This window comes from Xiphophorus maculatus, chromosome 7, assembly GCF_002775205.1.
Source record: "Xiphophorus maculatus strain JP 163 A chromosome 7, X_maculatus-5.0-male, whole genome shotgun sequence".
Classification (NCBI taxonomy): domain Eukaryota; kingdom Metazoa; phylum Chordata; class Actinopteri; order Cyprinodontiformes; family Poeciliidae; genus Xiphophorus; species Xiphophorus maculatus.
This window is the reverse complement of record NC_036449.1, coordinates 2,120,935-2,185,900: the sequence shown is the minus strand read 5'-3', so window position 1 is coordinate 2,185,900 and position 64,966 is coordinate 2,120,935. Positions and strand designations below refer to the sequence as shown.

The following is a 64,966-nucleotide window of genomic DNA, read 5'->3' as shown; positions in this document are numbered from 1 at the left end:
AATTGCTTTTCTTCAATGTCAGCAGAACATGGTCAAAGATTTGCTCTTATTTGTAATGGAAACACAGCTTGTGACCTCTGAGTGACCCGACTGTCTGCCTGGGTGACCAACATCTGCTAATCTGACACATAAAGCTCAAACCTCAGCTGCTGGCAGGTTATTTACTTCATCTTACACCAAAGGGATCACACAGCTCTTGTTTTCTCACCTTCTGAAAGGACAGATGGGAAAAAGAACGGAGTTTTTTTAACACTCCTCAAGTTCCAGATCCATAGTCTGAAAAAATAGTTAAATGCCGGGAGCTGAACTGTTAGCACCTCCAGAGAGTGTGATCATCACAGTCTGTATTAACTTGCTCTCTTGGTTCTACAGGAGGATTTGAAAAGCGTTTCAAAGAAAGATATGAAATCATTTAGATATGAGATATGAAATAATTTATGTTTACATTATGAATATTGGAGGTTGCCCTTTGTCTCTTATTTTGCTCATTGACATTTACAAAGTCAGGTTTATTTATATAGGACATTTCTGCAACAAAGCACTTCTAAGTGTTTTGCATGATATACAGTAAACATAGTACAGTGACCAATTATAAAACAAGCAAATGCCATCCTCAAATATAATGAACAATATTCCAGTTATTATTATTGAGAAGCAGCTTTGAACAGGAGAGCTTTTAGCCGTTACTTAGAGGAACTCAGTATGTTGCCTTCCTTCCTTCAAAGGTGGGAGGTTTTCCCTTCCTACCTGATAGGAAGGTTCACTGAACAAGGCCTTTAATGAACACTGAATATATCATTTCTTATATATCAAAGAAAGTGGTTATGGATATATATGTAATGATAACCTTTGAGTTCTTGAGTGGGTGTGTGTTAGAGGGTGAATGACTGAACTCTGGAGCTTTGTCTTGCTGATGACACCAGAATTCATCCATATAACCAATGGTACAGATAAATACCAAAAGAGCATAAAAGTACATGAAACACATTTGAAATGTTTTTAAATAACATTAAAAAGTTTGGCTACAATAAAAAACAACAACAAAAACAAAAGAACAGTAAAATTGATCCATTTTTAACACTTTAACTGTCATCCTCAAAACACTGACATGTAAATCAAGTAAGGCCTAAAACTGAGGGAATGAGATTTAGGACAGTTTTCAGATTATTTCCAACCCCACAGGAACTCCTCTGTGGAACACCTGCAGTGCACGAACAGCACGATTTGATCAGGGTGTTATTTACCTGCCGTTTGGGTAAGCCTTGCTGATCTGTGAAGCAGGTCTGTTAATTCTTTATAAAGCCTCGAGTTTGTTAAGAGGAAGCGTCTGAGCGTCTGAACTCTGTGAAACCCTCTCATTCATCTTCCTGCTGACGTTAAACAAAAACAGCAAGCTTCCCTGTAGCTTCGGCTGAGTCATTTGCCCTGAGCAAGCGAGCTCATCATCACAGCCCGTAAATCAGATGCACATACATTCAAACAAGAAGAGAGCTCAGATTTACCCAGTGTCACGGTGACAAGAAGCAGAATCTCTGCTCAGCAGTGAGACGACTGACGACACGTTGACATTTATCTTCATATAACCATGTTCAAAAGACAGAAGCACCTAAACAATAAGCAAAAAACTAATTATCAACGCGATTGGCATAAGATACTAATGTCTGTGTTCCCAATGTGGCTTTATAACAATTTAATGTGATCTGTTGCAAATATCCTTTCACCTCTCATGACTAAAGGCCCTGTAGGTTCCCTGTGTCAGGACTGGACTTGTTAGTTGTATATTATTATTGAAACTGCACTTACACCTAAAAAAGAAAAGTATAAAAGTAAATAAGTCACACATTGTCCGATTCATTTGGGACTTTTGAAGCATTCCTTTTCCAGTCTGAAATAATTAAACAGTAAATAATTTCAATGATCTTTCAAAGTATGAACTGCATGTTTGCAGCTGCTCAGATCTGAGGATGATGTGGATTTTCTTAACAGCAAACTTCATACCACATCCCAGAAACAATTTAAAGTAAAGAAAACGTGAAAGACGATGGACAGCTTCTTCTCTGCAGCTGCTTTCTCAACAAAACTCAGCAAAACAGACAAGTTGCTGAAAAAGTTCCGGAAGCAGAAAGTTAAGTATTACTTGGTAAAAAACGGTTTCCCGGAAATTTCTCCCCAGAGATTTGTATGTCAGCAAACGTGTATCCTTGCAGAGTTACCTGAAAAGAAGGACTGTTTCAGTGGTACGACGGTGTGGAGACGGTGACTACATGCAAACCAGGAACTAGGTCACAGAATTTGGATACTCACTAGAGGTGTAAGTTGCTGTACACACTCCAATCCACTTCCCTGGAGAAACTATGGGAAAAAGGCCAGATAAAAGTGTTCACAATCCTGTACTCAGTAGTCAGTGGAACAATCTAGATCAATAACCAGGCAGACAGAGAGGGCAGATTGGCTCCAGAGAATATTCAGAGTATTCAGGAACATGAAACAAGATTCTGAACCAGAATAAGAATCAGGTCAGAAGGCAGATTACAAACAAAGACAAGGGACAGCACCAAAGGCTGACAACAGATGATGTTACTCTGAATGAGTGCAGAACTGGTGTTTTTATGAACAAGACTGCAGGTGAAAGCAGTCAGCAGGGCAGGAGGGGCAGAGAACAGAGGAGCTGCATGAAACAGGAAACAGAAAAAACCCAGAGGTCAGTGAGGTCAGTGAGGACTTCTACAGCTCATGATGTCAGACAACCCTTGTAGTTTTAAGAAGGCCTCACATTTGACAGCAAGTTATTATTGTTGTGAAAGTTGCAGCAACAGCTATGAGCACAGGAGCATAGTTGCAGTAGTGGCTGTTTATCTTTGACATGCAGGCATTATCGTTTGTTCATCAGTGACCAGTCCATAATCGCATCACGCACACGAGGCTAGAGCAGTTCAAGATAATTTCTTACAACTCTGTTGGTAGTGTGGTTGCTATGGAAATTGTGCCAGGTCCCCTATCTTGCTGAAATCAAGCAACACTCTCGGGAAATTGTCACCATGCAGCTCAGGCTACTCTCCATGTGCCAGGATAAAACTCCATGAATTAAGGTCTTTGTTTGTGAACATCGGCCATTTGCCGCCATTTGTGATGTAAAAAGTGACTTTTTACATCACTCAGACTAAATAAGCAGTTTTCATATCCTTGTTTCCTCTGAGGGAATTCAATTGAAAGAACACATACCTCCCTGCACTGTGTTCCTTAATACGATGGCACCAGTCATTGTTTTTGCTGTTTCCCACCACACGTTGAATGCTAGTTGTTTTTTTCGCAGTGTGCACAGTAAGCAGGGTCACAAGAATCTGGGCACACAAACTGCACTGGGCGGCTAAAAAATGGACTAAATTTACGTCCAGCAGTCTTTGTAATGGAACAAATAGCAGAGGATAAATCAATTTGGGATTCCTTCTGCTTAAAACTGCCAAAATGGATGCTCCTGCTTTTCAGCAGGAAGGCTGAAACTAATCAGCTAAAACTGATCATACATCTGCTGATCCCATCCAACAGGAGGGCTGTGATTCATTCTGAAAGCATGGAGTGTCTCCTAGTTTCTCTGCAGGTTTAACTGTGTGTCTTTATGCGTCTGCTGTGTGTCTTCCTCCTCCAGTGTCTGCTGAGGTCAAATGCTGTCACTGGAGGCTCAGAGAGCATGACGCAACTAAGCTCCAAAACTAAACCACAGTGTTCTGCTTCACAACACAATTCAGCTTATGTCACCAGGAATAGATACAGTAACAATCATGTACTGAAAATGTGGTAATGTTTTAGGAACACTCAGGCAACTCTAAGGCTTCCAGTTGTGTAAAACCACAGGGGATCCAGGGTCAGAGATGAAAGGTTGAGGAAATGAAAACATTCCAGTTTGTCCCAGATATGTATGTTTTCCATTGCTATCAATAGCTCTCGCTTTGGGAACCTCCACACATCATTCATCAGCTTGTTTAACCCTTTTGTCTCCTTGACAATTCCCCTTTAAAGAGAATAGTTCCACAGACTAACTTCCATAAATATACACAGAGTGAAGTGACATGACCTGGTAGCTTATTCGTTTTCTAGTTCCAACTGCATTTCCTGAGGATTTCCACATTTTTGATCAGGAGCTCAGGGACGACAGATTCCCTGGACATCACTGACCACCAAGATGAAGAACAGAAGCTCAGATCCCTTTTGCTTCAAGTGCCTGGCTGCACTAAGATGCATTGTGTCTTTGACACAAGAGGAGGCCACTGACTGTATGTCCCCAATGGTTGTTGACAGATTCCTTGTACAACCATTGGGTTATTTTGACAGGTGCCGCTCCTGGTTGCATCCTGATTTAATACAGAATTATGGGCTTAATGAAAAGTATGTTTGGCACCTGCTTACAGGTAGATATTTTCAAAAAGGTACATACTTATTTAATCTGACAAACACTCTCTGGAAGACTTTTTTTTTAAATTAAATTCAAATTTAAAATTTCTAATTCAAAAATACTTTATTGATCCCAAAGGGAAATTAAATGTAACATTCAAATTCTTTAAAGAGTTGCAGGTGGTGACGGCTGTTGAAAGGAAGGATTATTGAAATGAGGTTAAAAACGTTGCTAAAAGGTTAGTAGAGGAGCCATGTTTCAGTAGCTTCCTGAAGGTGGAGTTTCAGAAGGAGCAGGACTTTTTAAAGAGACATAGTGTCATGAAGTGTGGGTTTGCTGATGGACCAAAACGTAGAAAAAAACGAGAAAGCACAAACTTACAAAAATTGATGGAGCTAGAGCAGAAATACAAAGCAATCAATGCTGGGACAGTAACTAGACGCAGACGTGAGGAGAACATGGGGAAGTGACAGGAGACGATGTTGGAATCCAGCAGGAAGTGAGTGAGAATGAGAGGCTTAAATACTGAGGAACAAAAGACCAGGGTGACGAACTAACTGATAGCAGGTGTGAATGGAGGAGGCAGACTGAGGAGAGAGAGAGAGAAAGTGAGACAGAGGCACAGGGGGCGAGGGAGAGCAGGCCAGGGACTAGAAAAGAAATATAACACTAAAGAATCATAGACACAAGAAATGAAACTAGAAGTAATAAACATGAAACACTGAGGAGGACTAAACTAAAGTCTAATAAAAACAGAACCCAAAACACAGCTGATGACATAGACACCAATTTCAAGGCGTTAATTTACAATGTAAAACTTCTTTTAAGTTATATTTTCTATATATAACATTTTTGTAACAACTGAAGTTACTTGATTCTTTATTAAAATGTCACAATGTGTCTGGAAAATACATAATACTGCCCCTTTGAAAATATCAACTCTTGCCAAGTTTTTACTCTTTGTTCTTTTCTTAATTTGTAAAGAAATTAAACATCAGTAATAAAGGCCACATCTGTCCCTTCCTGTCCCTGAATTAAAACGTGGGGCAGATTGGGTTTTGGGGGGGGGGTGGGGGGGGGGCTGCTCAGCTGTGGCAACCCAGTGAAGAAACAGTGGCTGGCTCTGACAGCTAACATTCCCAAGCAGCATCATTACATCACAGTCTGATGAGCTCAGAGCCCGGTCACATGAACAGTGGGCCTGACGGTGAAATCTGCTCACTGGCCTGGTGCTCGGGCCATTTGACAGGGCTGTGTTGCCAGGTAACATCCCACAAATAAAGTCCTCTTGAAGCACAAAACTGGGGAGTGAAAAGCAGTCACAATTAACCTGAAGCTGTTTGATTTGAAGTCTACTGTGGACATCTGGGCACTTTCCCTGCTCGTGTGCAGCGAGGCGCGCTGTGCTCTGTTTTTCTTCCATTGTTTGATGTCTTCATTAGAATGCAGCAGCAGCCTCCAGCAGCAGGCAGAGTGGAGAGGAAGGAATGATGAAACCAGGGCTAAAAATAGCTGCCTCCCAGGATCCCCCTCGTACGGCGCTGTTAACACTGAGAGAGCCAGCGACATGTTTGCACGGAGGTGTGTGTGTGTGTGTCTGCGTGTGTGTGTGTGTGTGTGTGTGTCCTGGACATACTGCAGTTCTCCTCACCCCCTTCTTAGTCATAAACCAATGTTTATTTTGCCATGCATGCATCATTGTGCTGCAGTACAATTAAAGCCATCTGTAGGGTTTTTCACTGAACAGGTCGAAGGAACAACACACAGGTCTGTGACAAAAACAAAGCTGTTACCAGGCGCAGTGTGACAATAGAAATGTCTGGGAGGAATCTGCATTATATGTTCAAAAAACAAAAGTCTAATTCTTCATTCCAGGTAAGGCTGAAATTGTCAGGGAAATGCCTCAGATAAATGCTGTTATCTTTCACCCACTGGATCATAATAGTGATCTTGTAGAAGTAACTCAGTGAGAGGCTGACTGGCTGTCCCGCCTCGTCTAAGGCGCTGATGAACTGCAGCTGTGATCGCTTCCGACAGGACTTTAAATATCCGGAAACTCCAGAAACTCCTGTCGTCTCCAATGCAGGCAAAATGTGACAAAGGTTAAAAAGATTCAAGAACAGTGAAACCTTTTGCACACAAGTGCACAAAATGCCATTTAGATATAAAGCTGATCTGAACTACCTGAACTAATAAGACTAATAACCTGACTAATAACACTGGTAGAGGTCGTGGAAGTACTGTCAGTGCTTATGTTTTATAATGTGAGTGATTTCTGTCTGATGAGAAGCAGATTTTTCACTCACTCTTGTTTCCTGTAAATGAGTGAAATCTCTTAGTGCTGCATTAAAATCCAACAAGGTGCTGAAGAACCTTGTTGGATTTGCTTTGTAAATATTCTGGTTGGTCACATGGATCTGTGGAGAGAAACATGTCATTGAATTGATCACCCGATACAAAGAACAATAAGGTGTCCCTATTGTTTGAGACATATTAATAATCCTCAGACAATTCTGATACTACACTGTCTGATACTAGCCAGTGATTAAAGTTCATTACTTTATGTGCTATTTGTATTCAAATATTAACATTTACAACTGCTTAGTCTAGGAACTCAGTAGGAATATGTTTTCGAATAAAAAGAAAAAAACCCAAAGGTTTCTCATTGATCTCTATGTGAAATCCAACAATCCACATGCGACAGAACGGGTCATGGTCTGGACCGCTGGGCTGTCAGGAGGCTTCAGGTGAAGAGTGAAGCCAGATGAGGCTTCGCCAGCTAACTGCACTGATGTTTGTTACTGCTGATTCAGGTCATCAATACAACGAACCAAACAAATCAGCACTGTGAGCTGCATGGTGCAAGACGAGCATCAGGGCTTTAGCCTGCTTCACATCCCCACAGGACAGACTGTATGAACAGAAAGCTGTTATATGAACATGATGAGAAATGACTTTTGGACTCATTATTTGAGTTTGTAGGTTTTGATGTGTGTATACATTTCTGAAAAGGTTTTGGTAAGAATGTGAAGCGGTCAGTGTTCAGTTCTAGTTTTGTCTTATACTGGAGACACAGCATGTAGTATAATCACACTTTCTGTTCTGATCTTTTCTTTCCTATCTTCAGTTTTGTTCACAGTTACCAAGGCTGCATATTAGTTTGCCCTTTCAAAAACTCGACGTCTCTTCTTACTTCTGTCTTGTTTTTTTTTTTCTCTCTGTTGCGCAATAGTTAGAAAAACGCTCCAATTTTAAGTTGAATTGTATTTTTGCTTTAATGTTTCTTATTTCTGTTTGGAACAATTAATTAGTGAGATACAACAGATAAGGAGTTATCTTCTAACCAAAGAAGCTGAATGTAAATACCTACAGGAGGATTTTATCATAAAGCCACATCAACTTACAGATTGTGAGCAGAGTATGGAACATAATATTCCCAAAATTACTAATGGTGGGAACTTACTTATGTTTTATGGCAAAATATCTTCCAAGTCAAGATTCTGTTAGATGACAGAATTTCCTGCTCAAGAAAAACAGCACAGTAAGAGGAAAAGAATGAAAAGTATTGAAACAATGACATGCATAATGCATAATGCTATAAAAGTCAACCCATCTCTTGTAATATTTTACTGCCTTCATATTCTCACATCCCAGAGATCATAGAGAAACGGAGGGAGATGGGTTTCCATGGCAATACCGATTCTGTTCCTGCACCCCAGCTTGACGTCACGTCCAGCTTCCTTGTCAACCTGCAGCACAAAAGCCCCAGAGGAGGGGCTAACGCTAACGGGCGTGGCAACAGCTGGACGAGTCAGTACTTCCTCTGTCTGTGGTGAAACGTACACTGACCCGTCACCCGCCTTGGTGTTTGCTGGTTTTTGTTGTTGTGATACAGCTCTAAAAGTAGTTCTTCAAATGTTCAGTTAAATGAAGGAATACATTGAAACAAAACAGATTAGAGAGTCCAACACTCATCTACACCGCATTAGAACAGTTAAAAAGAAACTTACAGTTTACTTTTGAAATTTTCCACCCTTGAATGAATTTTAATGTGGAACATTTGCTTGAACCCAGTTTAGTTTCATTCTGTGTTCAATACTACCATCTGGTGGTTTTCTGTGACCTCTGCACGTTTGGAAAAAGTGTCCACATGGCATCTTAAAGGCTTATTTTGCTTACCTACAAAGCATGGCAGTGAGTAACTAAAATATTACAATATGTCAAACATATTCGCACACTGACTGAGACAGGTTTATTTTCTTTTTTAGTTAGCAAAAGTTGTGATGCAAAGCATCTCTTCTTCCTGGGTGCTGATCCCAGCCTAAACCACTCTGTCAGAGTGTTGCTTTCATTTGAAAAAGACGATCAAATGTAAATTAAAAAAAAAAAATCAACTTCATTTATTTTTTAACTGTGGAATAAAGTTAACAATTTTTTACGTTTTACCTAAAAAGACAACTTAATTAACATTTTAAAAAATATTGTAAATGTATAAATGTTTAATGAATATTGACATGAACTATTCCCAGAAAAATTCTGCAAGGTTGTGTTATTTGCACATCCTGAAAATAATAATTCATTTCAATTTCAGCATTCAGTGTTTTTTGGTAGCAGTTTTGTGGCATTCAGTGTAGCATTCAGTGTAGCATTCAGTGTAGCATTCAGTGTAGCATTCAGTGTAGCATTCAGTGTAGCATGTGCACCTTATGGCTGAGGCCTCTTTAATCAGGATATTGGTTTGAGTAGCACAACATCCAGCGTGTGACTTATTGTATCTCAATGCAACCGAACAGAGAGGAACGAGGAACCAACACACAATCAGGTCCTCATATTATGTCTCATAGGTGGAAATGTATATTTTAAGAAACAAAACAGAGGTCCAGCTTACTGCACTCAGAAATAATGAATCTAAAAGAGCTGTAAAACAAGAAATTTATAACAGTTCAGCAGACATTTTTATTCTACATAACTTTTACACCTTACAAAGTTGTTCAGAAGATAATTTCATAATGTGCAATGTTCACAAGAATATTACAACATGTTCTGACATTTTTATGCAGCTGATTAAACACAAAATGATGTGTTGGCTTGTGAAATTGAAGTTGTTGAAGTTAGAAAGACACCAAGCATTCTGAGCAGAAACTATGCAAAATAACCATCAGCTGTCTGACGTAACAGCAAGTAAAACTAACTAATATATGATACATGCACCATCCTTAATTTGGACTTTTTTATTATTATTTCTGCACCACATTTGTATATTTTTGGTTTGTCCAGAAGCATTGTGACACATGGTAAAATCATCTTTGTAAAGGACAGTGACATTTGTCCTCCCACTTGTCATACCCAAGTGATGTGTTGAAGAAGAATTTAAATAGGTCAGAGTTAAGACAGAAGGAGTAAAACCACATTGAAAGAATGTAGCATTTAAAAGCAAGGCAGAAGTCAGAGTCTGATTCAGTGTTTTTTTTCTCTGAACCCTGAAGTTCCCAGCAGGTCTGTGTGAGCACCAGCTGCACGCTCTGAAGGTGTGAACAAGTGAGCATGTGCTGGCTGAGTGACAGGTGTGTGAGGGCGGCTGTGAGGACATCTGATGTCTGATTCTGTCCCTGGCAGGACGCCACATCACAGGTACACCACCTCTCCACAGTGGGCCTCCTCAGAGGACAGAAGGCTGACAAGAGACTTCAGGGAAATTCATTTCCTTAACCGGGATTAGAGGGAGCTTTTCCATTTCCTCTTTCTGATTTGTCCTCATTCTTTTGTCATTTCTCATTTCTTTTTCATTACTTACACAAAACAAATCAGGGTGCAAATAAATGCTCCATTAAAGAGGCAGTGTTATGTAACATCGGCTGTTTGGAGCTTTACATCATGTTATGTTACTCCCTCAGCAAAATCATACCAGGAGCGTTGTCTGGATTCTTTCATGCATGTTTGAGAAATCCCTTAATCTCCATGACAACCAAACAGCTGTGCAAAAGGGCTGGTGGGACAGAGCCCTGACTTCGAGGCGTTGCTCCTCCTCAGGGCTGGATTTCCAAAAAAAAGTCCACATTCCACCTCTCCTGCCCCACGACTCCTTCAGACTAGCCAGCAGCAATTATCAAACACCTGGTGGAACTGCACATCTGCTGAGCTCATTACAGGAGCTACTTCTCAGTGCAACGCTGGTAAACTGTTATTGCAGTTTTGCAAAATACATTTGTTTTGATACAGCCGAAGCACCTCTTAGCAAAAAACCTTTTAGCAAAAAACATGTTTTTGAAATTGCTGTGTTTCCATTAAGCAAATGTATTTTTGTCATTTTTCAATTGTAAGGTCAATGCTTCTCCTCCTTCTTTGTCTTTGTGGACATGTGCACCTTGATGTCACAGAGCGTTGAACCCGCAGCCTGAAAAGCTCTCACTGGCCCTGCTTGACGTCCTGTTATGATGTCTGTCTGTTTCTCTAACAGACTTGTTATGAACTGTCTGACCTTTGGAGTGTTGACCACTCAGACGTATTTCAATCATACTCACAAAAAGTACAAAACAGGAGTTTAGCTGTTCACTACACACATTTCAGTCAGACCAGTTTGATCCCAACAAAAGTTTTCACCCATGATCCTGCAGTTTATTCACATTTCATTAACTTTTTTTTAAAGAAACTAATAAAAGTTTCTTTAAAATAACATAAAACACAACATAGAAATGTTTTTCAGGATTTTGTGTTTTCACAAATGCTATGCTAACATGTATGGGGGAATAAGCACTTTAAGAATTTCCCCTGTATAAAGTACTTTTCCCAGTACATGTGATCTATTTTCTTATCTCTTACTGTTTAATTCTAAACTGTTAAAATGTTGTTATAATAAAAACGTTATATCCTACATGCTTTTATGCAGCGTGGCACAGCGATGTGGAACATGTGGGCTGTGATGCAGCATGTTGACAGTTTGTTTTATAATTTGTTCCTCATTAATTCAGAAATGTGTGTCTCTGTTTTATATACTAAGCAGCTGAACTCAATTTGTAGACTTTTACTTTTGAAATTAGTTGAGTCTATAGCATAGTTTCACTGTCACTTTATAACATGGCTTTGCAGACGTTGCACCACACATGAATCACAAGAGGGCGCTCAGTAGCTCAAGGTTGTATTTGAAAGCCGCTGGTCCCCTTCGCCCTCTCTCCCCCCTTCTAGTCTGCCGTTTCCCATGAAGAGCATCTTTCAAACAAAAAAGCGGTGAGGTGAATGCGCCCAGCTGGCTGCGCTCCCTTTGTGTTGTTGGGGTCACTGTGTTGTTCCAGCATCATGAGCATCAGCACAAACAGCAGCTGGCATGTTCCAGCCTCACAAATCCCACTGAGTCATCAGCAGGCGCCTCCTCTTTGTCCACAGGCTTAGTTGGGCTCTGACCCTCACCGGCTCATGCCAACACACGCACACACACACACACACACGCACACACGCACACACACGCACACACACGCACACACACACACACACACACACACACACGCGCACACACACGCACACACACACACACACACGCACACACGCACACACACACACACACACCACCTACAGAGAGCCCCATTGTGACCTTTAACATTACAAGCACTCACACAGGGCAGGTGCTTGGCCATGTGCTTTCACCTTTAACCTTCATTATCATGTTTAGAAAGCTTCAGAAGTTCAATTTCAAATGACTCATAGAAGTTGTTTAATATCTCACATGTATTAAACGTGAGATAACTAATATCTCACGTTTAATATGTAATTTTACATAATTTTAATCATTAACTGTACCTGTTTCTGGACAGGTACAGTATAAATTGACAAATGGTGACCCTTAACTTTTTCTTTTTGTCCCACAAAGTGAGATGAAGTCCAACGTTTCCACTGACTCTGTTCTGTTCAGGTGGTCACTTCAGGTCAGATGTTTGTCTGGTCAGAAACTGTCTGTAAGGCAGCACCTTTAGTTGGTTCCAATCAAACTGGATGAGCAAAGTTATGCATTGATTGCATTAATTCTGCAATAAAATGTCCAATAATAAAAGGTGATTATGATCCAAACATATACGTATTTGTCTCACACCCAGTGTGACGTCACTATTGTCGCCATGACACTGAACACTACACTACCAGGTAAACTACAAAAGAGTATGGTGTATGTTTTATGAATTTCATTTTAAATTACATGTACGCATCATTTTCATAATCTTGAAGGTTCAGGTTGAAGGTTTGAAAAATGATGAAAATGACAATTAAACAATTATTACAGCACAATAAGTGCAACGTGTCACTAACTCACAAAAATGATTTATGATTTTCTTTCTTTATGGAAAGCTCTACTTCTTTATTGATTTTTGCCTATACTGTTTCATGTCCCTCCTATAATGTGTAACCATAGGAACAAGACATCTGTTTACTAGTTAATAAGAAGTGATGCTGGAATTGAGATCCTCTAATCCCTGATGAATTAATTATAGACAATGTGGATGTAGAGCAGCAGTGAAATGAAGACATTTAAGCCTTCTCCTTCCTCCATCATAATGTGCAGTGTGAGATCTCTGGAAAATAAGATGACCGGCATGAAGCTTTACATCATGTTATTCTCTTATCTTAAACATCCATGGAGTGTTGCCTTGACTCTTTCGTGGATGTATGAGAAACCCTTCAATCTCTCATGGCAACCACTCAGCTGTGGAAAACATCTGGGTGGACGTAGCACCACCTTCGAGACACAGTTCCTCCTCAGAACTGCAGTTTTAGAGCTTCTGAGCTTTTGCTTCCCTCCCTTGCAACTTCAGCTCCTTCAGACTAGCTAGCAGCAATTACCTTACAGGTCAGAAGTGGGGTCACCCTGGATAGGTCGCCAGTTAATCGGAGATACATTTCAATAAATTGAAAATTATCATCCAATCCATCCATAAACCTGTTTCTTGCCATCAGACAGCAGTGCTCCCAGCTGTTCCACTGTGCAGCTCATTTAAACAGATAAATAACCATGGGAACAGAACGTGTTAGAGATGATGGCCTTTATTGGAACACATAATGAGGAGTTTTAGCTGTCTGATTTTGGCAGCTCCATGACTCTCCTGATAGAAACAACAGTCGCAGTCAAGGCTCCCCACTCAGCAGGACTTCCATACTCCCCTTTCTCCAGCAGGTACTGCCGACCAGTGAAGTTGGGGTGTTCATAGAACACCCAGGAACCCTGCAGGACCTTGCAGGACATGACTTGACATGACCATTTTTCTCGCAAGGAATTCATATTATCTGTCACCTCCAGAGTCGTACCATTAAAGTTTGGTCGTCCATATAGCTTGAGCTTGAATGGGCCCTTGCACTGAAAATAGCAAAAGAAGTGTGTTTAGTAGTTGAATGTATAAGGTGTGTTTTACGGTGCTGTGTTTTCTGAAGACTCACGTTTCTGATGATCTTGCAGGATCTGACACAGTCATTAAATCCCATCCATTGACCGTAGCCAGTATACTCCCCAGGGCCAATTATATACTGGTAACCTGAGAAGTTGTTGCGCTCATACAGGACCCACCAGCCGGCCTGCACCTTCACAGAGTTGCATCGGCGGATGAAGCTGTACAGGTCTGCTGAGTCCCCTTTGCAGTCGTAGGACTTTCCCTGGAAGTCCTGACCTTCATAAAACACAATCTGAAAAAAAGACAAACAGACGCATCCATTGCAAACACATTTCCTATCAGAGGTCTGATTTAAAATTATCAATGGTTAGAACAGGAGTTAGTTCCCTCCATGACTGTCCCACCTTCTCCATTTGTAGAGTTTAAAATACTGCAGTCGCTAACGAACAGAGTAGTCTTTATACGTGGCAGGAACAATACTAACAAATGCGGGGTTAGCAGGACATGTAACACTTATTACAATTCAAATATTTGTCTAGAGTCTACCTTTTGTTCTTACTCATTGAATTATCTCACAACACACAACAGTAGCGTGGCAGTGCCAAGAATCACAACCAGCTACATCCAAACACATCTGAGCTTGTGCAGGTTGTGCAGTTTAATTTTATGGCTCGCTTCAGAACTACTATCAAAGCATAAGACTTCCTGTTCATTCATTTGTACGAGACAATGATTTAGATGAAAATTAATCAATGTATTGTTATTGTAAAAACTATGATACCACCTCAGCTAACACACTGGGTATGTCAAGAGGAAAAGAACTGATGATGACAATAATAATAATAAAAAAAAAAACGTTAATTGAGGGACCACTGAAACTCTGTGATCATGCACAAGGATCCAGCTGCAGGGGAGTTGGTGCCCCAGTGTATGTAGTTTGGGTACTCGACACGTTCTAGAAAGTTTTGGTGTCGCCGATAGTTGGGCTGATCGTAGAGGACCCAAGCCCCGTCCATCTTCACGGACAATCAGAACTCCCTGAACTTAAAGAACTGATAAATCGATGGGCAGTCCTCAGCACACTCTGCTGCATGACCTATAGAATCCTACCAACTGCACAGTGGCGCAGTTGGTAGCACTGTTGCCTTGCAGCAAGAAGGTCCTGGGTTCGATTCCCGGCCGGGGTCTTTCTGCATGTTCTCTCCGGGTACTCCGGCTTCTTCCCACAGTCCAAAAACATGACTGTCAGGTTAATTGGTCTCTCTAAATTCTCCCTAGGTGTGAGTGTGTGTGCATGGTTGTTTGTCCTGTATGTCTCTGTGTTGCCCTGCGACAGACTGGCGACCTGTCCAGGGTGAACCCCGCCTCTCGTCTGGAGATAGGCACCAGCAACCCTCCTGACCCCATTAGGGACAAAGGGTGAACAGAAAATGGATGGATGGATGGATCTTCCAGGACTTTCTGTACATGTGGAAGACATGCGTAAGAGATCAGGAAAATGTGTAGCTGAATCAGATCTACAATATTTTAACATTTTTATTCTCTTTTATCCTTCCTGTTTATCTGCTAGGCTTTCAGTGAATATTGCTACGTTGGTGCACTCTTTGGCACACAGTTAACCCTCAGTGTTCAGTGACATGACATGATGCTCTCTCTGAATCCCATCCAGTGTTGGCTCTCAAGGTGTACTGGGCCGCTCATACAGCACTCGGCTTGGAAGGTCTTGTCTTCAAGGGAAAAAATTGTATGTGAGGAAATATAGAGATAAGATTAGTGTCAAAATAATCTAACAATCTGCAGACAGGGCAAAGCTTTGTTATTCAAATTAGCCCGATTTGCATATCAACAAAATGGTTTGGTCAAGTTTGATTTCCCTTTGTCCACATGTGATAACCCCTGATCAAACAAGTGCCAAATCAATGTAATGCCAACCCTATAAAGGCCTTGTTGGTATAAAGTGTGTGATAAATTCTGCAGTAATGAAGATGGTGTCTTTTTTTTCTTTTTCTTTGATCGTTCTAAAGCAGTATGAAGTCAGTATGAGATTGTTGCTCACTTGATTGTAAGAATTGAACAGAAAAATCCACTGCTGTTCAAGACTTTCTAAATGTTAAACTTGTTTTTACAGATCTTAAGATAAACCAGTTCATACACATGTGATGGCACCATGAAATATTTATTTGGTGAAACTTTCAAAATTTCTCCTGACCATAATTCATCTTCTATGAAAACATTATCAGTTCCTGGGCTTTTAAACTGAAGGACATCCCAGAAGTGTTGCACATGCATCACTCTGAAAACAGTGAAATCCCTGGAAGGTTTTGGGAAACTGTTTGAGTGGCTGCACCAGCAAGAATTAGGTTAGAGGAGATTTTGACAACATTTTATGTTACAAGCCAAAGATTTCACAAATCACCGATTTTGAATGAATCTGTATTTAGCAATAACTCATGCTTCAGCTTTTCATATGATCTGCTGTAGCTAATCAGCTAATTAACTCAAAATACCTACAAAGGTTTCCTGAGCCTTTGAAAGTCTCTCACTCCAATGTGATGGTGTCATTTTCTGAGACACTGAAGTTTGGGTGTGCACCACAATCATTAAAAATGCAAAAAAATAAAAACTAAAAGCTTGAAATATGAGCAGTTTCACTTTCTGAGAGGACAGGCAAGAAATATTGCATTTTTCTGGCGTGCTGTGGTGGCGCAGGGGGTTAGCACGCCCCACGTTTGAAGGCCTTAGTCCTCAGCGAGAACGTCGAGGGTTCGACTCCCAGCGACCTTTGCCGCATGTCTTCTCCTGTCTGCCTACTGTCACAAAAAATATGAGCCACTAGCGCTGCAAAAACTCTTTGGGGGGAAAAAAAGAAATATTGCACTTTTATGCAATACTTTTAATTATTTGTAGATCTACTAGTACTCCAGGACCCCAGTCCTGCAGTGTTACAGTGTCTATAATAAACACCACATTTTAAACTGTTGATGCGAGGAGCGTCCATGTTGAAATGTGAAGTCAGTCTTACAAGTCATTGCTGGAGGTAGCCAGAATTGAGCTCACTTTACCAGTGGGAATTCTGAGTTCAGATTACGCTCCAGTTAATTTGTCTGACTGGGAAGTTGTAATTTCCCAGCTCAGACATCAAACGGAATGCAGCATAAATTCACATTTAAAATGATGATGACATTTGACAAACCCTTTTATTGAAAATGTAAAACAGAAAAGTAAAACCAACTGAATACCAATAGATTGTTAATGTTCGATCAAGACCTGCAGAAAGCCGTTTTGACTGAAAGGCCTTAAATAAAGACTGAAAATTGCTCAGTTCCTTTCTGTGGCTTTGGGTTATTAATTATATATTTCTCATGTCAAGGTTTTTTTCTGTTGATGCAAAGTGAATTTTGCCTAACTTGGAAACTTCATAAAGATTTTGCTTTTCTCCCAGTTGGCTCAGTAAACCAGGGAGTTATTGTTTGACTTAAATCTTACCCAGAGTGTAGTTTTACATCATTTCAATAAATCAGATGAGAAACAACTGGTTTTCTAAAGGAAACTGCTCTGTGAGCTTTTTGAAGCTTGATTATTAATTGTCAGCTTGTCACAGTAAGTTGGTCACAAACTTATTAATAGGTCATAAACAAAAAGTTTATTTTCATTGTTAAAACAGCTAAAAATCTTTTAACACTAACTAGCATTTTTTTCCTTTTTGTTTTCTGCTGTAGAAGCATTGGAAATGTTTAACATATAAAACTACTAAACTTAAAACTTCAATCCAAATCAAATATTGCTGTTTAAATATGATGAAAATTCCTCTTATATATCCTGTAGTCTTGCAAATATTTAGCTCAGGTCTTCTACGTGTCTTTCACTCGTTTCCCCTGTCTTTGTCCTGAATCATGATGGCACAAATGAAATTAACCGCGATCGCAGAGCTGCTTATTCATCAGCTTCCAGATAATTTAAATAACAAAACCCTCTAACAGCCCGTATAAAGTATAAAAGCCGCCTGGCAGCTGCAGGTTGTTGGACAGAATCCCACAAACGCACATCAAACATGGGCAAGGTGGGTAGAGAGTTCACCAGAGAACTGTTTAGGATGTACAGTGCAGAGAAGCAATGCAGACAAGTGATAAAATCACAGAGAACGACAACATGTTCATTCAACGCTTCTCTTTGTTTTCTAGATTATCTTCTACGAGGAGAGGAACTTCCAGGGTCGCCACTATGAGTGCATGAGCGACTGCTCTGACATGTCCTCCTTCCTGAACAAGTGTCACTCCTGCAGGGTGGAGAGCGGCTGCTTTGTCGTGTACGACCGTCCCAACTTCCTGGGAAATCAGTATTTCCTGAGAAGGGGGGAATATTCCGACTATGGGTCTTTTGGCATGAGTGACTCCATCCGATCTTGCCGTTTAATTCCCCAGGTATACACTGAAAACATCCTAGATGATAGTTAGTGACTTAGTGTTAGAAATTTCATTTAATTTAAATTATGCTTTTGATACTTTAACAAAGTGAATATGAGCAAGATCATTGCTATGTGTCACACTGAGTTCCCTTTGGGTTCATCCAAACAGCACAGAGGTTCTTTCAGGATGCGCATCTTTGAGAGGGAGAACTTCCTTGGTCAAAGCCACGAGCTGGTGGACGACTGTGACAACATCGTGGACCGCTACCGCATGTCTGACTGCCAGTCCTGCAGCGTGATGGATGGCCACTGGCTGATGTACGAGCAGCCTCACTACAGAGGCAGGATGATGTACATGAAGCCAGGAGAGTACAGGAGCATGAGGGAGCTGGGGCACAGCGGCATGAGGCTCAGCTCTGTCAGGCGCATTATGGATTCCTGCTGAGGCAGAACAGTCATGTGTCCATGAGTCAAATAAAACATACATCAAACACTGACTTGTAGTTTTATCATTCAATCAATTGTGTGTGTGTGTGTAGGTTGTGAAAGTTATGCTATATATTTTATATATATATTTTTTTCTATATGTTACAAACTATTTTAAATTCTCAGGAGTAGAAGGTAAAATCTTTTGATGTCACCAGCTGCTACAAAAACCTAAATCTGCAGTAATAACTTAACAAAATAAAATAAAAAATTACATATTTGTTAAAATTGACACTATGTTGTGAAAGAATAACATGAGACAGATAAACTGTGAAAATCTGATTCTGCTGAAATACATGTTCAGAAACAACCAATCAGAGCCTGGAGGCGGGTCTTAACACTATCAGTCAAGCTTACGTACACACTACTCACTTGGTTTGCTTCAGTTGTGCTAATGGTGGAAAAGAAAAACTATTGTTACAGGGGAACAGGGTATCCACGATCATCAATAGCTATGCTAACTAGCCTTAGTATTTATGACAGGCTGTGCTGTGGGGAAGGAGCTGTAGCATAGAGAACTCGAGGGTGATGGACACTGCTAAGGTCGTCTGGCTCTGATTGGCTCTTTCTGATAGGGAGCTGAGTGTTTCTGCAGATGGCAGTAGGACCACATGGAGAAGGTCTCAGGAGCTTGATTGTTTCACAGATGATCTGTCTGACACTACACTGTCAGGACATAGTGACAGTTTTAACCAATATGTAAAAAAGAAAAAAAAAACATTTTTATACAAAGCTACCTACTGCAGCATTAAGCAAGCTGTAGTTGAAAATGTTGCAGTCAGATTTCTTTACTAACAATCAGAAAATAGTCTCCATTTTGGATATCTTCACTGGCTACCATTTTGTTTTGTGTTTGATTTTAAGATTTCCTTAATAGTTCTTAAGCACTTTGTTGTTATTACCACTGCAAGATCATCTGAAGATATTACAATATTAAACAGAAAGCTTCATTTTCTTTTACCAGTTCTTAGCAATAATTTTATGCTGTTATGATCACTGATGGCATAGTTACTTTGAAAACGTAACTTTAATCACATTACTGATTACTCCTTGAAAAAGTAACTTATTAGTTTACCGATTACTTGATTTGGAAAGTACATTAAAAGTTACATTAAAAACTTTAACTGTTGAAAGTAACTAAAAATTACTTTCAGCAGCTGTTCACAATAATGTTCTGCCACCTGTGAAAATTACATTGAACTTTGTCAATACTTAATTGCAAGTTAATGTATGATGGTAACATCTAATATGTGCCTCCACTTATATGGTTGTACTAAAGGGGAGATTGTTTAATGGTTACAACAGTAGAAAAAAAACGTTAGTAATTTTTTGCATGTTTTTGTGTGTTTCATTATTGTCTGGAAAACTCTAAGTAGGATTTTAGAGTCTCCCCCCCTCCCTGCTCCAGATCCCAGCCCTGTGTTTGCAGTCAGAGCGCAGCGCACAGCGCTCCTCCTGTGGCTCTACAACTCAGATGTCCCACTGCACAGATTTGTGACACTTATCTTAATATTAATAATTATAATGACATTTAGTTGCGCAACTTTACAGACTCGTTCATTCGTGGCTGTTTTCACGTTTATTGCACTGTTCATATTGATGCTTGCAGTTTTCTGGAGTGCAACGCAAAGCTCGACGTCATTCACACAAAGACACAGCGGGACGGATCATCCAGGAAATGATGGACAAGGAGAGTGACTAACTCTAACTGGTTGTCAGACGAATTCTGGGGCTTATTATGTGTCTCTGATTATTTCCAAGCCCAAATAAGTAGCTTCACGTTCAAAAACAAGTCCAAAACAGGGTAACCCGCGACTCATTAAATTTGCAAGCGACTTTAGAAAGAAACAAGCCCCAAACTGCTTATAATAATTTGACGTGGCGACAGAAACTCAAAATAGTTCCTGGTTTTCCAGCAACAAAATGCACATCTCCCTCCATTGCTCACATTTCTGTTATCTGCTGCTGCTGCCGTATAGAAACTCAACGCTGAGAGGAGATAAAATTACATTACAAAAGAAAATAGTAACGCAAAGTAATTTGGACAGGTAACTTATACACCTACCCTTTTATTCTTGCTGACACCCTTTTACCACACCTGAGTGTTTCTCCCATTCCAACCTAATTGAACTCGCTTCACCTCTTTTTCACTCCGTTTGCATCTCTAAACTGTCAACCCAAAGTGCTTAGAATCCTGTCCCTATTTTACTTCTATTTCCTGTACCAAAGATTTTTGACACTAGTTCTAAAACTGAACTTTGTGGTTGCTGCTGACGACTGATTTGACTATGCATATAAGGGTGTAGTCTGTCTTTCTCAATATTTTTTGCAGACTAAAATAAATGTTTTACTAGGTTGACAGATCAAATTAGTTACATGTAGAAGAGACCATGAAATACTGCACCGAATAAAATGATGTAGAGTTGAAATAAAATAAAAACAAAAGCATGTTCAAGTTTGTAACTATAACAGAAATAATGAGACTATAAATTCAGACTATGGACTTATTATTTGAATTTCTTACAGTTCTTTTTATCCTGCTGACAGCAGAGTCCCAGCTGATAAAGTTTCTGTTGTCACCCACCTGTACCCCATAGGGCAGCCGCTGCAGTTGGCACTGCACCAGATGCATACACACTGGAATAATAACCATTTAGAGAGCGATTTAGCAATCATTATAGCCCTGTACGCTACCCTGCTGAGTAAGATATTCAAAACAATGGCTCCATAGATCATTTAACCACGATGATGAGTATAAAAGTGACAGAGTTTGCGTTGCCCAAGTACCAGTGCAATCAGGGACAGGACTCACTACCAAAATGGGCAGAGTAAGAGAGCGCTTTGGGTGTTTGTTACAACATAAGCAGATCATTTCCTACCAGATCATTTCTGAAACCATTTTTTGTTTCCAGATAATCTTTTATGAGGAAAAGAACTTCCAGGGTCGTTCCTATGAGACCAGCAGCGACTGTGCAGAGCTCACCTCATACCTGAGCCGCTGCAACTCCTGCAGGGTGGAGAGCGGCTGCTTCATGGTCTACGAACGCTCCAACTTCATGGGCCACCAGATGCTGGTGAGGCGAGGAGAGTACCCTGACAACCAGCGGCTCATGGGGATGAGCATGAGCGACTGCATCCGCTCCTGCCGAATGATCCCCATGGTAACAACCCATAATCACACTCTGCATCGTCTTATGCTTATGTAAGGTTAAAGAACTTTCTCATGAGAATCACATTTTGAGGTCTCTCTTACAACACAAGACACACACATTGCTATGTTCTCCTGTGTATTTTATATGTTGTCAACTAATCATTCAATATTCTATGCTTCTAACTGACCTTTAATTAGAAGGATATTATTATTCTCCATGCCTGTTTTAATTCAACTTGCACTGTGGGTAAAATGTTTCCTGAAAGCAATTGTGCTTCCTCTCACAGCACAGAGGTCCATTCAGGATGAGGATCTACGAGAGGGAGAACTTTAGTGGCCAGATGAACGAGCTGATGGACGACTGCGACTCCATCCAGGAGCGTTACCGCATGTCCGACTGCCAGTCCGTCCATGTGATGGATGGACACTGGCTGCTGTATGAGCAGCCCAGCTTCAGAGGCAGGATGCTGTACCTGAGACCCGGAGAGTACCGGAGCATGAGGGACATGGGAACGGGCCCCATGGACATGCGGATCGGCTCCATCGGACGCATCATGGAATCTTGTTAGACAGGACAAAAAAGCTCATGTTGATGAATTGACTCAATTCAAATTCAAGCCATTTGAGTTTCCTGGGATATTTTGGCTTCAAAATCTGAGATAAACCCACGAGAAATGAGCTGTTTATTATGTCAATAAACAGTTGATTCTGCAGTGAGTCCTGATTATTGTACCAAGCAAACTAAATAACCTAATTCACAAAACATTAAACAAATAAAAAGCATGTTCAGATCTTTTTTTAGTTTCTAATTTCAAGAAGTATTTGCTTTGTTTTTCTTAACTCCTGTTCTGGCGTCCAAATAATGAGATTTCACTTTGGATTTGGATTTTGCAGATGATCAAATCTGGGCATAAGAAGATTTGTAAATGTGCATCAGAATGTCAGGGCAAGCTGTGTAGTGTTTATGTAGATTCCTAATGTGAAGGAGACAGTGAAATCCAACACATTACTGGAAGCCAAAGACAACAGGATGAACTCCTGAAGGATCTTTTTTTTCAGACTCATTATTTCTGCATTTTGATCTGTGAAACAGTCAAGCAGTATCTTGTTAACAGTCTCTTAAGACTAACAAAACACCACATAGCTGACTTCACTTCTGGAGAATCTAGAGGAAAACCATTGACTTACAGTACAAGTTGATTAATTAAGTCTAAAACAACAAAAATGGTGTGCAGGTATAAACCACAAAAGCATCACCTTTGAAAAAAGAATTGCTTTGAAAAAGGATTGGTATTTGCTGACTATTTTGTCTTTTACTCTGCATTTGAAAGCAAATGTTTATGTACACTGTGTAAAACTCAGAGCAATCATTCCTTCCTTATTTGAAGGAGTGTGCATAAGACTGATATAACACTGTCATAAACATGAAGGAGTTTTCATGAATGTCACCAACTTCATGACTGTTGCCACACTAAGTTGCACTAAAACTTGCATTAAAAGTCCATTAAAAGTGTATCACATTAAATCCATCACATTTTTAAAGTAGACTAATGCTATCGATCACTGTTCTCCACGGCGACACTCTTACTACGACTACCATTATTAATTCCAACTCCTAACTCACCACCAGGTGGGTGGAGCCATGTGTCTGAGTGAGATGCTTTTATACCCAAATGTGGGGATGCGTGACGAAAACCTATCCCGCCTGACGAAAAGCCGCACGGTTTTAATCAAACAGGAAAGTTCAACGGCTCAGACACCGTTTGATCAAAGACGGAAGAACTGAGACGGATTTAGGAAAAATAATGCAGGACTAAAACATTTACACAAAAATGTCAAAATGTTCACAGAACCATACAGATTGGCCCAGATAATCTGTTTAGACAGTTTATCAGGAAATAAGTTGATTTGGGGGTTAGATGCACATTAAGCACATTAAGAAAGAGGCCATATGGGATTGCAGAACAAGTGTGAGATCGTGATTTGATACTGATCGGAGACAGCAATAGCTGTTAAGTTCACATGTGCACAGAACGATACTCCACTGTCTGTCTGACATGATTAATGTCAGAGGAAAATCTTGAGGATTGTGCACAATATGTTTTCTTGTATTTAAAGTAATGAATTTATTTTTATTAAAGCCACACCCACAAATCCTGAGCAGGGCGCTTAGATAAATATTGCAAATTATAAGCCACACCCCTTTGGTGTTGGGTTGTAAGTCACACCCCTCTGGTTCTGCAATCTCCTCAGGATGATCTGATGCACATTCAGTGAGGAACCTTGGTAGACTGATTTGTATGATGTGAAAGACAACGTGAGCAAGAATAGTTTTAGCTGTTTGTTGATTGAGAGAAGAGGAAACTATTTGATGGCTGTGTTGCTGCAGACAGATCTTGGTTAGTGGGAGATTTTTTAAGGTGATGAATACTTGTGATGGCTTCATGGAACTTGCTTCCCCCCGTGGTCTTTGCTCACGGCTCAGAAGTGTTGGAGGAGCAGTCATCTTCTGACCAGCTAAAGGAGGTTTCACTGTAAAGGTCAAAAGTTCTTAATAAAATTCCTGCTTACCAGGATGTAATCAGTTTCTACTTTTAAACTTGCTGTGATATAGGAGCATGCCTGTGTTACTTTACCATCAGTGGTAATCTTTCAATATAAAATGCTGTTCCTGTTTAATTTAAGTAAAATCAAAGCTTCCTCTACAAGCAAAACATGAGGCTCAAAGCTTCTATCAGATTATTTATTTCCATGCCACATCGCACTGATGCAGTAATTTATGAAGACGTTTTACAGAAGCCTGACATTTCTGTTTAAAGATTGCTTTTATGGATTTTATGTAATATGATAATGTTTGGAGGGGGCGTGCTGTGGTGGCGCTGGGGGTTAGCACGCCCCACGTTTGGAGGCCTTAGTCCTCGACGCGGACGTCGCGGGTTCGACTCCCAGTCCCGACGACCTTTACTGCATGTCTTCCTCACCCTCCTTCCTGTCTGCCTACTGTACAGAAAATACAAGCCACTAGCGCCGCAAAAACTCTTCAGAGAAAAAAATGAAAAAAAAAAAAAATGTTTTGAGACAAATAATTCTGGCTGTAAGCCATAACTATCAAAATGACAAGAAATAAAGGCTTGACACATTTCTACTCAATGTGTACTGAATCCATAAAATGTGAGTTCTACTTTCAGAGATGAGTGACAATATTAATTTGAAATATTGAACTTCTTCGGGACAGTTTTTGCAGCTGCAGCTACTTGTATTTAAAACAAATGTTCTTGAAAATATAATGCGATTATTAACAATCTAGCCAGATTGCTCCACAAAGATTAAAAAACTTTAATTTGTGTGAAGCAGCATGTTTCCAAGGCATATCCAGGAAAATGTTAAAAGGGTCCAGGATTAGTTGAACATGTTGGCCTAAATATGTTGCAATTTTCCTGTTACATAAAAAAATTACTGTTTGTGATACACCAAACTCATAATTACTTTAAAAGTTTACATCTTTTGTTATACTTTTCACCCATGGAGGTCGCCATTTTATCAGATCAGATCCATTCGGTACTGGAGTCTACAGAGTAAACACATGAAGCTAACTTTTCCCGAGTAGTTGTTTATTATATTGCGTTTGACTGGTGTAATTTGCCACACTGTGTCACCATTGGCTGTAATCAAAAACAAATAAATATAAAAATTGAGGCGAATCTGGATAATTTCCCACATGAAAGAAAGGAGAGCGCAGTGCGAGAGCCGGAGTGGAACACAACGAAGGACCTAATCTGGACCCTGGACGTTTCTCCACAACACTTTGAGTCATTTATACCAGCAGAACTAACAATAGTTTTTATATCTAAAATAAATGTTTCCAAAATAAGGTCTATTTTTATCACTAATTAGGATCACTTTGACAGTTATTCATTCTCTTTTCTACAATGCTTGTTTCAATCTGTCCGTTGACAGAGGCTTATGAAATGTGGCACACATATGAGACTCAGTCCATGTTGCTCATTTTAGTTCAAATGGACCATTTTGTGAAATTTACATGTTTTGTTTGAGCATACACCTCCTACATATTTCTTCTTAGCAACTTGAAAAATTAATCAGTTCTTAAGGTAATAAACTGCAGGTTATATGCAGCTTGGCTCTTCAACAAATTATTTAAGTGTGCCCTAAAATCAACCCTAAAATCAGACTTTTTGTCAAAACAAACACCAAATACAAGGTAAAAGCACCACCAGACCTTCTGTCTGTTATCACAATGCACTCCTTAGCACATCTATGGCATCATTGTCATAATTTCGTCTTTGTTCATTAAGATCAGGAAGACATATTACATATTAAAGTGGATGAATCACTTTAACCTTATTAAATGACAGCCTCAGCCTTCTTATTGTACAAAATGCCAGATACACTTTTGTTGCCTAGTTTGAACCTGACAGGAAGTCATCCATTTTGGATTGTACTCTCAGAGTTTGGATGGAAACTCAAGGAGGTGGCAAGACTTGAACCAGCTGCTCTAGGCCTGCAGCTCTAAATTTGCTGCTTTCATATGCAAAGTGTTTTGTTACTGACTGTATATAAATCCCATTAACATACCTCTTGTAATAGCTTTAAAAGAAGCAATCTCTGATTCCATTGGGTTTATTGTTTCGATCTGTCAGTATGAATTGGGTCAGCTAGTTTTCAAGAACCTTAAAACACAGATGCACTCTGCATGGTTTTCTTAGAATGTCATCATGGATGTGAAATATTTTGTTTTATCTCTGAAGTATCTGAAGTGAAATACTGTTTTATTTGAAATATATTAAATGTAAGTATTACATTCTGTAGTCCAAAGTTTTGTTTTGCTAATAAAAATATAACGTCAAGCAGCCCAGGTGTCATATTAGGTTTAGAAGCTTCTCGTTATTTTTCATTATGCCTAGCAACAATGCTGTACGTATGCAGTGCATGCATTTCCACCAGAAGAGCGTATAGTGCTGGATAATGACCCTTTAATGCCCTGGCAGCTCTATAGTCTTTTATGGCATGTTGCTGAGTGTGGACTTTACACAATAGAAGCCCAACATACATTTTTATTTTCAGCAAGTATAAAAGTAACAGTAGCCAGTGCCAGGACCACACATCAGCCACAGTTCAGTTCTACAGGAACCAACTGAAGTCTAGAATCATGGGCAAGGTAGGTTGATCATGAAAATCATCAACATTTTCAATTAAATGTAAGGATGCCAAATTTATATTTGTATTTAAAAAAAAACAATTTTCAATTGATGATTTCGTCTTCTCAGATCATCTTTTACGAGGACAGGAACTTCCAGGGTCGCTTCTATGAGACCAGCAGCGACTGTGCAGAGCTCACCTCCTTCCTGAGCAGGTGTCACTCCTGCAGGGTGGAGAGCGGCTGCTTCATGGTCTATGACCGCCCCAACTACATGGGAAACCAGTACTTCATGAGGAGGGGCGAGTACGCTGACTACATGAGCATGATGGGAATGTCTGACTGCATCAGGTCTTGCCGTATGATCCCCATGGTACTGCGTCTCCTGTCTACACAATGTTTTATTTTTACTGGCAAAGCCTGATCTAATCTGGGTTTCTCAAATCCTTTTACAGCACAGGGGATCCTACAGGATGAGGATCTACGAGAGGGAGAACTTCGGTGGTCAGATGCATGAGTGCATGGATGACTGTGACTCCTTCATGGACCGCTACCGCATGTCCAACTGCATGTCCTGCCATGTGATGGATGGCCACTGGCTGATGTACGAGCAGGCCCATTACAAAGGCAGGATGATGTACCTGAGGCCTGGAGAGTACAGGAGCTTCAGGGAGATGGGATATGGAGGAACCAGGTTCATGAGCATGAGGAGGATCATAGATTCCTACCACTAAATACCAATAAAGTTATTCATTCTCTTTTCTATCTTTTCTACAACGCTTGTTTCTTTTTACTTCTGGAAAAGTTGCAAAGAGGGTACAATAAATCCCTCTTTGCAACCTCAAGCCTTCTGCCCTGCATGTCTTAGTGTTTAATTGCTACCACATAACTGACATAAATAACATATTGATTACGAGGCTTCAGCAGCACTAGATGGAATGCAGAGGAGGTCATTTAATCTTTAGAATCTGCTGCTGAACAGAGACACATTTAAAACACATAGGACAGTGGGCGTTAAGGACCAACCACCGCATTAAACCATGAGTCAACAACCTAACTCTGTCCCTCAACGGTTGTCAGAACCTTAAATAAAGATGATAATTTTGATCAAATAAATACACATCATCAAACTGTCTGCAAATCAAATGACAGAATGCATTTTTAATGAAAAATCTTTTCTGCTCACTCCCTTGCAGACAAAGGTTAAAGAGTGAATCCCTAATGTTACTGTCTATCCAGTATGTACGTGTCATCACCAGGTACAAAACAACATTAATTCCCTAATAATGATGTGTTTCCCTAAATTTACTTTCTGTTTTACAACTCAAATACCTCAATCTGACATTTTCTTACAAATAAAATATCAACTGCTGTCAAGTTTAACCTTTAAATTACCTGTTAATTCTAGTCATTCAATATTGTATTGACGTTATATTTAAGATACATTGTTGCAGTAAAATTTAGAAAAACACTTCAACATGGATCAAATCTGAAATGATGTATTTGGAAAAAGGAAGCCCGAACTGGAAATGATTCAGCTAGCCAAAACAGAGTGGAAGAAGAGCCTGGAGACGAGGGGTTAGAAATATATACTTATAGTTTTATCAAAATATTTTGAGCTTTGCTGTGATAGTGGCATAAAAGACAATACAATGTGTCTAAATTGTCAAAATCTCCTAAGTAATATATACAGAACCCCTTAAAAATATCACTCCATGTCATTGTAATATTGCAACGCCTGTTATAATAAGAAGCACTATTAAAGCTAAACAACACAATAAGTGCATTCAATCCTATTGTGGTTTTTTACTGTAAAGTGACCTTGAGTGTCCTGAAAGGTGCTTAAAATAAATTGAATTATTATTATTATTACCAAATATATTAACATTATCTGGGGCAACATTGGCTCAAGAGGAAGGGGTTCATTGTGTCACTGTTAGGTTGGTAAGTAAGTACAACTAATTTGTATTTGTCTCTCTCTGTTGGTGACATTAGAGATCTCTTGAACATCGACATAAGAAAATACAGAGTGAAATTAGTGACTCTAGAATGGGTCATGTGTGTCGCTTCACCTGAACTGTGGTGAGGTACAAGGATTGACTTCCATTTGTATCTTTGTGACTAGCAACTCACCTAGAGGTGAAGATAATGCATCCTCAGCTATTATTAAAACAATGTGGGCTCATGAGTTTAACCCAGGCTAACAGGATCGGGTTTTTAATTAAACAAACATATCAAAGCGACTTATGTCTAAGTTTTTAAAGAGTGGGTTGAAAACAACCCGTCTCAAAAATGAATAGCCTGTCCATTCCCATCTTACCTCCGTTGGGTTGCAGGGCCTGGTGCCTGTCTGTAATGGACAGGACAGTAATCATGAACGGTCACCCTCAGAGATCAGAGAATAGAGAGAGCAACCTCTTTCATTGAGAACATGTAAACTCCACACAGAAAGGCAATGCCTGGGATTCTAACACAATTGTTGTGTTCTCTGGTTGTTTTCTGATCCACATGCAGAATAAAGAACAGGCCACAGACTAAAATACATAACAATTTACAATATTTACAAAGAAAGGTGCATTGGGGGTTGGGGCAAGTATGTTTGAGACTACCGGTGTAAGTCAGTCATCAATCACTGAATGTTTTTTCTGAAACTTCTTATTTCCATAGCAACATGATGTTCGCTACATCCAATAACAGAGATCCTCTGAACTGTAAGATGATTCATACTCACCCAAAACACATTCATACTTTAGGGCCACAGCAGTAGGACTATCATCCCAACATGGAAGCTGGGCTATAAATACTGTAATGTGTATCTCTGATCAGTTTAATGTTTTGTTTAATTCTGCAAATAAAGTTTGAAAAAACTAGAGTCAACCTTATTTAGTTTTTATTAACTTTGATAGCTAGCACTAGAAATTCAGAAAGTGACTAGGTGTAGATTACGTGGACCTCAATTACCCTGATCCTTTTATGATCTTATAATATCAAAATATTAAAATCTTAGTGGAACTTTATGGGAACATTTTTTGCAACCAGAAGCAGGTTGGTTGTCCAGGATTTTTTCTTCTTTTTTGTTAGATATTCATAACCTAGCCTTCTAAGAGACATGCCTATTATCCACATGGTAGGCTGGTAGTCAGCTGTTTTACTCTGTCAAGGTCAACCAGTCCATTACTAACACACTGAATACATCACCACCTCTTCCAGATATAACATTTTTAAATTTTTATTCATCCTCTATTGTTCCTCAAAGATATGAAAAAAACTGTAACAGTTTAAAAGTCTGTTACAGTTAGTCATTAGTCATATCAAATGATCTTGATACATGTTAGCTATGCATCAACATATAGTGCTTTTGTGCAACACCTAATATCAAAACACATTTAGTATACAAACAACAACAAATGAAACATGTCTTTCTCTATTTACTGTCACAAATATTAATACAAAAGCAATTCTATTTTCTATTTCTATTTTTCTCTGCCATTAGGAATATCATTCATGAGGTCATCAACTATAGACAAACACAATTTCCATTTAAAAAATTGCTTTTAAAAGAAATTGCTAAACAATGTTCATGGCCCCACTGCTATATGTGTAAGCAACTCAAAATGCTCTAGGCTTCAATAGTATTTTGCCAGGTCAGGAATTTGAACAATAGAGGGGTACACTGTCTTTGTCTACTGTCAGGTATAAATATAAGATACTCAGGCAGGCAGGGTATCAGTTCATCTACAGTACTCTGAGTGACCTGACAAGCCACCACCACCACCATGGGCAAGGTAAAAAATTTTACATCAATGGTAGATTACCTACAACACTCATCTGGCAAGGCTTAACCACTGTGATATCTAAATAAACCTTTTTTCTCACAGATCATTTTCTACGAGGACAGAAACTTCCAGGGTCGTCACTATGAGTGCATGAGCGACTGTGCTGACATGTCCTCCTACCTGAGCAGGTGTCACTCCTGCAGGGTGGAGAGCGGCTGCTTCATGGTCTATGACCGTCCCAACTACATGGGAAACCAGTACTTCATGAGGAGGGGCGAGTACGCTGACTACATGAGCATGATGGGCATGAGTGGTGGAATCAGGTCTTGCCGTATGATCCCTTCGGTATGTATTAGACAATAATTTATTAATTTCCAAGGCTGAGGCAACTAGAAACTGGATTTTCATTATGTTTATTTGCTGCAAACAGTACAGGGGATCCTACAGGATGAGGATCTACGAGAGGGAGAACTTTGGTGGTCAGATGTATGAGATGATGGACGACTGTGACTCCATCATGGACCGCTATCGCATGTCTGACTGCATGTCCTGCCATGTGATGGATGGCCATTGGCTGATGTACGAGCAGCCTCACTACAGAGGCAGGATGATGTACATGAGGCCTGGAGAGTACAGGAGCTTCAGAGAGATGGGATATGGAGGCACAAGATTCATGAGCATGAGGAGGATCATGGACATGTGCTAATTGTACAATTTTAACTTCATAAAATAAATTAAATGGTACACATTTATTGATCTGTCTACAATGTTTTAATTGTTTTTAGTGTTAGTCGTGATATAATTATTTTAATCATAACTGGGCTTAATGTTGGTGTGATAAAAGGAAAATTATCTTAATTTAAGCTTTAGGTTACAGAACTATGATCAATTTAAACTTCAATTTAAAAAAATCTGGGAAAATTGTTGTATTTACAAGAAAGTTTCTTAATTGAGAAGTTTCATTTTTAATATTTATCACCTAAAGGTAAAGGTAATTTTATTTGTATAGCACATTTTCACCAACAAGGCAATTCAAATTGCTTTACAGGCATTAAAAGGAAATACAAACAAAATAATAAACCAAAAGAAAGAGCAAAAGAAGAAAAAGCTAATAATGTTGATCCAAAGTAAATAAACTAGATACTCCTATTCAGGGTTGATAGATAAGTGTAAGTAAGTATCCTCTGGTCTAATACCTACTCAGCATCGGGGAAAAAGTTTTCTTCCAACATTGCCCTGTGTTCAGTTCCATCCATTTTCCCCATCAACTCTGACCGTCTTCACTGTCCTTGCTGAAGAAAAGCACACCCACAGCATGATGCTGCCACCACCACTTTGACAGAGTGGATAGTGGATTCAGAGTGATGTGCAGTGTTAGGGTTTTACATTTTGGCTAAAATAGTAGCTTCTTCCACATGTTTGCTGTGTCACCAACATCAGTTCTGTCAAAAACTGCTAAAGGTTTTCTTTTAATAATGGCTTTCTTCTAGCCACTGGTCCACAAAGACCACATCTATGCAGTAAAGGCTAATAGTTGTCCTGTGGGCATATTCTCCCACCTGAGCTGTGGATCTCTGCATTTGGTGCAGACTCACCATGGGCCTCTTGGCTGCATCTCTATCAGTGCTCTCCTTTCTCAGCCTATAAGTTTAGGTGGACGGCCTCATATTGGTAGGCTTACAGTTGTGCCATACTCTTTTCATCTCTGGACGATGGATTGAACAATGAAATGTTCAAATCTTGGAAAGTTTTTTGATTGCCTAAGACTGCTTTAAACCTCTCCACAGTTTTCTCCTCGACCTGTCTGCTTTGTTCCTTGGACTTCATGATTCTGTTTTGTCCTCAATATTCTCTTAACAAACCTCTAAGCCATCAAAGAGCTGCTGGATTTGTACTAATATTAGATTCCACACAGGTGGATTCTATTTAGTCATTAGCAATCATCAGACAACTTCTGACGGCAACTGGTTGCACTCAGAGGAACGGGGGCTGAATACTTTTGCACACTTTTCAGTTTTTTATTTTTAAATATTATTTTAAAATCATGTATAATTTTCTTTTTACTTCATAATTGTATACCACTTTTTTGTTGATTTTGTTCATGTTAAATACCAATGAAATATATTTATGTTTGTGGTTGTAATGAGACAAATATGGAAGAGTTCAAAGGGTGTGAATACTTTTGCAAGCCACTTTAGTTATGGGAACATCACTCATTTCATTTATATTTAAATGATACATTCTAGTTTTGTTATTGAGAATGATTGCTCTTTCTCAGAAGACTGAGGTAGTCGTGAAGTTCCACACGGTTTCTTTATCCTGTATGCTCAGGTTGGAGTAAAATAATTTGACAGCTGAATTTCCTACTCTACTACTGGTAATACATTGCTATTCATCCATTTTCTAACACGGTTATCCCTATTGGGGTTGCCAGGCGTGCTGATGCCTATCTCAAGCAGTCAACGGGTGAGGCAGGGCAACACATAGACAAACAGGACAAATAATTATACATGCACTCACACCTAAGGAGAATTTAGAGAGACCAATCAACCTAACAGTCATGTTTTTGGACTGTGGGAGGAAGCCGCAGTTCCCGGAGAGAACCCATGCATGCACAGGTAGGTTCTGTGCAAACTCCAGGCAGAAATTGAACCCATGACCTTCTTGCTGCAAGGCAACAGTGCTACCAACTGTGCCACTTTGCAGTCCCCACTTTGCTAGCCATAAATCCCAATAAATCTACGGTAATATAATTACAAGCATGCCAGAACAACATAAAGACTGGATGATAGTTATTAGGTTGAATCGTCTTAGAATCTTATGCAAACTGTCCAGTCCTGTGATTTCCAAACTATCTATTCATTTTCTAGTGGTGGTGTAGTTTAAATGATCAGAATTGGTAAAATGCAAGGTGAAGAAAGAGAAGGAAGAGTTAAAAAAATAAAAGCATTTAAACTAAATAAGACTGGTAAATTGGCTGATCAAAATTATAAGACAACAACCTTAAAACATTCAAATATGTGCCAAAGTCTGGCTTTGATTATTATTTTCTGTCAGTCTTTCAAGGTACTAATGCCCCAGTGGCAAAGTTGAAATTCATTTCCGTCTTCGAACACAGTAGGAAAAATCAGCAAAAAATCATCAAAAGCTCATCATTACCATGGTTGATTGCAGTAAGAAAGTCATTTGAAATTATTGGGGACTAAAGTCAAGACGTAGATTCAACAGAATTATGACCGTGCCGAGCCAGGGATTCAAATAGCTATAAAGCTACTACTGGGCATTGGAAGAGGTTAAAAAAAAAACAGTCACTCCACAGGTTACTTCTCCAAACTTCCCACAAAGGCAGTCCTTAGGACTTTGTAGGGAGCATCAACGTATTTTGTATACAATTTCCACATTGGAAGATGGAAATTAATCTGGATGTTCCTGATGTCTTCCAGTCTTCAGCACATTCCACTGGACAGCTGGATACAATTGGCTTGATTTGAGAAACATGAAACCTGGGATGGCCACAAAAGTGGAATGGAAATTTTAGGAGGGCAAAGGAACGACTGATAGAATATATTTCTATCAAAGTTAGACTTTTTACTCAGACCTGTAAGACACTGTCGCAATAATGCAACTAAAATTAAATTTAGCTGATATCCGCTTATTTTGATCATGAGAATAGGTTTTGGCCTGATGTTCTCTGTAAGGCTACATGGAGTCACTGTAAGAACTTTAATACTGGGGTGATGTGCTCTAACTTCCTGGTTTTAGCAAGAACACAAGCAGCTAAGCTCTGGATCAGCTGCAGCTGTCCGACGTTTTATTCAGACCTGCAAGACACTTGCCATTATGCAACTAAAGTTAAATGCATGGATGTGTTTTTCATAATCATCCATCCATTTTCTAACACCCTTGTCCCCAGTGGGGTGGGGAGGGATGCTGGTGCCTATATCCAGCGAACGTTTCGGGCGGGAGGCGGGGTCACAGTGGACAGGTCGCCAGTCTGTCGCAGGGGGTTTTCAGAATCATTTGGGGACATATTCTTTGGGTGTCCATCATCTTTGTAAGAGAGACCCAATCGCTAAGCATGTTTGGTCCCTTCAGGTTGAAAGGTCAGACAGCCCAACTGGGGTTGTAAAAACCACATTGAATCGTTTGGTCATCAGGTGATCATCACCACTGCAGGGGAGACACAGACAGTAAGCAGGTTTGGTCCCTTCCAGTCAACAGACCAGCCAGGATAGTAAAAACAAACCTCGTTCCCTCATTTTACACCTTTAAATGGTATAAAATTCTGAGTTTGTGGTTTTCCAGACAGGTCAAACTAATGTCCAATTCTCAATTTTGCCAGGGCACCATTCCTGCCGGGATTTAAACCAGAGCACAAGACACAAGACTTACAAGAAGAACACATAACGTGAAAAGGTCAGGCCCAGCTGTCTCCAGAGCAAAATTACTGCTGAGATATAAATCAGAACACAAAACAAAACCAGACATGATGGAACAACCAGGCTTGGTCACCAGAGATTTAAACTAAAGAATCAAGACTTAGATACAGAAGTATGTATCTGAGTACTATGGAGTCACAACAAGACACAGGCCAGCAAATTTTAGCTTCCAATTGAAGTTTTCCAAGAATACAAACTGTCAAAAAAATACTATTCCATTGAGTTTATTTATTTAGTGCCAATTCACAACAAATGTTGTCTCAAGGCACTTTACAAAAATATTTAAATTAAAAATCAATTCAATCACACATATATTTCAATTGATCCTAGTTCTCAAACAGTACGGTACATTATGCTCAATATGTTATTCAGAACTTTTTAATGAAAACCAACAAATTACATCGAGTCATGGACTTGGAACATTCCTCCTGGATGAGAACATAGCAACAATTGCTTGCATTGTGTTGTTGACTTATGAAAATATTTCTATTCCTTTTGTGTTCTATCTATGACAGGAAATTCAGATCAGAATAATCAAAACAAAGGACTTAACATTGTCACAACAGACTTTTTTTTTACAATGCCGGGAAACACTGTCAACATATGCCACCATTAAACACATGCAACGATTTTAGATTCACCTTTAACTTTATAAACTAATAAAGGTCAGATAACCCCTATGGGAACACTATGTGCCATAAGACAGGAACATAAAATTTTTAACAGTCACATGGCTTAGTCTATTCACATGTTACGGGCACTGTCAAAATGCTGGATGTACATACATGACAGGAAGGCTTTTCCAAAGAGAAAAAGGTTGCTGAGTTGGGAGTTTCACAAAAGGGGGTCCAGTAGTTCTTTACATTAGCTCAGGTATAAAAGGAAAGCGTTAAAGCAGGTAGGAATGCAGTACAGGAGCAAGAGCAACCACTCATCAGCAGCCAACATGAGCAACATGAACATGAGGGGCAAGGTACAACATCTTTAGTTAATTAATAAATGCAGTTTTCCTTTGCCAATTTTACGCTGTTTGATTTCAAAATGCAATTCTCTCTTACCCAGATCATCTTCTATGAGGATAGGAACTTCCAGGGTCGCCACTATGAGTGCATGAGCGACTGTGCTGACATGTCCTCCTACATGAGCAGGTGTCACTCCTGCAGGGTGGAGAGCGGCTGCTTTATGGTCTACGACCGCCCCAACTACATGGGAAACCAGTACTTCATGAGGAGGGGAGAATACGGTGACTACATGAGCATGATGGGCTGGAATGACTGCATCAGGTCCTGCCGTATGATCCCCATGGTAAGAAATCTCATCTCTAGATAGAATATACTTTTTCTAGCTACAAACCCAATCTGATGTTTGTTTGAAAATGTTTTTCAGCACAGGGGATCCTACAGGATGAGGATCTACGAGAGGGAGAACTTCGGTGGTCAGATGCATGAGTGTATGGACGACTGTGACTCCTTCATGGACCGCTATCGCATGTCTGACTGCATGTCCTGCCATGTGATGGATGGCCATTGGCTGATGTACGAGCAGCCTCACTACAGAGGCAGGATGATGTACATGAGGCCTGGAGAGTACAGGAACTTCAGGGAGATGGGATATGGAGGCACGAGGTTCATGAGCATGAGGAGGATCATGGATTCCTGGTACTAAATGTGTGTTATTGAATACCACTGAATTAAAATTTTCCAAACTACTGGTATCTTTGCTGTGGTTATTTATCAAGTAAAAGGTTATCATAGAAACAGTATCACAAAAATACAGAGTTTATATTCTCAATGATTAAGCACATTTTTTAGGACTTCAAGTTATCTGGCTGCACCTAAAACAAGACATTAGTATTTTGACATCTGAATTACAAAGGAAAGACTACAGAATGTGTTGGACAAGATGAAGTAAGTGAATTTGTCTTAAAAAGCAGAATATGCTCTTATCAAAGACATGTGAAAGAATAAAGTTGTTCTGTTGCAGTTAAGTTGCACATCAGGTGACAAGTAAGGTTTACAAAGCAATTTTGTAAGACTTCAAGATAACAAAATCCAGAATGGCAACCATTATCCAAACAAGAAGATTCCTGGAGGCAGTATGCAAAACATAAAATGAAGGACTCAACCGGGGCTCAACATGGGAGAACAAAAGGAAAAAACTAATTGCCATTTATCACAAGTGCTTGATGAGAGCATTTAGGGTTAGGTAGCAAATACTTTTTAGTGTAGGCCATGATGGATAGCTTTTCTCTAAATAAATGTAAAAAATTCAGAAAGGCACTTTGTACTTTCTCACGTTATTTTTTTACTTAAAATGAATTTTATGAACGGAAAAATTAGGTGTAACAGAAAGTAGAAATCTGAAAGAGAACAAATACTTTCTCACAGCACAATACTTACATTCTTTGAACTTTTCCATATTTTGTTGCATTACAGCCAAAAACAAAAGCATCTGTCAGACAAACACAAAATACTGTGAGGTGGAAGGAAAATTATACATACTGTATCTTTCGAAATCCATGAAGCAAAATAGCTCATGCTCAATCAGAATGGATTGGATTGAGCTATGTCAGTGAAAATTCTATTTCAAGCAGGAGAATGAAGAAGACAAACCTGCCAAACAGCATCTTTAAATGAATGCATTTCTATGGTGTTATTACTGTATTTACACAATCTCTATCCAAGCCAACTACCTACCACATGGAGCGTAGTTTATCTATGGTGTCTATTCATGTCAGGTACCTGTAAAAATATTTATGTTACCGCAATGTGAATGAAGTAAATAAAGCCTTGACATAATTAAGAAGTTAGCTAACGGGCACATCAAGTACATCACTGAATGCATTTGGATAAAAATAAAAACAATAATTATAATTATATCCAAAACATGCAATACAGTTATATCCTCAAGAAGACAGCTAAAAGCTAGCACACAGAACTAACAGAAGCAGAAGGCTCAATCCTATTATCAAACCAATGGTCAGGAGCTCATCACACAATTTATGTCTAAAATAAGCTTTGTCATTTTATTAACAGCTTTCTGCTTTGATGTGTACTTAGTTTCCATAAAGAAAAGGAACTCACCCCTCAGTCAGACAAACTCTTTTGGGAAACCCCTCTTAATAATGCTGGAGGTTGCTGAAGCACTCATCCGTAACTGGTCTGTGCAAACAGACTTTCCCCCACTTTAGTGGGTACATTCCAGAGAAAAATAAAGTTTAACCAGACACTTTGAAGGGACTTCAATGTCGGGGGTGATGTAAGGAATTGTGTGCATGCTAGAACCCAACATTTTGATTTGCCTCCTTGCAACTTCGGCATAACTGAATTTGGACTACAAAATTGCTGCAAGGGAAAAAAATGTCGGATTAGCAGGAAGTCAAGACAATATTTAGCAGTTCCACAGCAAATGCACTGACGTCAAAGACAAGAAAACATTATAGAGAAAAATGAACAAACTGAAAAATGTAACCCAAAACGAATATAAAAACACCATCGCGCACCGGGGGCAATAAATGTAAATTTTTTTACACTTCTAGAAAATCAAAATACTCAAAAAATCTATTCAAGGGCTAAAATAGTAAATTTTGCATGATATGTCTCCCTTAACACTGAAACAAGCAATGAGAAAAATTCTAAGCTGAAATAATTGAAGGCATTAACGGGGGTGCCGTGGTGGCGTAGGGGATAGCACGACCCATATTTGGAGGCCTTGAGTCCTCGACCCGGCCGTCGAGGGTTCGACTCCCGGACCCGACGATATTTGCCGCATGTCTTCCTCCCTCTCCTTCCCCCTTTCCTGTCAGCCTACTGTCATATAAGGGACACTAGAGCCCACAAAACCCCCCCTGGAGGGGTAAAAAAAAAGAAGATATCAACAATCCTTGAGTCTTTGCCAATGACAATCCCCCCTGTGACTGTAGCATCTGAACTCCACACAAGCAGAGCCTGTAATAAATTTCCCAATTTCATTATAAAGAACGTTATAAAAGTAGAGTGTTGATCAACAACAAGAAATTCAGTACTATGAATGCTATGTCCAATTAAAACAAATGTACACAAAATGGCAATATTATACCAACTAAGTCACAAAAACTTTAAAAAATATATAAAAATCAGTTAAGCTCTTCTTTCTGCTGTCTTCCATCCATCCATCCATCCATCTTCTTCCGCTTATCCGAGGTCGGGTCGCGGGGGTAGCAGCTTCAGAAGGGAGGCCCAGACTTCCCTCTCCCCAGCCACTTCTTCTAGCTCCTCCGGGGGAATCCCGAGGCGTTCCCAGGCCAGCCGAGAGACATAGTCCCTCCAGCGTGTCCTGGGTCTTCCCCGGGGCCTCCTCCCGGTGGGACGTGCCCGGAACACCTCACCAGGGAGGCGTCCAGGAGGCATCCTGACCAGATGCCCGAGCCACCTCAACTGGCTCCTCTCGATGTGAAGGAGCAGCGGCTCTACTCTGAGTCCCTCCCGGATGACTGAGCTTCTCACCCTATCTCTAAGGGAGAGCCCAGCCACCCTACGGAGAAAACCCATTTCGGCCGCTTGTATCCGCGATCTCGTTCTTTCGGTCATGACCCAAAGCTCATGACCATAGATGAGGGTGGCAACGTAGATCGACCGGTAAATCGAGAGCTTCGCTTTTTGGCTCAGCTCTCTCTTCACCACGACGGACCGGTACAGCGCCCGCTTGACAGCAGACGCTGCGCCAATCCGCCTGTCGATCTCCCGCTCCCTTCTTCCCCCATTTGTGAACAAGATCCCGAGATACTTAAACTCCTCCACTTGGGGCAGGACACCCCCCCTGACCCGGAGAAGGCACTCTACCCTTTTCCGGCTCAAGACCATGGCCTCGGATTTGGAGGCACTGATCCCCATCCCGGCCGCTTCACACTCGGCTGCGAACCGCTCCAGCGAGAGCTGCAGATCACGATCTGATGAAGCCAAAAGGACCACATCGTCTGCGAAAAGCAGAGATGAGATCCTAAGGCCACCAAATCGGACCCCCTCAACACCTTGGCTGCGCCTAGAAATTCTGTCCATGAAAGTGATGAACAGAATCGGTGACAAAGGGCAGCCCTGGCGGAGTCCAACTCTCACCGGAAACGAGCCCGACTTACTGCCGGCAATGCGGACCAGACTCTGACACCGGTCATACAGGGACCTGACAGCCCGTATCAAAGGGCCCGGTACCCCATACTCCCGGAGAACCCCCCACAGGGCTCCCCGAGGGACACGGTCGAACGCCTTCTCCAAGTCCACAAAACACATGTAGACTGGTTGGGCGAACTCCCATGCACCCTCCAGGACCCTGCCGAGGGTGTAGAGCTGGTCCAGTGTTCCACGACCAGGACGAAAACCACACTGCTCTTCCTGGATCCGAGGTTCGACTATCCGACGGACCCTCCTCTCCAGGACCCCTGAATAGACCTTGCCAGGGAGGCTTAAGAGTGTGACCCCTCTATAATTGGAGCACACCCTCCGGTCCCCCTTTTTGAACAGGGGGACCACCACCCCAGTCTGCCAATCCAGGGGAACTGCCCCCGATGTCCATGCGACATTGCAGAGTCGCGTCAACCAACACAACCCCACAACATCCAGAGCCTTAAGGAACTCCGGGCGGATCTCATCCACCCCCGGGGCCTTGCCACCGAGGAGCTTTTTAACCACCTCGGTGACCTCGTCCCCAGAGATTGGAGAGCCCAACCCAGAGTCCCCAGGCTCCGCTTCCTCAGTGGAAGGCATGTTGGTGGGATTGAGGAGGTCTTCGAAGTACTCCGCCCACCGGCCCACAACGTCCCGAGTAGAGGTCAGCAGCACACCATCCCCACTATAAACAGTGTTGGTGCTGCACCGCTTCCCCCCCCTGAGACGCCGGATGGTGGACCAGAATCGCCTCGAAGCCGTATGGAAGTCTTTCTCCATGGCCTCTCCAAACTCCTCCCACGCCCGAGTTTTTGCCTCAGCAACCGCCCGAGCCGCATGCCGCTTCGCCCGCCGGTACCCATCAGCTGCTTCCGGAGTCCCACAGGCCAAAAAGGCCCGATAGGACTCCTTCTTCAGCCTGACGGCATCCCTCACCGAAGGTGTCCACCAGCGGGTTCGAGGGTTGCCGCCGCGACAGGCACCGACAACCTTGCGGCCACAGCTCCGATCGGCCGCCTCGACGATGGAGGCACGGAACACGGTCCACTCGGACTCCATGTCCCCCACCTCCCCCGGGACGTGTTCGAAGTTTTGCCGGAGATGGGAGTTAAAGCTCCGTCTCACAGGGGATTCCGCCAGACGTTCCCAGCAGACCCTCACAACACGTTTGGGCCTGCCAGGTCTGACCGGCTTTCGCCCCCACCACCGGAGCCAACTCACCACCAGGTAGTGGTCAGTGGACAGCTCCGCACCTCTCTTCACCCGAGTGTCCAAGACATACGGCCGCAGATCCGATGAAACGATGACAAAGTCGATCATCGAACTGCGGCCTAGGGTGTCCTGGTGCCAAGTGCACATATGGACACCCTTATGCTTGAACATGGTGTTCGTTATGGACAATCCATGGCGAGCACAGAAGTCCAGCAACAGAACACCGCTCGAGTTCAGGTCGGGCGGGCCGTTCCTCCCAACCACGCCCCTCCAGGTCTCACTGTCATTGCCCACGTGAGCGTTGAAGTCCCCCAGCAGAACAAGGGAGTCCCCAGGAGGAGCACTCTCCAGTACCCCCTCTAAGGACTCCAAAAAGGGTGGGTAATCTGAACTGTCGTTCGGCCCGTAAGCACAAACGACAGTCAGAACCCGTCCCCCCACCCGTAGGCGGAGGGATGCTACCCTCTCGTTCACCGGGGTAAACCCCAACGTACAGGCGCCGAGATGGGGAGCAACAAGTATGCCCACTCCTGCCCGACGCCGCTCACCTTGGGCAACTCCAGAGTGGAAGTATGTCCAGCCCCTCTCAAGGAGACTGGTTCCAGAACCAGAGCCGTGCGTCGAGGTGAGACCAACTATTTCTAGCCGGAACCTCTCGACCTCACGCACTAGCTCCGGCTCCTTCCCCACCAGAGAGGTGACATTCCACGTCCCAAGAGCCAGTTTCTGCAACCGAGGATCGGACCGCCAGGGTCCCCTCCCTCTGCTGCCACCCATCCCACACTGCACCCGACCCCCTTGGCCCCTCCCACGGGTGGTGGGCCCATGGGAGGGGGGGCCCATGTTTCCTCTTCGGGCTGAGCCCGGCCGGGCTCCATGGGTAAAAGCCCGGCCACCAGACGCTCGCCATCGTGCCCCCCCTCCAGGCCTGGCTCCAGAGTGGGGCCCCGGTGACCCGCGTCCGGGCGAGGGAACACCAAGTCCAAAGTTCTTGTCCATCATAAGGGGTCTTCGGGCTGCTCTTTGTCTGGTCCCTCACCTAGGACCTGTCTGCCTTGGGTGACCCTACCAGGGGCATGAAGCCCCAGACAGCATAGATCCTAGGATCATTGGGACACTCAAACCCCTCCACCACGATAAGGTGGCAGCCCATGGAGGAGCTGTCTTCTGCTGTCTTGATACAACAAAACTGAAGTTATTTTATCATGTTTTTTAGACTTAATGAGGAATGATCAATTATCAACAGACAGCTCCAGCTACTACAACTATCAGAAGCCTAACTCACAATATGGAATGAGTTTTGGACTCACACCTGAACTTTCAGAGACGCATACAGATTATACATATATATTACACTAAAATCCTACTTCTAATTTACGCTACAAACGCTGCCATCATATGACTTAGACTTAGACTGACTTAGACTGACTTTATTGTCATTTTGCATCCACAGGATGTATACAGAACGAAATTTCGTTGCATACGGCTCAGGACAGTGTTTTGAGCTTCCAATGTTGTGAGGTTACTACAGAATAAAATAAAATACAGTATAGAATATGAATATAAATCTAAATATAAAATATAAAGTGCAGGACTGACAGTAAATAGAAGTTATTTATTTAGGCAATTGAACTGTATTCAACCATGTTAAATGCCAATGAAATTAAATTATTTAAATTCAAGATACAGGCTTGAACTTGAAAGTGTGTACAATGAGATGAAAATAACATGATGGCTTTTTTTTTTCAAATTACCCAAGACAAAAAAGACAAAAAGTAAACATGTGCCTCCAGAGCATATTAAATAAAACATGATACGGTATAATACAAACCCAAAAATATGTGAAGTTTAAAAAAAGTCTACCTACATAAACACTAAAAATAAAAGGCTTTAAATACTATTCTTTACAGTCACATGCCTAATTCCCATGTTCTAAGCACTGTTTAAAGTGCTATGTGTTCATATATGACCAACAGGTTTTTCTAAAGACTAATGACAAAAAACCAGGCATGTAACCTCGGCATACTGTGCAGCTCTATGGTAAGTTACTGAGTTAGCATTTCCATAAAAGGGGGGCCACTTACTCTTTACATTTGCTCAGGTATAAAAGCAAAGAGTTAACCAGGTAGGAAGTCAGTACACGAGCAAGAGCAACCACTCACCTGCAGCCAACATGAGCAACACCGACATGAACATGAGGGGCAAGGTGCACAGTTCTTTCTTAAAATGCAAATAATTATTTTACTTCAGGTCACTCAGGTCATTTTTCTATAGATTATCTATTTTATGCTACTGATTATTTAACTAGTATTGAGTATATAGCACTGATGTTATTTCACCCTTTTCCAGATCATCTTCTATGAGGATAGGAACTTTATGGGTCGTCACTATGAGTGCATGAGTGACTGTGCTGACATGCACTCCTACATGAGCAGGTGTCACTCCTGCAGGGTGGAGAGCGGCTGCTTCATGGTCTATGACCGCCCCAACTACATGGGAAACCAGTACTTCTTCAGGAGGGGAGAATACGGTGACTACATGAGTATGATGGGCTGGAGGGACTGCATCAGGTCTTGTCGTATGATCCCCATGGTGGGTTAGAATTTAAAGCTAATCTCAACTATGAACATAGGGACATCAGTAATTAAAATTTGCATTCCAATCCTTTTACAGTACAGGGGATCCTACAGGATGAGGATCTATGAGAGAGAGAACTTCGGTGGTCAGATGCATGAGTGTATGGACGACTGTGACTCCTTCATGGATCGCTACCGCATGTCTGACTGCATGTCCTGCCATGTGATGGATGGCCATTGGCTGATGTATGAGCACCCCCACTACAGAGGCAGGATGATGTACATGAGGCCTGGAGAGTACAGGAGCTTCAGAGAGATGGGATATGGAGGCATGAGGTTCATGAGCATGAGGAGGATCATGGATTCCTGGTATTAAATGTTTATTGCTCAGTGCCACTAAATAAAACCATTCTGATTAACTAAAAATGTTGTCAGTATTGTTGATGTGAACATAGCATCACAAAATAGCATCATACAATTTACTTCTGTTACTTCCTTCATTGGCATTTAAGTATTTTTCTAAAAACTATTTATTTTTCCGTTCTGTGTTTTGGATGAATACATTCATCCCATTATCACAAATCCTGAAGGGTAGCTATTCTGGTTCTCTACTGTACAATTTTGGCTGACTTTCAATTTCACTGTGGAACTTCTATCAAATAGTGTTCTGTTGCTTGGGATATTCCATATTGGTAACACTACTTTGATTTTGATATATTGGACACCATTCTACTATACCTGCCTTAACATTCACATTTTTGAATAGTCACCTTTCCATTGTTCTAGTCACCAACTTCTTGTCAGTTGTTTTACCAAAATGTTTTTATAAATGGGTACCAGGTCTTATTAGCATTTTGCTATGATGGATTAATGTTAAAATAATAAGGGCTAAACAAGCTAAACACTAATTATTACACTTTGAAGCACTTGGTAAATTACCACCAAAACACAACAAAGTGTCATTTTGAGATTTAAAAAATCTCTTAAAGAACAACAGGATACATCCAACACACAACTTGCTTCTTAATTGGCTTTTGGTTTGTAACATCTTCCTAAACAAAATTACAATTCAGGTGTCTACAAACAGCTGTAAAAGCTTTGCTCAAAACAATGTACATAGCATACTGGCATGTTGAACTGTTGTGATTACACAAAGGAATCTGCATGCCTTCAAACTGTTCATATAACAGTGGTAGGCCCATACAGTGTGTTTTGAAACGTGATAAAGGGATTATTGTCCATCACTATGTATTGTCTCTTCAAATGTTCTCATTGTGTTGACTTACATAAGTCTTCTAGGCGATTGTGTCACATGGAAATGTGCCAAATAACCCTTTGCACTCTATAGGCCTCCATACCATGATGCTGAGTGAGGGATTTATACAATGAGAGCCACAGATTCTTTGAGTTAGATCAGGTATAAAAGTAGCAGTTAAAACAGTACAGCCGCTAGTGTAGCTCAACTCCATTGTCACAAGAATCAACATTCCCGCCACAACTATGGGGAAGGTAAGCACACTTGCCCTTTTTCTACTTTGTACCACTTATGAAACTTTCCATATCCTATTTAAAATTGTTAATATCAATTCACTTCTTCCTAGATAATTTTTTATGAGGACAGAAACTTCCAAGGTCGCTCATATGAGTGCATGAGCGACTGTGCCGATATGTCCTCCTTCCTGAGCAGGTGTCACTCCTGCAGGGTGGAGAGCGGCTGCTTTATTGGGTATGATCGTCCCAACTACATAGGAAACCAGTATATTTTCAGAAGGGGCGAGTATGCTGACTACATGAGCATGATGGGCATGAGAGACTGCATCAGGTCTTGCCGTATGATCCCCATGGTACACCTAAAACTTCTGAGGATTTCTAAGGTGACTGTTGACGAATTAAAAACGAAATCTACATGTGATGTGTTGTGTTTTTAACAGTACAGGGGATCCTACAGGATGAGGATCTACGAGAGGGAGAACTTTGGTGGTCAGATGTATGAGCTGATGGATGACTGTGACTCCATCATGGACCGATACCGCATGTCTGACTGCATGTCCTGCCATGTGATGGATGGTCACTGGCTTATGTACGAGCAGCCGCACTACAGAGGCAGGATGATGTACATGAAGCCTGGAGAGTACAGGAGCTTCAGGGAGATGGGATATGGAGGCACACGATTCATGAGCATGAGGCGTATGGTGGACATGTAAAAACAAGTGTTTGTTACAAACACACAAGTAAATTAAAGTTTCAAAATGTTCCATATTGTTGAGTCAAATTATCTTCTTTTGGGTGATATGATTTGTGTAATATTTCTATGACCTCCATACCACTCTAAAGTCTACCAGCAACATATTTGACAGTGGGCATGGTGTTCAGAGTGATTTGCAGCGTTAGTTCTCTACCACACACAACGTTTTGCATTTTGGCCAAAACGTTAAGTTTTGGTCTAGTCTGACCAAAGCTCCTTCTTTCACATGTTTGCTGTGTCACCAACAGTTCTGTCAATCTGCTAACAGGACTCCTTATGGTTTTCTTTTAGCAATGGCTTTTTTCTAGCCACTCTTCCATGAAGACCACATCATGCAACCCATCGGTGGAAAAATGACGACCTCTATTGGTGAAAAATATAACACAAGATGTACATTTTTGAAGTAATTATGATTAATAGGAAAATTACATATTTAGGCCAATTTGTTCTACTAATCCTGGATCCTTTTAAGTCCCGATAACGCACCTCGTGAGTTATCGGGGCAAAGACCCTGCTTGAGGAAAATAGAGCCATGTTAAAAGTTAGTAGGAGTAGAGTGAATGCATAAACGTATTATCTGGGCTATGGAGAAGATGTTCTCAGAGGAATGGAGATCTCCTTCTTTCAAAGGAATTGCTTTCATGGGTTCCAAGTTAGCATATGTCCCTGAAAGAATGTACAGCTCCTTTATGTTAAGGTTGATGAAATACTTAAAGGATAAAGAACATAAATTAAGAAGGGTAAAGATAATTTGTGTAAAGAATTTATAAGCTGCAGAAAGAAATTAAAAATGTTTTAAGTGGTGGATGACTGAATAAAATAGGATACAGAATGCAAACAAAGAATGAGCAGAAAGGACAAAACTGGTGGCAGAATGGAAAATGCTTCTTGGCCTTCTGCATCCACACCTCTGCCCTGACCCCTGCCATTACCATGTCCTATTGCTGTATCACCTGTTAAAAGACCCTACCAACCATCTTCTATCCCCTTTCCTATTCCTTCTGTGCCTGAGATAGGGGTGAATACAATCATCTCTAGATACAGAAGATGAAGCAGAAAGACTCTAGATCAACCATATATCACTTTCCTCACTGTGTCAGGACTCACTGGAGTCTCACTTCACAGAGAAAATGTTGTCCAGTTTTCTGTCTTTGTCCGGAGAGAAAACTGGACAAAGAGACCTGGGAGAAACAACCTGACAACCAGATGATGACTTTATTTACAGCCTTCTGGAAAAGGTCACTCTTCAACGAAGTCTCACCAACCATGCAAACTTTGATGTACATTCACCACCCGGGGGAGACCCTACTGTGCAATGCCATCTGGAGTAATAGAGAATGTTGTTTTGTTGGCTTTGCACAGGGTTTTCTGGTTTAAGTCAGCAGACTTTCTAACATAAAAAAATTATACTGTGTGGAATCTTCTGAGACACAACTTTTCGAGGTATTTTAAACAGTCAAGGACTGTAGGCTGCTAATTTGTGACTATCACTCTTGTGTTGGGATCCAGAGGTTATAGATAGGCACTTGGCTTGGGGCAAACCACTAAGACAGTCTTGGAATGCAGGCAGTCCAATATATATAGGACTTGGATTTCAAAAGACTTTAGGCATGTCATGTTCTGTGTTTTTCTGTGTATTTATTTAGAGTTTTCTGTGTCCCTGAGTCCTCGTGTTGTCCTGTCCTCCCTTTGATTGTCCCCAGCTGTTTTTCGTCCCCGTAATTACCTCCTGTGTATTTAGTGTCACCTGTGTGTGTCTGTGTCTTTGTCGGGTCCCCGTCTAATGTGCGCTCAGTCCTTCATGTTGTCCTGTCGTCATACCAGTTGCTACCGACGTTGAGCCCTGGCTTCCGCTCAGTCGTGCTGCCTGTGTTTTTGGACTGTTTTGGTTTTTGTTAATTAAATCATCATTATTCGTCTAACCTGGTTCCATCTGCGTCTGCCTCACCACCCTCAACACACCGTTTCATGACAAGGCAGCTAATTTGGGATTAGTACTCTGGTGCTGGGATCCAGAGCTAATAAGGAGGCATTTGGGTTGGGGCTGAAACTAGAACAGCCTTGGACTGTAGTCAGCTAATTTAGGATTTAGGATTAATAGGATCCAGAGGTAATAGGGAGGCACTCAGCCCAGGGCCAAAGCAACTTAGTTGAGGACAAGCTTCTTTACTGTTTTTAATATTGCACCATCATCAAAGGACTGTAACTGAACTGAAGTCTAACTGTTTGTTTGTCTACAGTAGCATTTCTCAACGGGGGCAGTATCACACCCCAGGGGGCGCGGTGTTCAGAGGACAGCAGGGGGCGCTGGCGGAAATTTTACAAAAGGGGGGTGCTGCGATTCCTTTTGGGGGCATTTGCTCGAAGGTAAACTTTACATCCTAAATGCACAACAATATCAGTTTAGACTTTGAGCAACTTGCTAAAAACTGTATTGTGTAACATTAAAACACGCTTCGCTACAACTGTATCGATGGTAGCTCTTCTTCCGTGTTTGTTAGCTTCTTGGCGCAGTTCCGTTCTCCTGCTACTAGTAGCTTCATCGCATCAGTTCAGCATTACACCGGCTGATGACGTTGCTGTTATTCACTTATCAGGTCACATGCCTGATTTTCAAATGTTTTATGTTTTATTGAGGATTTTTGTATATATGTTTTGGCAGTGCTGTGATCATGTCAAAGCAGCAACTTATATTGAAAAGTGTTTTAATGTCTGTGGTGATACCACAGAGAGCGTTCATTTTATAGAGTTAACATCGGTGCTGTAAGTGAGCCGGTATGAAACGGTAGTACCACGGCACTTTTGAATTTTAATCATCAGAATACCGGGATTTTTTCCATTGTTTTAAAAGGTTTATGTCAGTCTGCTTTTCTCCATCAATATGCTCCTCGACCACTCCGTACCGTATGGGGTAAAAAGAAAAAGAAAAAAGACACACGTTGAACAAAACTCTGAAACAGGAGAAGCAGAACGGAGTAACGAACTAGAGGTGAATCATGATCAGAGAATCCAGCGGTGAAGAGTGAAAAATCAATACAAGCGTCAAATCAGGTAAAACTTGTGATGATTAGGCGGCGCACCAGGTGAATTAGCATGATGAATGAAGATTATTGGTGGTGAGCGTCAATACAAACTAGCAACAGGAAAGAAACTAAAGAGGAAAGAGGACATAACAATAAACCAAGAGAGGATAATACTAATCAAAGAAAACTAAATGGAAATTAACAAAGAACAAAATGCAATAATTAACTAAGAAACTAAAGTAAGTACAGAGGAATAAACTTGTATGGCAAGGCCTTTTGAGCAATAATTAATACAGACGACTGTATGGCAAGAACAAACAGACATTGTTTTCAGATAAAAGGTAAAATAATATTGTTGAAGTGTCATAGGTTTATTGAGAACACATCCAATACTAAGAAGAAATATACTTTGCAGACAATAACAATAAGGAACTTATCACTTATTTATGTTTTTGATTAGTTTTGATATATTTATTTCTTCAATGTTATTTTTTATGTCAGTGTTAATGTCATGAGACTGATGACTCCATGACACTTTCAATCTGACTCATTACGATTTGATGAAGAACCAGCTTTGTTCTTTGTAGTTTCTGCCAAACTATTAATCTATAAATCAATAGTCAGTTCTATATAAAGATATAATCCATGTTTCTGTTCCATATGTGTATGGCATTAAAATAATCTGGAACTTTTGTTTTTCCAAAGCACTGGTTTGCACAGTAAGTCCCATGTGGGTGAAATTTTATGGATGATACTCTGATGTCCCATTCTCCTGAAGGCAGCATGGAGCTACACCACCAGAATCTGACAGAAATACTGAAGAGAAGAGTTATGATTGACATAATTGCAATTCTATCCATGTTTTAATATTGCAGAACACGGTCTTTTCCAAATAGTTCAAAGTTTAAACTGGTATTGCTGTACATCTTTTATCTGGCCATTTTGTGCAAGATTTAACAACTAACATCAGAAAATTGCACAGAATAGGAATATTTTTTTCAACTCTGATTGGCTTCTGTTAGGCCTACCGATTTTAAGTTGAATGCTCATTCATTGCATTTTTTGCAAAATTGCAAAACAAAATTCTATTCATATGGCTTTTTTGTTCTCTAGGAAATCATTTTTAATGATAAATACAGAAACAACTATAAAAATCAAAACATCAACAATAGTGACAGTAATATTACTAGTAAAATAATATTCAGTGCAAAGTATCCTACATCTTCTTTGATGATGTAGGATACTACATCATCAAATAGTATGATGTAGTACTATCATACTATTTGATGATAGTACTATCATCAAATAGTATGATATTTTATATATACTCATACATATCCTATCATTATCCAGGATATGATATCCATTATCCTGGATAATGGATAGGGGGGCGCTGAACCAAAAAAGATTGAGAAACACTGCTATAAAGAATTAATTGAAAAATTTATTGTTAGCTTACACTATAAAAGCTTGAATGGTCTTTCTCCCTTGTTGCTGTTGGATTTTCTCCAGCCTTATCTTTCTTCTCATGCCCTTATCAGCCAACAATCTTCTTTTAGTCGATCCAGAAACAAGGCGGAAGTTGAAAAGAGATTGAGTCTTCTCTGTTATGACTCCCAAACTTTGGAACAAAATAGTCCTAGACGTTGTACATCCATCTTTGCTTTCCGTGTCTAAGTCTCTTTTAAAAGCACATTTTTTCCATTGTCTTCTATTAGTTGTGGCTTGAATTGGTCTTGTTTTCTCTGCTCTATTTTTGAATGTTTTAAATATTCGTCTATTTTGTTTGCTTGACTATTTGTTTTAATATTAGTATGTACATCATTTTGGCAAACTTGTTTTTAAATGTGCTTTATGAATATATGGGATTTGGATTTTTTTTTTTATTCTCACATCTTTTACAAAAGTAAACCATGGGGTAGCTAATGTTATCTATGAGGAGAATATTAGCTAAAGAATGATTTATTGTCGTTATAGCCAACTTAAATTAAGACAAAGTCAAAGATTTAATTAGTCTACCATTTAATCATCAATGTTTCCCCCACTGATTGACTGACTGTTAGTTCATTTAGTCCTTATAAATAAATACATATATTATATTATGTTAATTTGTGATGAGTAGATACTTTTCTCCAACTAATGCAAATTATAAAATGTTTTGTTACAGTGTTTTCAATGTCACAACAAAATGTAAATTTTAGATAACCACTGAGGAAACATTACATATCTTACATACAAGACATCAACACATTATTAACAGTTACATGATACAGCCTATTGACATGTTACAGGCACAGTTCAAAATGCTGCTTGTTCATATATGACAGAAAAGCCTTTCTAAAGACCAAAGACAAAAAAAAAAACTAAACATAACCTCAGCATTCTGTGAAGCTCTATAGCATGTTGCTGATTCAGGGGTTTTGTAAAGGGGCAGTCAGTGGTGCTTTACATTGCTCAGGTATAAAAGGAAAGGGTTAAAACAGGTAGGAAGGCAGAACAGGAGCAAGAGCAACAATTCATCTGCAGCCGCCATGACCAACACCAACATGAACATGAGGGGCAAGGTGGGCAATCCTTAAGAGATGAATAAATTATATATTGTCAATTGTGTCAAATGTTCAATTCTTTCTTTCTCAGATCATTTTCTACGAGGATAGGAACTTTATGGGTCGTCACTATGAGTGCATGAGCGACTGTGCCGACATGCACTCCTACATGAGCAGGTGTCACTCCTGCAGGGTGGAGAGCGGCTGTTTCATGGTGTATGACCACCCCAACTACATGGGAAACCAGTACTTCTTCAGAAGAGGAGAATACGGTGACTGCATGAGCATGATGGGCTGGAGTGGTTCAATCAGATCTTGTCGTATGATTCCCATGGTGGGTTGGAACTCATCAGGTTTGTAAAATTGACCTGAACTGTGATGATACTGAAACCAACCTTTGAATTTTGTCATGCAATTCCTTTTACAGCACAGGGGATCCTATAGAATGAGGATTTATGAGAGGGAGAACTTCGGTGGTCACATGCATGAGTGTATGGATGACTGTGACTCCTTCATGGACCGCTATCACATGTCTGACTGCATGTCCTGCCATGTGATGGACGGTCACTGGCTGATGTACGAGCACCCCCACTACAGAGGCAGGATGATGTACATGAGGCCTGGAGAGTACAGGAGCTTCAGAGAGATGGGATATGGAGGCATGAGGTTCATGAGCATGAGGAGGATCATGGATTCCTGGTATTAAATATGTCATGTTTAATGCCGGTGAATAAAAGTATTTTGAAATTATGATAATTTTGTCATGATTGTTTATTAACACCTGGTCCATGAGGTTCATGAGCATGAGGAGGATCATGGATTCCTGGTATTAAATGATTGACTTCACTGAATAAAAGTAATTCAAGCAACTGAGATTGTTGTCAAGATTATTGAGCTACTGAAAGTTTAACTGTAAGAAATATGAGACAAAAATCTGAACTATTTTTACAGAAACAAAAGTATTCAACATATGCAGGAAGGGCAGTGAAAAAATTGAAAATTTATTACTGATCAGAAAGTGATCCTGCTCCTTGTCATTGCCACTGAATATCGGCTAGTTCAGTCCAAACTGATGGCCTATAAAAATGTGTGTCTTTTACCAAGGTGTCACACAAAGAACATCTCAGAATAGGTAAAAGCAAAGAACTCCGTCAAGACATCCATCCATCCATCCATCCATCCATCCATTTTCTTCCTCTTATCCAGAGTGGGTTCATGGGGGCAGCAGCCCAACTAGGGAGAACCAGACTTCCCTCTCGCTGGAAACTTGGGCCAGCTCCTCTGGGGAATAAAACAAATAAAACAATTCCCAGGCCAGCTGAGAAACATAGTGCCTCAAGCCTATTCTTGGTCTTCCAGAGACACAGTCCTAAAATTACCAAAATGGATCACCTCAACACCTTGCCTGCACCTAGAAATTCTGTCCATAAAAGTTATGAACAGCTTTGGTATTAAAGGGAGTCCAACTCTCATCAGAAACTTGCCCGATTTACTGCCAGCATTGCACATCAAGCTCTGACATTAGTCATACAGGCACATAACAGTCCGTATCAAAGGGCCTGGTTTCCCATACTCCTGGTGTACCCCTCATAAGATTCCCAGAGGGACATGGTCAAACGTCGTACACCAAGTTCACAAATCACTTGTAGACTGGTTGGGAGAACTCCCATTCACCCTTCAGGAACCTGCTGAGAGTGCAAGTCCAGTGTTTAATGACCAGGACAAAAACCACACTCTCTTTATGGGCCAGCACAAACCCACAACACTTGGAACCCTGAGGAAAAAAGAGCCAATCTCATCCACCCCCAAGACTGACCACCTGGGTAACTTCACAGACATTTTTGTGAGATTGAGGAGGTCTTCGAAGTTTTGTGCCCAACGACCCACAACATCATGAGTTGAGGTCAGCAGTACACCATCCTCACTATAAACAGTGTTGGTGGTGCACCAACCCCTCTCAGGGAGATTGGTTCTAGAGCCAGAACCGTGTGTCCAGGTGAGCCAGGCTATTTTTGGCCTGAACCTCTCAACTTCGCACACCAGCTCAGGTTCCTTCCCGACCTAGCTCTTGGGACATTATATGTCCCAAGAGATATAATCTCTTATCACTATGATAGTTCTATGTCCCAAGAGCTACCATCTGTAGCCGAGGATCAACCCACCAAGTTCCCCGCCCTTGAGGACCATTGTGTGATCCCACATTGCAAGACCTTAGAAACCTTATAACTGCAAAAAGTTCTGATGGCATTGTTTCCAGAAACATTTCTAAACTTTTGATCATTCCAGTGAGCACTGTTGGGGCCTAATGTAGAAGTGGAAAGTACATAATTTAACCATAAACTGGCCATGACCAGGTGTTCTTCACAAAATTTGTAATAAGGAGTGTCAAATATTATCAGAAGAGTTTTACGAAGAGCCAAGGACCAGTTGCGAAGAGCTGCCAAAAGACATGGAAGTAGCAATTGTTTTAAAGAACACAATAACCAACTCCTTCAGCAATCACAGCTTCTAAAAATTGCATGCACGCTCACCTGCACAACTCCATTGCATATTGAAGCTTGTATAACGTTTGGTGCATTTGGACTAGTCTCTGAAGTACATAGCATGTTCAGATGAGAGCAAAATTGAAATCTTTGGATGCCATAACACCAACCATGTTTGTGCACCAACCCCTCTCAGGGAGATTGGTTCCAGAGCCAGAACATGAGTTCATGAGTCAAATATGAGTGCATTGACTTGCATTCAGATGCAAGTCAATGACTCTTTATAATACCAGGAGGTCTACAGTGAAATACAGAGAAACAACATACTTTGTTACACAAGAAAAAAAAATCATAGGCCCACACATTTTTACAAGTGTAATAAATAAATTACATATCTTCTATCTCGGGCTACACAGCTCCAAACGAGTGTAAAGAAGTGCCAGATGAAATGATGGCAAAACATAAAATGAAATTCTGTGATTAGTGTGAAATTTATCATGTACAATTTTGTTGAAAAATTAACCTGAATTACAGATCCTACAGATCTAGTGTTAATCAGGGCAGGGAGTGATTAGTACAAACAACAACAAAAAAAAAGTATGCAAAGTAGGTATGCAAATATATATTCACAGACATTGGTTTGAATAGTTTGTAAAAACTGCATTCACTAAAATTACTCAGGGTATTTTTGAAAGATATAAAAGAAACATTTATTGAACTTAAACATTTAAGTGTAATCCAAAATCAAAAGCTAAACAATTCTGTGATTTTTTCCACATTTTCACAGTGCTGTGAGTTTTTACCAAAGAATATTCAAATTGACTTTTTTTATTTTATTTTACCCTACTGTTTTATTTTACCAATTTTATCTTAGTAGTAGAAGTCAATTTTACCTTTATAAGACAAAAAAAGGGAGACAAAATTATCATAGTTTAACTGCTGTGAAAACAATGTTTCACACAAGTCATACACAGAATTCTTAATGGTCATATGGCTCAGTCTTTGTCACAAGCACTGTGAAAGACCTTTCTAAAGACTAAAAAACAAAGAAAAAAACAGTGTAACCTCTGCACTCTGTGCAGCTCTATAGTAACTTGCTTAGTTAGTAGTTCTGTGAAGGGAGGGTCAGTGGTTCTTTACATTCACTCAGGTATAAAAGGAAAGGGTTAAACCAGGTAGAAAGACAGTACAGGAGCAAGAGCAACCACTCATCAGCAGCCAACATGAGCACCACTGAGACGAGCCAAACTGACATGAACATGAGGGGCAAGGTAGGCAACCTTTAGGCGATGGGGAAAAAAAAAAATCTTTTACCAACGATGCATTTTTAATGAATGATTTTCTCTTTCCCAGATCATCTTCTACGAGGAGAGAAACTTTATGGGTCGCCACTATGAGTGCATGAGTGACTGTGCTGACATGTCCTCCTACATGAGCAGGTGTCACTCCTGCAGGGTGGAGAGCGGCTGCTTTATGGTCTACGACCGCCCCAACTACATGGGAAATCAGTACTTCTTCAGGAGGGGAGAGTATGGTGACTGTATGAGTATGATGGGTTGGAGGGACTGGATCAGATCTTGTCGTATGATCCCCATGGTGGGTTGGAAATTTAGGATTTTATTGGTCATTTGAATTGTAAAGCTTAAACAATAGTATGTTAGTTTAAAATATTTCCTTTTACAGCACAGAGGATCCTACAGGATGAGAATCTACGAGAGGGAGAACTTTGGTGGTCAGATGTATGAGATGATGGATGACTGTGACTCCATCATGGATCGCTACCGTATGTCTGACTGCATGTCCTGCCATGTGATGGATGGCCACTGGCTGATGTACGAGCACCCCCACTACAGAGGCAGGATGATGTACATGAGGCCTGGAGAGTACAGGAGCTTCAGGGAGATGGGATATGGAGGCATGAGATTCATGAGCATGAGGAGGATCATGGATTCCTGGTATTAAATATGTCATGTTCAATACCAGTAAATAAAAGCATTTTGAGACAAGAAATTTGTCATAATTATTCATCAAGTGAAAGGCTTTGACACCTAATCAAAATTATACACCAAAACATGGAACATCACTGAAATGCCACATATAGCACATCTATGACCTAGATTCACTCAAAAATCAGGTTCAAGCCAGGACAGCATCCAGTTTAAATGAGCTAGTTCTGCAAATAAGGAAGCTTAAAAATCAAACCAAAATTACACAATAAGGATGACAAAAAGTGTGGTCAAGAAGCAACTTATAGATATATTTCTTTTATTGTGTAGGTGGAGTATAATTCTGATATATCCACATTAAATTGAAACCTAATTAAAACCATCCACTTCTTATTTTTAACAACTGAAAACATATGTTGCATCTTCATTCTGCCCTGGAAAAATGACTCATTAAGCACCTAAAATGAATGTGACCTGCATTGTCTGTGAGACCAATTGCATCCTGGCCATTGGAACTACGCCGGTCCTAACATTTCCTAAGAAGGACATCTTTTATTTATATATATATATACACCTTCCATCTTATTTATCCCAAGTGTATAGTCCCACTTATCTCTGTTGTCCAGATGGAAGACCGCATGGACACAGTTCATGACAAAGACACAGCAACCTCAAAAAAGCAATCAACGGTTGGAAGAAGCTAATTGCAGAGTAAGCTTTGATATATTATCTGGATATATCAAGTTATCAAGTAACTTATCTTCATAATATTCAAAGCACAAAGCAGATTCCAGTAATGGTTGCAAGTTTTGGACACATTCTTTCATTTTCTTACACTGAAGATTTTCCAAGATAGCTCAAGAGTGAGTGGATAAAAATGCTGTACAAAGTACAAATTAATAATATTTTGGGTTCTTGTTAATAGTAACCCTTACAGTTATGTCAAAATGAACACATAATTTGGGTTTACTGAATTACGTGTTCTGTTTTGGATGTCTTCATTAGAAATCTACAATGTAAAGTGTCAATGAAATACATATAAAATATTTTATTGTGTTATTTTTACTCTGTCTAAAGTTCCCCACATTTTAGGGAGGTTTGTATTAGGACTCAATACCATGCAACAAACTTATTGTACAGCATATGTACAATAACATGTATAGTAGGTATAAAAAAGATACTTTGCTAATTGAAACTACAACAGCATTTATTTTTCTTATTTTGTTTGCCTCAATTCTTCGTTCACCATCATGTCAGTCATGTGTCCCCACTTCTGTTCCTTGTAAATAGTAATCAGATGTTATAGCACATATGTAGATCAATAACAGACATACCAATGTGTAAGTTATATATGCAGAATGAATTATTTAAAACATATTACTTTATATGTACACAAACATTTTTTGTCATTCAAAGATGTGGCACTATGAAAGAGGAATCAATGAAAATAGTAGACCCCCGTAGTGGGAAACTACCATTAAAATGTTAATTTCTTATCTTTACCCTAGGTAAAGATAAGAATCATTTTTTAGTGTCAGGTATTTTCTGTTCTAGGCTATCATGTTTCTTTAGTCGAAATTATTCTTTAGTATTCTTATTTCCTGTACCCCTGTGACACTTTCTCTCCCCCCTCCTCAGCCTGGCTCCTACTCTAACTACTCACACCTGTAATCAATTAGCTCATCTGCTCAGGTCTCTTGTCTAGTGCTCAACCTCCCCAGTATTTAAGCCCCTCATAGACAGTCACAACTTGCCGGTTTGTCTTGTCACTCAAGTCACCTCTCCTTGTAGATGAACAAAAAAAATTAAACATCTAAAAACTAAATTGTACAATAAAGACAAAGTAGGAGCATAAAAATTCTGTGGAGTAATTATAAACAGTGCTATCCAATCCAAAGGAATATGCATCTGAATAGGATATCTTCAGAAAATATGCATGTGTTTGAGCAATAAAAATAAAACAGACTTCATGTTTCAAATGTCATTCATGACTGTATGTGGGCAACCATAAAATATACTAAAAACTGGACCAATATATGAACACACTGCTTACCTGAATGTGGCGGTGCTGTCTGGACAGCAGCAATGTTAGCATGCATTTGAGTCACATTGCACCAAAGGCTATCCAAGGCTTTTCATTCTCTCCACTACGTCGACAAACGCAACTCATTCCTCACTGCACCATCAAGCTGCCAGTGAATATTAAAGTCCAATGCACAGAAAAGCCCACATTTCATTGTTCACCGCTTACTTGTAGCTTCAGAGAACTTCATCACTTCCATCTTGTAGCAAGTTTGGAATATGGCATCATTTGTTTTTCTTCTCTCTTTGCTCCTACATTTGACAACGCACACAGTTAATCAGTGAATCAGTTATCAGTATGTTTACGTCACATTATGGTACCTACTTAGCTATGACGTACGGAGCCCGTCAGGGTTGCTAGATAAATATAGGTAAGCAACCTCTAGTCTAATTCCTTTTCTGGATTGGAAGAATAGGAGTCTAAAAAGCAGTTGCTAAAATAGATTTTCTGGATTCTAAATTTGTTCTAATCCCTGTTCTGGGTTACCAAATAAGTGTAAGTAAGTATCCTCTGGACTTCTGGGTTGCTAGATAAGTATAAGTAAGTATTCTCTGGACTTTCTAAGTATGCTCTAAATTTGTAAAAGTAATGAGTACTTCACAGTTTCTAAGTGTTCCTCTTCTGGAAGAATTTTTCTGGATTCTAAGTTCATTCTAATTCCTTTTCTGGGTTGCAATAATTGGAATCTCTGCATAATCTAAAAATTTATGTAAGAAGTATAATATTGGTCTAAATAGTGAATACTCTACAGTTTCTAAAAAATAAGCTAAAGAGTGACTAATAAACTAGAGTCTCTGGATTCCAAGTGTGTTCCAATTCCTTTTATGGGTTAAAAGTGAGTACTCCACAGATTCTAATAAGTAACAAAAAATAAACAAGAGGGAAGGACACATTAGGAAAGATTAGACAGCCATGTAGCTCAGTGTCCCAGCATGAGTCTGATATGATGGTATCAAGGAATATGTCCTTGGGAGCGCCCAGCTCCACGTGGCCGATAGGAATAGGAGGTGAGGTTGAAAGGAGCGTTATGTTTACATATCTTCAAGGAGATTGGAAATATGTAGCCCTTCCAAGGCAACACGGGAAAGCCAATTTAGATACAGAATGTCTTAGGTCCGGTAGATATCAATTTTCAATCTCCCATGAAGTCGTAACAATACATCTCAGTTCCCAATTATCTAAATTACCGTGGCCTTTCCACTGAACCGAAACTAGCGACTCCTCCAAGATCGATTACATCCTGCTAGTGAGTTTTAGAGTCCTCAGCTGGGCTGCAAGTCTCAGCAAGACTGACATAACAAGACCACCATAACGCATAATAGCATGCCAGCAGGCCATGTTATTCCAAGCGGGGTCTAATACACCCCCACCATCATACACAAGGGTTAAAGAGTATGATCAAAGTTAAACATAAAGTAAATAAGATTTGCAACCACATTTTCACAAACGTTGCTTTGAATAACTTGTCAAAACAGCCTTTTCTATTTCAGAGCTGATATTTGCTCTGCATTACATTTCATCCTTGAATAAAGAACATGTAATTGGAACCTAAATTGAAAATATAAATCTTTTTTTTACAGCAAAAATAACATGCATCACATAGTTTTCAGTATCTTAGCAGTACTGTAATGTTTGCAACAAAAGACCCGAAATTTCAGCCAGCACACAAATGGAAGCAATAAATGGGTTTATTGAGAATGTCCAGCAACTGGACCAGGAACCTCTTCTCAGAAAAGTGTAGGAAGCTGAGGTCTGTCCTTGGTTTTTCAGGGAAGCTGTGGCAACAAGTCGCCTCCAGGGGTATGATTGCAGAAGAAAAAAAAAAAAAACTTAGCTCGGATGTCGATTGGCTAAGGCAAGGTCAGAACCAGAGAGGCACATGAACTTATCTGGGGGTCAGGCTGGAATTTACGATCCGAGCACAGAAACAGGTCAGGCACGTGAAAGCAATCTTAGCAGACAAATCGAAGGGTAAGGCAGAAGGCGAGAGGCCAAAACAGAGTTGTGACCGGGAAACAGGAACTAGTAGAATGTCCGAAGTGGGGTAGGCAAAGCAGGGGGATCCAAGAGGCAAAACGTGGTCAAGATCGTGGTCAGGCATTAGAGGTAACACTGGATATCTACTCACACCAAAGGGCTTTCAAAAAAATCTGGCACTGTCTACCTATCTGAGGCTGAATATAACTGTTGGTGTGCAGATGGACCAGATGAGCTTGACTGCAGCAGTAAGAGCTGAGGAGGGAAACATCGAAGGCAGACAGGCCAGAATCATAACAAGTACAAATACATTTTCTTGTTTTAATTCACAAAAAGATTTAAAAGTAAAAGAAAAATTAGGTTATTGGTAGCCACTATGGAAACCATCTTTCACAAAAGTCATACACGTCAACACATGGCTCAGTCTATTGTCACAAGCACGGTTCAAAATGCTGCTTGTAATAACAGAAACACCTTTCTAAAGACTAGAGACAAAAAACCTGAACATAACCTCTGCATTCTGTGCAGCTCTATAGTAACTTGCTTAGTTAGTAGTTCTGTGAAGGGAGGGTCAGTGTTTTCTTTACATTTGCGCAGGTATAAAAGGAAAGGGTTAAACCAGGTAGGAAGACAGTACAGAAGCAAGAGCAACCACTTATCTGCAGCCAATATGAGCACCACTGAGATGAGTAACACCGACATGAATATGAGGGGCAAGGTAGGCAATGTTAAGGTGATGAAAAAAATATATATATTTTGTCACTTAACTGATGTGTATATTTTTAAAAGATGATTTTCTCTTTTACAGATCATCTTCTATGAGGATAGGAACTTTATGGGTCGCCACTATGAGTGCATGAGTGACTGTGCTGACATGTCCTCCTACATGAGCAGGTGTCACTCCTGCAGGGTGGAGAGCGGCTGCTTCATGGTCTACGACCGCCCCAACTACATGGGAAACCAGTACTTCTTCAGGAGGGGAGAATACGGTGACTACATGAGCATGATGGGCTGGAGGGACTGGATCAGATCTTGTCGTATGATCCCCATGGTGGGTTGGCGAATCTTGACAATTTATTGCTGACTTGAACTGTGAAACTAACAAGAGCATTTACCTTATTTTTAACAGTACAGGGGATCCTACAGGATGAGGATCTATGAGAGGGAGAACTTTGGTGGTCAGATGTATGAGATGATGGATGACTGTGACTCCATCATGGATCGCTACCGCATGTCTGACTGCATGTCCTGCCATGTGATGGATGGCCACTGGCTGATGTACGAGCACCCCCACTACAGAGGCAGGATGATGTACATGAGGCCTGGAGAGTACAGGAGCTTCAGGGAGATGGGATATGGAGGCATGAGGTTCATGAGCATGAGGAGGATCATGGATTCCTGGTATTAAATATGTCAAGTTCAATGCCGTTCAATAAAATTTTGAACTATTAAGATTTTTGTTGTGATTTTTTATCAAGTGAAAAGCTAAAACAAACAGCTGGTCAAAAATATACACAAAAACCATAAACATTACTGAAATGTACTGTATGTATGAGACTGTATGTGTATAGTATGCATTTAAACCTAGATTCATACAGACATGTAGTAAAAGTGGTAAGTTTGAGAAGAAGGTATTAAAATGTAAAAATACATATTGAGCCTTTAAATAGGAATGTATTCTTGGGAAATTATCTAACAAGCCCTGTGCTGAATTTATAAATCACCAAAGACAAAGGAAACACAAATACTTAAGAAGGGGTGAACATTCTGTTACCATTTCCAGTTAATGGCTAATTAAATCATGCTTTGCCAGCTCAGTGACCTTCATTGATAACCACAATATTTTCTGAGAGTCTTTTCAGGCAGGACAGAGTCGCTTTTACTCAAGCTGAGAAATGACTTTTCACTGATAATCTTTCAAAGCTGTTAACACAAGTCTTCTTACACAGGACAGTGTAATCAACAAGATCACTTGTAGAAGGGCAAGCAAAGATTGTAGAAGGGCAAGCACAAAGCCAGCATGTGCAGACTGTGCCCAAACAAACTGATACAGAGGGAAACAAAGCTGTTGGTGTTCGTCACTTTTTACCTTGCATTTCTCTCCCGAGCTACCAAAAAGCATGTTTCACAGATAAAATGACTTCTGCTCTTACTGCTCAAAAAAGCAGAACCACCTGGCTCTAATTGCCCAGATCAATAATCACAGAGGAGTTGCTCACAGTAATTCCAATGAATGGCCAGACCACCGCTCAGGAGATATTTCACCTGCTGTGTGATGCCATTGAGAATGCTGGTTTGCCATGGAAGAGGTTTGTTGGAATAACAACCAATGGCGCGCCATCAATGAGAGGTAGGAAAAATGGACTGGTGGCACTTGTTAAAAAAAACTGGAAGAGGACAGTATGGAGGAGGCCATTGCTCTGCACAGCATTATCCATCAGCAGGCCCTTTGCAGCAAATGCCTGAAGTTTAACAATGTGATGTCTGTCGTTGTGAAATGCATCAACCAAATCAGATCCAGGAGCTTAAAGCACAGAAGGTTTTGTGCTTTTTTAGAGGAAATGGAGTCAGAATATGGGGATGTGCTCTACTTCACCGAGGTACGTTGGCTCAGCAAAGGAAACATATTGAAGAGATTTTTTGAGTTGAGAGTGGAAGTGAAAGCCTTCATGGAGAAAGATGGGGTTGCTGTTCCCGAGCTAAGTGATCCCAAATGGCTCATGGACTTAGCTTTTCTTGTTGATATTACACATGAGCTTAATCTACTGAATAAGAAGTTACAAGGCCTGGGGCAACTTTTCAATGCTGCCTATGACAACGTGAGAGCATTCTCTGTTAAACTTATGTTATGGAAAGCCCAGCGTTCTCAGACAAACCTTTGCCATTTCCCAGCATGCAAGGCACTCCTGGATGCAGGGAGACCATTCAGTGGTGAGAAGTATGTGGATGTCATTTTGAAGCTACAGGAGGAATTTGATCACAGATTTGCAGACTTCAAGATGCACAGAGCCACATTTCAAATTTTTGTGGACTCCTTTTCCTTTGATGTGCAAGATGCTCCTCCCGTGCTTCAAATGGAGCTCATTGACCTGCAGTGCAACTCTGAACTCAAAGCCAAGTTCAGGGAGGTGAGAGGAAACGCAGACAAGCTTGGGCAATTTTTGAGAGAATTGCCACCCAACTTCCCTGAGCTTTTCTGAATGTTCAAGCAGACCACGTGTCTTTTTGGGAGCACATACTTGTGCGAAAAGCTCTTCTCTACCTTGAACTTCAATAAGTCCAAGTACAGGTCCAGACTTACTGACGAGCATCTTCAAGCCCTACTTAGGGTCTCAACTGCCTCCTCCCTTAAGCCAAATGTGGCCCGGCTATGCGAGAAGAAGCGCTGCCAGACCTCTAGCAGTAAGAAGTAGGCAGAAGAAGCCATGTTCATAACAGTTTATGTTCAATGTTCCATTCATGTTCAGAAAGTTAAAGGTTAAAGAACTGTTAATACGGCCATTTGAATCTGAATTATAATAATTACATTTCTCTACTCTTCTATATCTGCTGTGTTATTATTATTATTTTATGTATTTATTACTGATTAGTCCTTTTTCTTATGAATTGTTTATTTATTTTTTCATCTTATTTTGTGTTAAAAAAATGAAAATAAAGACATCTGATAACATTGGAATGTTTTTGTAAGAGCTTTTCTTGTGGAAAACCCGATTCGGCCCAGCCTCACCCAGACTCTACCTCCAGCGGCCCCCGGGTAAATTGAGTTTAAGACCCCTGCCTTATTGGGTCTGGAAGGCCTACACAGCAGGTCTTTAATATATATTTTTAGTTCTCAGAAATTCAGTGATTTAAAAACTAGGAAAGTATTTTAAAGCATATTCTCAGAATTACAGAAAGCCAGTGTAAGGACTTTAGAACGGGGGTGATGTGCACTATTTTCCTTTTATTAGTGAAAATACAAGCAGTAGGGTTTGAAATCAGTTGCAGGTGTCTGACATTTTAGATCTGTGAAGACATTGTTGCAGTAATAAATGCGACTACAGATAAACATATGGATGAGTTTCTCTAGATTGCTGGGATAACAATGTAAGTTCTTTAATTTTGGAATTGAAGTCCTTTCAAGTGATGGAAGAATTACTTTTTAATTAACTTTTGTGTGTCTCTGAAGGTTCAGGTTTGAGTCTGTTACTACACCCAGATTTCAGGCCTGATCTCTAGTTTCTAGCTGTAATGACTATGTTGATTCTTGATGTTTCCACTTTAGGTCAAAAGATAACCTCAGTTTTGTTTCTATTCAGTTGGAGAACTTTACAGCACACACACACATAGATTTGTTCTAGGCTTCTGTTCAGTGCTTCGATAGGTTCAGAGTCACCCAGTGACACTGTAATGTAGAAGTGTGTATCATCTGTGAAGTTAGTGTGGCTAATCATAGAACTTTTTCCAACCAGAGCTAGTGGGACATTGTGCATGGAAGGGGTTGAACATTGTGGTTCGCCAGATGTGACGTCTATCCACACCAATGAGGAGTTACCTACTGATACAAAAACCAGGTAATTCTTAACATTCA

At 40.5% G+C, this 64,966-nt stretch overlaps 9 protein-coding genes across 15 annotated transcripts; 8 read left to right on the top strand and 1 right to left on the bottom strand.

The window, feature by feature from the left end:
• Nucleotides 1-13,398: 13,398 nt before the first annotated feature.
• On the bottom strand, nucleotides 13,399-14,222 carry LOC102235703 (beta-crystallin S-like). Its single transcript, XM_005816014.2, has 3 exons — nucleotides 14,160-14,222; nucleotides 13,805-14,047; nucleotides 13,399-13,724 (listed from the first exon to the last, which is right to left on the bottom strand). Exons 1-3 carry the CDS (start codon nucleotides 14,166-14,168, stop codon nucleotides 13,440-13,442), a joined length of 537 nt encoding a protein of 178 aa, XP_005816071.1. The 5' UTR covers nucleotides 14,169-14,222; the 3' UTR covers nucleotides 13,399-13,439.
• A 3,553-nt stretch (nucleotides 14,223-17,775) lies between these two features.
• LOC102235455 (gamma-crystallin M3-like) lies at nucleotides 17,776-18,657 on the top strand. Its single transcript, XM_005816013.2, has 3 exons — nucleotides 17,776-17,815; nucleotides 17,937-18,176; nucleotides 18,330-18,657. Exons 1-3 carry the CDS (start codon nucleotides 17,807-17,809, stop codon nucleotides 18,603-18,605), a joined length of 525 nt encoding a protein of 174 aa, XP_005816070.1. The 5' UTR covers nucleotides 17,776-17,806; the 3' UTR covers nucleotides 18,606-18,657.
• A 2,771-nt stretch (nucleotides 18,658-21,428) lies between these two features.
• LOC102235190 (gamma-crystallin M3-like) lies at nucleotides 21,429-22,593 on the top strand. The gene is made up of 3 exons (XM_005816012.2): nucleotides 21,429-21,474; nucleotides 21,559-21,807; nucleotides 22,085-22,593. The coding sequence occupies exons 1-3, from the start codon at nucleotides 21,466-21,468 to the stop codon at nucleotides 22,364-22,366; spliced, it is 540 nt and encodes a 179-aa protein (XP_005816069.1). The 5' UTR covers nucleotides 21,429-21,465; the 3' UTR covers nucleotides 22,367-22,593.
• Nucleotides 22,594-26,913: 4,320 nt separating this feature from the next.
• On the top strand, nucleotides 26,914-27,717 carry LOC102234489 (gamma-crystallin M3-like). Of its 2 annotated transcripts, XM_005816010.2 has the most exons (3): nucleotides 26,914-26,973; nucleotides 27,083-27,325; nucleotides 27,408-27,717. In XM_005816010.2, exons 1-3 carry the CDS (start codon nucleotides 26,965-26,967, stop codon nucleotides 27,684-27,686), a joined length of 531 nt encoding a protein of 176 aa, XP_005816067.1. In that variant the 5' UTR covers nucleotides 26,914-26,964; the 3' UTR covers nucleotides 27,687-27,717. The 2 variants fall into 2 exon arrangements, with proteins under 2 accessions (XP_005816067.1, XP_005816066.1); XM_005816009.2 differs by lacking the exon at nucleotides 26,914-26,973 and having other exon boundaries at nucleotides 27,065-27,325.
• A 2,964-nt stretch (nucleotides 27,718-30,681) lies between these two features.
• On the top strand, nucleotides 30,682-31,480 carry LOC102234921 (gamma-crystallin M3). Its single transcript, XM_005816011.2, has 3 exons — nucleotides 30,682-30,737; nucleotides 30,831-31,073; nucleotides 31,159-31,480. Exons 1-3 carry the CDS (start codon nucleotides 30,729-30,731, stop codon nucleotides 31,432-31,434), a joined length of 528 nt encoding a protein of 175 aa, XP_005816068.2. The 5' UTR covers nucleotides 30,682-30,728; the 3' UTR covers nucleotides 31,435-31,480.
• A 4,594-nt stretch (nucleotides 31,481-36,074) lies between these two features.
• Nucleotides 36,075-44,519, top strand: LOC102234236 (gamma-crystallin M2-like). The gene is made up of 4 exons (XM_023337328.1): nucleotides 36,075-36,140; nucleotides 36,230-36,472; nucleotides 36,554-36,825; nucleotides 44,463-44,519. Exons 1-4 carry the CDS (start codon nucleotides 36,114-36,116, stop codon nucleotides 44,467-44,469), a joined length of 549 nt encoding a protein of 182 aa, XP_023193096.1. The 5' UTR covers nucleotides 36,075-36,113; the 3' UTR covers nucleotides 44,470-44,519.
• LOC102222884 (gamma-crystallin M2-like) lies at nucleotides 43,655-44,519 on the top strand. Its single transcript, XM_005805288.2, has 3 exons — nucleotides 43,655-43,723; nucleotides 43,867-44,109; nucleotides 44,191-44,519. The coding sequence occupies exons 1-3, from the start codon at nucleotides 43,691-43,693 to the stop codon at nucleotides 44,467-44,469; spliced, it is 555 nt and encodes a 184-aa protein (XP_005805345.1). The 5' UTR covers nucleotides 43,655-43,690; the 3' UTR covers nucleotides 44,470-44,519.
• A 1,074-nt stretch (nucleotides 44,520-45,593) lies between these two features.
• On the top strand, nucleotides 45,594-46,297 carry LOC102222627 (gamma-crystallin M3-like). Its single transcript, XM_005805287.1, has 3 exons — nucleotides 45,594-45,602; nucleotides 45,695-45,937; nucleotides 46,025-46,297. Exons 1-3 carry the CDS (start codon nucleotides 45,594-45,596, stop codon nucleotides 46,295-46,297), a joined length of 525 nt encoding a protein of 174 aa, XP_005805344.1.
• Nucleotides 46,298-51,852: 5,555 nt separating this feature from the next.
• On the top strand, nucleotides 51,853-61,848 carry LOC102229608 (gamma-crystallin M2-like). Of its 6 annotated transcripts, XM_023337325.1 has the most exons (5): nucleotides 51,853-51,925; nucleotides 51,999-52,241; nucleotides 52,335-52,573; nucleotides 52,701-52,733; nucleotides 56,346-56,373. In XM_023337325.1, the coding sequence occupies exons 1-5, from the start codon at nucleotides 51,893-51,895 to the stop codon at nucleotides 56,350-56,352; spliced, it is 555 nt and encodes a 184-aa protein (XP_023193093.1). In that variant the 5' UTR covers nucleotides 51,853-51,892; the 3' UTR covers nucleotides 56,353-56,373. The 6 variants fall into 6 exon arrangements, with proteins under 6 accessions (XP_023193093.1, XP_023193094.1, XP_005805343.1 ...); XM_023337326.1 differs by lacking the exons at nucleotides 51,999-52,241; nucleotides 52,335-52,573; nucleotides 52,701-52,733; nucleotides 56,346-56,373 and adding exons at nucleotides 61,205-61,447; nucleotides 61,526-61,848; XM_005805286.2 differs by lacking the exons at nucleotides 52,701-52,733; nucleotides 56,346-56,373 and having other exon boundaries at nucleotides 52,335-52,658.
• Nucleotides 61,849-64,966: the final 3,118 nt, after the last annotated feature.

What these genes read in the sequence shown, in the direction of transcription:
- LOC102235455 (XM_005816013.2), top strand. An exon ending in CTTGCCGTTTAATTCCCCAG is followed by an intron (nt 18,177 to 18,329) that starts GTATACACTGAA and finishes TCATCCAAACAG; the next exon opens with CACAGAGGTTCTTTCAGGAT.
- LOC102235190 (XM_005816012.2), top strand. An exon ending in CCTGCCGAATGATCCCCATG is followed by an intron (nt 21,808 to 22,084) that starts GTAACAACCCAT and finishes TTCCTCTCACAG; the next exon opens with CACAGAGGTCCATTCAGGAT.
- LOC102234921 (XM_005816011.2), top strand. An exon ending in CTTGCCGTATGATCCCTTCG is followed by an intron (nt 31,074 to 31,158) that starts GTATGTATTAGA and finishes TGCTGCAAACAG; the next exon opens with TACAGGGGATCCTACAGGAT.
- LOC102222627 (XM_005805287.1), top strand. An exon ending in CTTGCCGTATGATCCCCATG is followed by an intron (nt 45,938 to 46,024) that starts GTACACCTAAAA and finishes TGTTTTTAACAG; the next exon opens with TACAGGGGATCCTACAGGAT.
- LOC102222884 (XM_005805288.2), top strand. Translation starts at nt 43,691, where the DNA reads ATGAGCAACACCGACATGAACATGAGGGGCAAG. An exon ending in ACATGAACATGAGGGGCAAG is followed by an intron (nt 43,724 to 43,866) that starts GTGCACAGTTCT and finishes ACCCTTTTCCAG; the next exon opens with ATCATCTTCTATGAGGATAG. An exon ending in CTTGTCGTATGATCCCCATG is followed by an intron (nt 44,110 to 44,190) that starts GTGGGTTAGAAT and finishes ATCCTTTTACAG; the next exon opens with TACAGGGGATCCTACAGGAT.
- LOC102234489 (XM_005816009.2), top strand. Translation starts at nt 27,065, where the DNA reads ATGATTTCGTCTTCTCAGATCATCTTTTACGAGGACAGGAACTTCCAG. An exon ending in CTTGCCGTATGATCCCCATG is followed by an intron (nt 27,326 to 27,407) that starts GTACTGCGTCTC and finishes ATCCTTTTACAG; the next exon opens with CACAGGGGATCCTACAGGAT.
- LOC102235703 (XM_005816014.2), bottom strand. An exon ending in CCTGCAAGATCATCAGAAAC is followed by an intron (nt 13,725 to 13,804) that starts GTGAGTCTTCAG and finishes TGCTATTTTCAG; the next exon opens with TGCAAGGGCCCATTCAAGCT.
- LOC102234236 (XM_023337328.1), top strand. Translation starts at nt 36,114, where the DNA reads ATGAGCAACATGAACATGAGGGGCAAG. An exon ending in ACATGAACATGAGGGGCAAG is followed by an intron (nt 36,141 to 36,229) that starts GTACAACATCTT and finishes TCTCTTACCCAG; the next exon opens with ATCATCTTCTATGAGGATAG. An exon ending in CCTGCCGTATGATCCCCATG is followed by an intron (nt 36,473 to 36,553) that starts GTAAGAAATCTC and finishes AATGTTTTTCAG; the next exon opens with CACAGGGGATCCTACAGGAT.
- LOC102229608 (XM_023337324.1), top strand. Translation starts at nt 55,614, where the DNA reads ATGAGCACCACTGAGACGAGCCAAACTGACATGAACATGAGGGGCAAG. An exon ending in ACATGAACATGAGGGGCAAG is followed by an intron (nt 55,662 to 61,204) that starts GTAGGCAACCTT and finishes TCTCTTTTACAG; the next exon opens with ATCATCTTCTATGAGGATAG. An exon ending in CTTGTCGTATGATCCCCATG is followed by an intron (nt 61,448 to 61,525) that starts GTGGGTTGGCGA and finishes TATTTTTAACAG; the next exon opens with TACAGGGGATCCTACAGGAT.